Consider the following 72,089-nt stretch of genomic DNA (forward strand, 5'->3'; position numbering starts at 1 on the left):
AAGAAAACCATATTTGCGCTTGCGTGCCTTTCAACACGTTTTCTAAGAATTTAGAAGAGTTTTAGTGAGAAAATATATGTTCGTTTTCTCCAAGTATACAAAACATTTCGCGAGTATACTTTTGTGAGACCAAGATAGTGTGAAGTGTATTAGCCTAATATCTATTTCACGGGTTTATAATGACTTCAATCTACTGTATTAATAAAGACTTAGAAACGGAATTAGCCTTAAAGTGCGACGCACCTCGCCACGGTTAGTTAGGCGAGTCGCACTGTTTGTTTCAAGCACTGAACTATATACTTTAGATTAACTGTGTATTATGTTTGGGGAACTGGGTTCCCCTTGGTAATGTGCTCAGGACTGTCGCAAATCTTGCATTAATTAGGAATCATTGAGTTTCATTAAAGCCCCCCATGGATTATGCGGTAATAAAGCACGAGTTGACTCATGAAGAATCGACTTGTATTTCATTTCTTGACATCAATGTACTGTTTCTGTCCTCAGGTTGCTTATTGAAATAAAATGGCAGCAATGTTACGAGCTCCCTTCCGCGTAGCGGCTTTGTCTCACTGCAAGGACCTGTTAACAATAACCTGGCAAGACGGTAAGCAGAGCAACTTCCCAAATATCTGGCTTCGAAGTGCTGTGCGCGACCCCATTATATTCAATGCTGGCTCCTTGATTTATAAACGAGATGAGTACATTGGCGGTTCTTGGTTTGGCGCTCTTTGTACTCTATGAAGTACTCTGTGATGGTAAAATCATCAATCGTACAGTCGTACTGCTCTTGGAAAGCCCTCATTCCCAGATGAGTGACATTATTCCACCAAACAAGATGGAGGAGAGATCTTGAAGTGTGCAAGCCTAAAGCACCTGAAGACCACATTTTCTCGACTTCATTGTCTTCTAACGACCTGGCAGCATTTGGCTTTATCCCTAAGCCTTTCTTCTTGAGATCTTTCTTCTTCATTGACAGCATTGTTGCGACCTCTTCAAACTCTACATCTGCTTCTTTATCGATGTCGAAGTTGTCGGGGGAAGGAGGACATGGCCGCTCAAGGAAAAACCTTCGCAGACCGTTGCGATACGTCTGAAGAGAACCTGGCTCATATTCTTTGCCCTTGTTATCTTTGGTTGTCTGGCGTATTTCTAGAAAGAAATGCTTCAAAAGGTAAGGTGCTTCTTTCTTTGATATCTGGTTTAAGTCGACTTCTTTCTTATATTTTTCTCTGTACCATGACTGAAAACAGCGTACAGATGTAGTTGTGTTTTTCTTCGTGTTTGCCGCGACCAAATTCTCTTTAAACTCCAGGATTTCTTCATCTGTGTACTCGACAATAGTAGAATTTTCATCGGTTGACTTGGGGCAGACAGACTTTTCGGTACTTTTCTCGGTATCCCTGACAATTTTTTCGCTTATTGTCTTTTCTTTCCAGGATGAAGTTGATGCTGCCTCCATATTAACAACTTTTCTCTTTTTTCTTGTTGTTGCAAGCGTTAATGGTTTTCTCAACTTTTGTATCTCAGCGTCTAGCTGAATACTAAAATTTGGGAACTCAATTTTTGCAACTTTCAAACTAAACAAAACAAGGATAGTGTGACAGGCGAAAATCTTTGTATTTTGAGGTGAATGCGAGAACAACAACAACTCGCGGGATCCCTATATATCGTGGTATTCAGCTTTTCAAACCATGGTATTCCACGCTAAATACCCACTCTCGGTAGCCAATCAGCGCGCGAGATTGAATAGTGTCATGGGATTCTAACTTTAATTTCTATGTTAATTCACTTCATTTCTGCGCTTCAGCGACGTTTGAGATTCAATCCAATGATTCCCGATAAATCTTTTTTCTTTTTTTTTTTTTTTTTGCAAGCAAATATTAATTAACATTCTTTTCTAGTTATTTGCACGGTACCTTGAATATAAAATAAGTTCAATACAAACTTAGAGTGCTCCTAACCCCCGATACTATACTTAGTTCAGTATTGATTCTACATAAAGTGAATAGTTAAATTGCGTAATATTTCTTCATTTAGGTATTGCTTCTTCAAGTTATTAAGTTATCATTTTTATTATTTTACTCTATTATTTATTATTAAAACAAATATTCAAAAGCCTGAGGTGACGTCACAGTCATTGGCATATTGGAATACCATTCAACTATTCACCTTATGTAGAATCCATACAGAAAGTATTGTATCAGGGGTAAGGTGCACTTTAAAACATATCTAAGCTTGCAGTTTTTTTTAATAAAATTGAAACGTGCCTTGGTAAACAAGTTTCACATCCTCTTTATAATCAAATTCGCCGACGATTTTTTGACATGATAGAACCTGAAATATCTGTTGACAATTTTAAAGATCTTAACATAATTCGTAACATAATGATCTCTACCAATGACAAGGTTTTTTTTTTATTTTTCTAAGTTTATATACAAATGCTTAGGAATGAATCATAATAATTGATGTAATTTATTAATGATTACTTTTGATAAATTTATCTTTGATTATTATTACCATTCAATTAAGATTTTATAATTTAGTATATTTGTAATACTTATACCTATATTTTTAAATATGTTATTTTACATATAGATATAGATATATAGATATTTTTCTTAGTACAATGTGTTTGTAAGATACAAGGGCGGATCCAGGGGGAGGGTCGGGGGGTCGCGACCACTCTGTCATTCCTGAGGTCAAATGGGCTTCCTGTGGTAAAAATGCGACTGGGATTCCTTTGCCCACAAAATTTACCCCTGAGACCCCCCCTTCAAAAAACCCTGGATCCGCCCTTGAAATATAACAAAAAATTCCTGTTAATGTTCAATGCTTTAGCAATACCTGTAAATTGTAGGTCATGCCAATAAAGCTATTTCAAACCTCTCCTCTCCTCTCCTCTTTTATTATAGGTTCGACCCGAACCATTTCTTCTCTTTCAGTATTCACCTCTTACCTTTGCATTAACCCTCGATTGGTATTCGTCTCGACTGCAATACCTTCAGCGATTTTTCCTCTCTACAACCACCTTATACTAAACAAGCTCACTGACTATGAGCCAGTAGATGGACAAAGCCACCTGGAAAGAGAAGAAGTATATGCCAGCACTGAAGAAGACGAAGGAGAAGAAACGTTGCTCAAAACAACTAAACAAGACGACCGTGACGTCATTCCTTGGTCTGTGAAAATTACATTACTGTATAAAGCATTTCCCCGTTTTTATGCAGATTTCTTAGGCCTTGCATTTCAGACACTTGTTTTTTCAGTCATTTTTCACGACTTTAGTCTTCTCAAACTCTCCTTTCAAACCACGAGAACACTATCAGTATTACATACTGGAAGACTATTTGGCTATATTAGGAGATGTTGCAGTACAAGTAAAGAATCGTCTCTGAATATAGACATCAAATCTTGGTTAATGGTCGCTTATTCACTTTGCAACTTCATTGTGCTCTTTATAGCAATATGGTATCGAAGCATACCGAATGTTTGGATAGTTTTGGCGCTTGCTTTCAACACTCGTCTCATAGCCGGTACTAGCTATATTCTATCTCTTACTCCTGTATCAGATAACTTGAGTCATGTCGTATTTACGCGGTCTGCAACAGTGGTTATACACGGAGTGGCATGCGTGACAGCTGCATGGGTTGCCATCTTATAGGAACCAATGATAAGACATGAGCGTTGCTTTGAACTAACATATACAAGAGAATTTTGTATTGCTATAGATACATAGGTATTGGTAGTAAGCCGTGCTTTAATCATTAGATGTCTAGTTCCTATAAGACCACCTAGAGCGATAACGATAATGTATAGCGGAAAATAATTAAAAGGGAAAAGTATTAGAGAAAAACTCATTCGATTGACCCACTTTCACAGCGTGACATATTGGTGGAGAACCGCTGAGTATACCAAGATCCAAGAATGAAGAAAACTGTGATTTACAAGTTTTGGCTTCGATCGAGATATAACTCCATCAATACAGAAGCTTTAAGAGAATTGCGAAAAGTTAACCCTCACCTAAGGAAAAATTATAGAGGCAATGAGCCAAATACTTTTATGAAGACAAAAAGTCATTTTTCCAAAGCTCGTGAAATTGGTAGGGATAGGAATAAAATTTGCTAAGGTGGACCATACTTTCGAAGTAGGAAAATTATTCTTACGCATTACAGTATTTGATTGCACGAAAACTAAGATAAGAAAAATAGTGAAAGAGAAATTCGAGTAGAGACAAACCATCTAGTTTTTACAGTGCAGCTACTATAACCTGGGCCACTTAAGGTGACTCGACCCAATATTATTGCATGAGCACCAACCAACTTCGAACTTACATGAACTTAACATATAGACTAAATAGATTCTTCCACAGTCTCTCGCTCATCGGTTCCGTCACCACGCTTAGAAACTGTATGATCCCTCAAACGTGGACCCGGCGTGCTTTGGGAACCAAAATACTCGTCAACAGTCTCTCTTCGTTCCAATATTTTCAAGATGGCGGCGAAAACGAGAAAGACTGTAGACAAGTATTTTGGTTTCCAAAGCACGTCGGGTTCAAGTTTACGGGAACTATAAGTCCTTTCGGTCATTGTACCGATACAGTCTCTAAGCGTGGAGACGGAACGGACGAGCGAGAGACTGTGAAAGAGTAATAGACTAAACTACAATTTAATATTTTTCTCGAGGAGATCGGATACATATCATGTGGTTATGACGTCACACCTGTTTTAAAATTTTTTAAACAATCTATATAAAGTAAAAAAGATAACTTAGTAGAGAATTATGAGACAGAATCGATAGTTTTACCAGTCGGGATCCCTGTGGATAAAAATTCATTTAACGGAAAATAAGACCGCAGAATTTTACTTCCGGCACGTGATAATAATTACTCATTAGAATTAATTAGAAGATATAACTAACTAAAAACTAGTGTGAGCTGCGTCGGTGTTCCTAACGAAACAGTAATGATAAAAAGGTATATTATACACCGTGAAAAGATGAAAAAACTTCCTGACGTTTCGGACTCCCTTGAAGGTACTGTACTGAAGGTAAATTTGATTAATTTATTAAAGGTGAGTAATCGCTAACAAAGCGACGCCGGCGCTGCTTGGCACGGATAGTACAGCGGTAAATACTCAGAGTACGTACAGCTGATTCAAACCAGAAAAACCGTTGGTGGACGTGGTAGATATATTCATATCGTACGGCTGATTCAAACCAGGGCAGAAAGACCATTGGTTGGAACGGACATTTATTTTTAAAGATAAGTGATCACTATTTAGTATCCATTTCAGAAACAAACATATATCAATTCAATCAGAATAACTGAAGCAATCACACATACATCTAAAGCCCAATCCGTCTGTCCTGGCGCCGTTACTCCACACCCCTCCCCCCTTCTTTACAATAACAATTCCTGTATTGGGCTACCTGTGTTTCACCTAAGCAGCATTGTGTATTTGATTCAATCATTCCTTCACTCGATAAGTGTTATTTATACATCTATCACTAGGTAAGTCTTACTATAAAACCATCAGCTTGTTTTCTATCACATTTGGTTATCCTTTAGTCTGTATTTCATAGATTGGTTATCTAACATCTGACAAAATCTCAGTCACAATTGAATTTGAATCTTTTAATATAAGCTTACAGCTCATATAGAACGTGAGACGAGTGCATTTATCTTCTTAAAAACACCAATCATTGCTTCATGGACGATTGCGAAACCTATATTTCAATGCAAAATAAATGTTTTTGTAATGGAGTAGTCATATAAATGATTGAAGAGCTTCATTACGCATTTATAGGGCTTAACGACCTTTATTTAAATATTTCCTAATATTGTTCATGATCATTCTGCATGTAAGATCTCTGTTGTTAAAGATCTTTTAGTTTTATTTAACTCCTTTCGTATTCTAAGAGCACAGTTTCTGTACATAACCATTGCAACTTTGAGTTTATGTTTTAAGAGAGCATTCACTTATTTTCAGTAAGGGGAGAGGGTTGGATGCTCAGGAGAAAAGTTAACTTCTTTTTTCATCCATCCTGTCCCACCCCACAATAAAGCTCGGGTATGAGGGTTGTTGTTTAGAACTGGATCCTTGTTCTAAGACAGGGCACAGCTGACTCACAGATCGAACCCTAAAACAACCTCTGTGCTGATCTAAGTCAGGGCACAGTCAACTCACAGATTGAACCCTGAATCAACCACTGTATTAATCTAAGTCAGGGTATGGCTAACTCATAGATTGAACCCTGAAACAACCTCTAGGCTGATCTAAGTCAGAGCATGGTTAAGTCACAGATTGAGCCTTGAAACAACCATTGTATTAATCTAAGTCAGGGCATGGTTAACTCTTAGATTGAATCCTGAAATAACCTCTGGGCTGATCTAAGCCAGGGCATGGTTAACTCATAGATTGAACGCTGAAACAACCTCTAGGCTGATCTAAGTCAGAGCATGGTTAAGTCACAGATTGAGCCTTGAAACAACCATTGTATTAATCTAAGTCAGGGCATGGTTAACTCTTAGATTGAATCCTGAAATAACCTCTGGGCTGATCTAAGCCAGGGCATGGTTAACTCATAGATTGAACCCTGAAACAACCTCTGGGCTGATCTAAGCTAGGGCATGGTTAACTCTTAGATTGAACCCTGAAATAACCTCTGAGCTGATCTATCAAAGTCAGAGGATTTGCAATTTACAGGATGACCATGATCCTTTCTGTTCTTTCTTTTTTTTTTTTTTGTTTTTTTTTTTTTGTAACAGTCTATAATTTTGTTACATATCAATTATTCGCTGAACAAGAAGTGAATATCAGGGAATGTTTACCAAGACACGAGTTTTCGAGTGGCGAGGTAAATATTCCCCTATATTCACTTCACCAAATTGATGAGAATGATTGTTTTAGTAATTTTAACACAAGTGAATTTAATAAATACCTGAGAGAGAGGTTTTTCATTCAAATTCTATTTATAAAGTAAAGTATTATATTATTAGTATTTATATGTAAAGTATAAAATTTTCATTCTGGGAAATAATAAAAACCTTGAAAAGGTCAAAACAAAAACAAAAATTCTGCAAGTAGTGCAAATCGACAAATGAGCGTGCATGTGCTTGAGTCATATTGGCCTGTAGGTGAATATAACAGCATAAGAATAAATTTTGACCAATGAGAGAGCTGGATTTATTACATTCACTCGTGCAAAAATACTAAAAGTGAATATTTAATACAAATCCAATCTGTTTTTACAATTAGGCCAATAAATGGAGGCAAAACAGATGAATGATGATTGGTTGGGATTGGAGTGTAAATCAGGGTTGATACTGTTCTACTATAATAAACGAACCGGCGAACACAAATGGCCTTGCTGCAGCAAATGTCCAGAGGTAAGCATCAGGATCTCAGCCCCATCTATGATTTCTATTTACATCTTTTCATTGTTCAAGTTAAACAAATAGACAGAGTCCGAATACCTTGTTTCTGTGTAAGAGAATTTCTTTTTTATGGGTGAGGGGGTCGGCAATGGGATTCATTTGCTATTCCCATACGAGAATTCTGACCACCCCCTCTCCATCTCCCTCGTTACATTAAAATAATGGGCGCTCCATTATTTTCCATGCTGTTTAATAGCTGTTATTACAGTTGAACCCGCAATGAGAAATTCTTTTGTTTTAGGAATCATACAAGTGAAGCTATCAGGCCGATACAATGCTTGTTGTCTCATTTGCATCTCATTTACATGCATCCATAATAACTGCTATTAAAGTGGGATGACCATGAAATTTCTGACTTGCTTCTTTTTTGCCTGGAATGAAAGGCCTTTGATCATGAAGTAAAATGTAACTTGAATTTCCTTTTTCAAATATCTTAGTTTTTTCCTTCAAAAGATATTGAAGTAAAATGGCAGCCATTTTTCCAGATGATATCATAATAATTCTCAATACTTAAGCAGCCTAAGATTATAATAAGCTATATCTCAGCCCAATTTCAATCAAAATCAACCATTTAAGTAGTATTGTGGTACTCTAGCTGTTCTACAAAATGAACTATAATTATAGAAAAGTTGTCATAGCAACAACCTCAGTTCCAGGCTACTCCTCCCTAAAATTCAAGTAAGTTTTTTAGATGTCTACTTTTACGAGAGATGATATATTGAATAAGGCTGATAGAATATCTGTTGTAATCATTGACACAAATTTAGTCAAACAATTTTCTGCTTAGGTTAAAAAATAACAAAGCAATCGCTGAAAGGCTCAAATCGTAGTTAGGAGCCAGGAAACCAGCTTGTTGCCATAGCAACCACAGTTTGTGCATTTTCATGTTTCATACTTTGAATACAAGTCAGTATACTGCAAAGTTTGGATGACATTAATCATCAAATACTTTCAAAGATATACTGAAATCTATTTGAAGGAAACTATGAGTTGAGAATAAGACATTGTTAGCATAATCGACTTAAACAAAAATGCTAACAAGAAATGATAAATGCCAGTTCTCTTCTTTTGTAAAGTTCTTAAATGCATTTAAATAGTAAAAATTGGAGACATTCAAATCTCATTGTTGTCACAACTGCAAGTCAATAGCCCTTGAGCCCTTCAGCCTTCAGCCTCATGAGCTATTGTCTCCTAGACAATGAGGGCAAAGAAACTAATTGTTGTAGTCTAAACCTATTAATCACTCAAAGAAATGGATGCAAACAATTTTGGAAATTAGCAGTTGAAAACACAAGTTCGCCGCCACTGTCATAATTTTCTAAACCTGCACTTTTCGCTATGAGTGGTTTATTACTACATGTAATAGACCACTCATAGGTCAGCCAATCACAAAATAGGATTTGTGATAGACTAATACTTTAGTGGAATTAATATTGGGTTTTGAATTATCTGTTGTACAGGGTTAGCCTCTTTTTTTTAAGAATTTACTTTAAATATTAATACAATGAGGCTAATCTAGACTGATTCCATAAGTCATAGTTTATGCTTCTTTGTGGGTTGTGGCCGCTCAACTAGCGACTTATCACACTTTTACTAATTTTCTATGCAAACACCAAAATGAGGCTTTTGCATATTTAATTATCCGGAAAGGAAATTCCCTCTAAGTGCTGAGAAGGTTTTTATATTTTTGGCATTTCCACACTTTCCGTCCACTAATTGTTATTAATGTATAACTAAATAAAGTCACATTTAAAATAAATAAAACAAAAATTGCAGATTTGTAGTAAGAATTTATTGAGCTTACAAATGTAGGTTCAAAAGTAGCCGCATTGGAATAACACACAGTTTTTATAATTTACAAATCAATAATAAACTTCCATCCATTTAGAAGATAGAATCAATCTACCTGTAGGCAATATAAATACATAACTAAAGATCAATAAGATTGTATACTGAATTCTATGGAAAAAAGTGCGTTCATAGCTGCTCAATGGCTATTCGAAGCCAGCATGCCGTTGTACTTGATCAATTGCTTTTTCTGTAATAATTTATATCTTAACTTTTGATTTTGTGGACTGATTCCATGTGACAATCAAAATGGCGGCAAAGCAAACCAGACCAAACTGCTTGAGCAGCAAGTGATTTAGCTCAATAGGACGCTTCTGTTATTTTACTGAAAAATTTTCGAAATATATAACGAGCGGCGTGATAGGATATCGCCGTATAGTGGAGACGCCAATCAAAATGGACCAAGTAATGTGTTGGTGTGTTAGCAATATCCAGAATTAACAAAAGAGTGAAAACACCAACTTCTGGAATCAGTCTAAGGCTAATCCTGCATAAATGAGTCTGTAATCAAGACACACAGTGGTATTTAACTAATTTCACAATGGTCTATAGTGCTGTGCAATTTGAATTTTTCTTTGTGGGCCCCAACCTCCCCGGTAAAAAATGAATAGTCAGAAATGTTGAATATTTTTCAAGTTAATGGACTTTAATTTAAGAACTATTAAGTATTAAGCTCAGTGGTCACCAAATTTGAATTATACTCATGTAGAACTAGTGTGTTTTTATTTTTATTTATATTTATATTTATACACTCGATTGCAGAGACGTTGTAGTATACATTTATACATATATCTAATTGATTCAGTATATTTAATGATATGCAAAACAGAAAAATCGCTTTATTTATATTGTTTGTTTCATTCGATGACTGTCAAAATATTTTTTTCTTGTCTATTAGATCGTACAGATCATAAATCAGTTGGTTTTAAGCGTTGAAAATGGTTATTTTGCATTATGCATCGCATTAGATATTTGTATAAATGTATAAATGTATACTACAACGTTTCTGCAATCGAGTGTATTTGTATTTGTATTGTTATAATTTTATTTTATATATTCATATTTATATATGTATATTTACACTCGATTGCAGAAACGTAGTATACATTTATACATTTATACAAATACCTAATGAGATGCATATTGCAATTTTACTTTTTTAACCCTCAAAGCCAATTGATTTATAATCTGTAGGATGTGAAACACAAGAATAAAATATTTTGACATTTATTGAATGAAACAAATAATAAATAAAGCAAGTTTTCTGTTTTGCATATCATTAAATATACTGAGTAAATTAGGTATTTGTATAGATGTATACTACAACCTTTCTGCAATCAAGTGTATATATTCATATTCATATTTATCTTTATATAAACCTCTATAGGGGAGGCATCACAGGGGGTTTCAAAGAAATTGAGCATATCAATGGGTAGTTGGGGGAAAATGTATTTTTGCTTTTTTTTTTTCACCCACCACCCTTTTTTTTCCATTGGTACCACATGTCATTCCCTTATTGTGTATTATTGTTTTGTTTCCTGACTACATTTCAGAAAATATACTCTGGAAACACAAAATTATGAGAATGAAATATGGGATACTAAAATTGAAAAATATTTTACTAACATAGTATTTTCATGCTTTTGAAATACTAGTTGCTATTTTTTTACTTCTAATGCTAGATTTTTACAATACTCCAGTTTCGAGTTCTCTTTGTTCAGCCTCGGTTGTGCATCAGTATAATATTCAGCTATTCAACCAAAGCCTGTGGCTACCGTAAATCCTCTATTTAGCCCCCCCTCTCTAATAAGCCCCCCCTATTTAAAGGAAGAAATTTGTTAAGCCCCCCCCTCTCTTTTTAGCCCCCCCCCCCCTCCCCTCCCCCTTCACAACTAAAATTAAAATTCTTGATACGGTATTTCACTAACATAATCGTAAATTATACTTGAGAGACTAACACAGGTGAATCAAATAATAAAAATGCCATGCACATCACTACAGATTATGTGAGACCGTCAATGCTTCTGTAGTAATGCTTCTATTTGATTCTGAGTTACAATCATATTACATCCTGACAGCGTACAATTTTCTGCGTTTCGACTAAATCAATAAGCCCCCCCCCCCCCCCCCTCTCAATTAGGCCCCCTCTCTCCAATAAGCCCTCTTTCAAACGTGCCTGAAATAAATAAGCCCCCGGGGGGCTAAATAGAGGATTTACGGTATTTAATCAACTCCTATCATTTCTAAGTACTTAAATTCCTTACTATACGAACACCTTAATAAAAGAGAAGCATACATTTGTACACAATCAAGGCTGAGACTGAGAAATGGCGAACTCGAAATGGGAGTATTATTTAGCTTAATGTTTTGGAAATTGTTTCAGAAAGGGCTACATTCAGATGAAACCACATCAAGCGTCGGGTCACTACACCAAGATAAAGCCACTAGTGTAAGTGTAGGTACCCAAACAGAAGACAGTGGGTGTGGAAATGGGTGTACCTCAATCTACATTAACAAGAACATGAACAGCAAAGAGTGCTTAGAACTGGGACACTCTGATGTAGAAAACAACCCAAATAGCTTGGATGAAAAAACAAGGGAAAGTAGCTGTTTTCTTGACAAAATTCCCCTAGAAATGGATGTGATTGTAGATGAAGGTTTAGACCATTCTATATACGGTGAGCAAACCATTGCTGCTGAAAAAGAAGCTGGTCATGAAAGAAAAAGAGTAAAACAGGAAGAAATACAGAACATGGAAGAATTTATAGATGCAGAGAATAATAATGAAGCTATTCATACAGACAAATTTGATGATAATTTGAGTAAATCAGAGAGACAAGAAATGTCGACCATTACGGAAAAGTCTGGTGAAAACAAGAGAAACGCCGACCAAGTCTACACTGTGAACTCGAGTCAGTCATTTATGAACCTGCAGAATGTCAGTAAAATAATCATTGAAAATCCTCATCATGAAACTGGCGAAGATTCTTCGTCACCACGGAGACAGATTCTGGAGATTAAAGTACCTGATGCTAGCCCCTTATTGACTGATTCTCGCAACATCACAGGTAGCCCAACCAGACAGGTTTCCAAACCTGATTCTTCGCGACATTTTTCTGTTGACACAAGGATCCCAGCAAGTCAATTATGTGTTTCCACCGAAATTCAAAGAAATCGATCGTTTATTGAAAGAGGCGCCCTGAGCGAAAAGCAGGTTACCAGATCAACGATCCCTAGAGATAATTCCCCAGTTGAAATCTCATTGGATGTAACACGCATTAACACAGGGATCCCAAGAGATCATTCACCTGTTGAAAGCTCATTGGCAGAAAGTAGTGTCAACACAGGAATACGGAAAGAACAAGCACTTAGTGGCATCACCACAGGAATCCCGCACAGTTCTCAACCAATAACCTACACTCATGTCATACACGTGGATACGGCTATCACTTCCGGTAATTTAAACAGTAACCTGTCATCGCATGAAAGCGAGGCTCCGACTGGATACCGTATGATAGCGTACCCAGAGATAGAAGAGGTCTGCCTACCAGAATGCACCACGGTTTTTAAAGAACAAGGTATTTATTCTATGTCGACTTTATTATTTGTATTGAATCCATGTCCAAGTACACGAATTTAACAATAGAAAAACACAATACATTAAGAAATATAAATCGCGCGCGCATGCCTCTGTATTCCCTGGAAGCTGTAGAGCACGAGACAAGCAAGCTGAGAATGTGCCTTACTCACGTAAATGCCTTTTTTTAAACCACATAATTTATTTTCAAGCACTTGAATGCGAGGCATTGCGTGGAGCAATCTATAGGTTGCTATCAATAATCGTCACTTCCGTTAATAGCTGCGTTTTTAATGGCAGAATCTAGAATCTTGGAGGTTGTTTTGATCTCTTGTGTTCTGGTTTCTGGAGGACTTATTTTGACATGTTTTGACTTAACATCCGCTAGTTGCCCCTCAGTCAACCGCTTGTTTAACCCCACCCGTCAACTCCAAAAAGTCAAGTGATTGATAGCAAGCAATTGTTCCAGTTAACATGGCTGCCGCGTCAGCAAGGCTCATTATCAGCAGGACTTCTTGAAAACTATACTACCGCTGTGATTCTTAATTGCAGGCTTATCTATACGAGATTTTTGAACACAAATATTTTATAAATGTATCCATTACAAAGTATTTAAACCATCACCCAGTTGGATTAGTTGAGCAACTGAACTTCGTGCAGGAGGTCGTAGTTCAAGTCTCATCCGGACCGACACTCATCATTATCCTCTATGCCCGTGTGGCACCTCAGTAGGGCTGACACCAAGGACCGACATTCAGGGTCTTTATATCACTGAGGCTGCCTAGGTGATAAAATCTACAATGATGGTTAGACCATCACGTTTCTCGGATGTCCATGGCTCTCCCCATTACCCCACCCAGCATTGGAGGGACTTAAAACAACCACTGTCTTTGTGTCTGGCCTTTACTAATGATTCCTTAATGGGTTGAATAAGGGATGGGTGTGGGGATTTTAAGAGGACAGGAACTAGTTCATATTCTCTTGCTATGACCATAAGGGCGCTTAGGCTCATGTCAAACATCGAACTTCACATGAGCCGAAACTAATGACATCAAGTAAGACTGCCGTGTTTCTATTGTTTCAATTAGGTTCGGCCAAGAGATGTGAAGTTCGACGTTCGAACTTCCGTCAAAGTGGGAATGCACTTAAACATAAACATGACATAATCATAATCTTAAGAAAATAGTCGACCATTTTCTTATGTTTATGGCATATTCACCCAAGTTGTTCAAAACTTATAAATTTCAATTCCTTCTGTTTCACAGCTACAACTAGTGACCACTCTAGGACGTCTCCGCCTACAAACGCAGTTGAAAGTGGTCAAAAGGTTCAAACAAAGCCTCGCTTCCTGGAATCTCCAAACCGCCCGTGCGGTTGTCCCTTGTGCGACACTGTATTTTCAAGCACAAAAACGTTCTTTGAACATTTATTTAATCACTGCGACTGGAAAACAAAGGAATGTGCGATCTGCAAGAAAACGTTTGCCAACAAATACGGCTTGCAAAGACATCTTCAGTCCCACGCATCTTACAGACCTCATGAATGTATACGATGTGGCAAGCTGTTCCTACGATCCCACCATCTGAAGGCTCACATGTTGACTCATAATAACGGAAAAGCTGCAAATGTCTACATGGCCTTTGTATAGCCAGATATGAAAGATGCGGAATGCGCATGCTCTGGAATTTTGGCGGGAAACTAGGGACAAACTCTGATCTCTTCTCTAATTTCGACCTCATAGCTCTGTTATTTTGACTGCGCATGCTCGACGAAATCTGGCATTTTGTTGCAATTCACTCGCAAAGTAGGAATGACAGAGCTCCGGGTATGAAATTAAATCATCAAACGTGATGAATGCCTCTTCAATGGCCTCTTTACTGAACATTTTTTATTTATTTATTATAGTAACTCTACTTGTACTATGAATTTGAGTACGTAGCTCATAAAAGTTCATTCTGCGATTAAAAATAAGACCGCGTCAAAAATATAATCATAATAAATGATTGTGCTGTAGGGCATATGAAATTTGTTTTGCGATGCGTTCTGATTGGCTGCGCGAGCGGGCGGCATTTTCTATATCTACCGGTATCCTGACGGAAGGCTTAGGCCATCCAAGCGCGCTTATGAGAAAACTGGAAACAAGCAGAGAAAAGAAAATGGTAAAAAAATAAATAAGTTACTTACCGTCCTAAAGTCGGTCCGGATAGAGAAAAGCGCTTGGATCCTCGGATACAGTTTTTCCAATATTTGAAGAAAAAAAACTATGTGCAGTGGTCAGACACCTAATGCGATTTTTTTGCTAAAATTTGGTTTTTCGCTGCCGTCAATAGACCTCCTCGGCTCTGGAGCGCTCGAGCGTAATGTTTTCCCATTTCAGGACACGTGTCATTCCCTTGAGAATAATATTCCTGAGTTTTATCCATATTCATGTGTCTTCTCATGTTCAACCGAGCGCAAACCTTAAACAAAGAAATGATACTCTAGGGAATGACGTGGTCTGGAATGGAAAAACATCACGTCAGAGCCGAGGTCTGTTAAAAATAACCAGTCGGTACCTTTAATATTCTTGACTGGCGGCAGTGAAAAACCAATTTCACACATCCGTTGAAATGTCTTAGTTCACAGAATATCGAAAACTACAGTAATGCTTTTTAGTCAGGGACATACGGTTTGAGAGAGAATTACAAATATTCCAGTGAAGTTCTCCAACAACTTTCTTTGTTGGGGTACCTTCTGCCATTCTTAAAGCTTTTGTGTTCATTTTCTTTCAAAAAAATTTTATTTCCTAAAACAATTAATATACAATAAATTTGCGAGGTAGTGAATTCCAGCAGCAGGTGGATACCATGATGCTTTCCGATTTCCGGGCCAAGGGTTATTCCCCAGAGTACCATTTCTGTGTTTAACGGCTGTACATGAAAACAAATAGATGGTAAATTGGCGCAAGGTTTTCGTCTTTAAAACTCAAGAGGGCAAAACCCTTAAATTTTGCACGGGATTCTATACTTTTCATAAGCTTATTCGAAAACATTCTAAAAATCTAGGTTCACTCTGTAGTGGAGCTAGTGCGAGTTATACGAAATGCTTACGCTCACGTCTCTTGGCTACGCCTCGTGGTTCAACCCGATAAAACACTCCTGCTCATTTATTAAACTATACATAATGTATCATTTGTAATCTATAATAAAAAAATTACTTAACACTGGGAGAAATCGAAAACGAAAATACGTTTTTCCTAGTAATGTTAACGAAAGTGCATTTTATCTTTTGTATCTTATCCATCCCCTGGGGCGCCGGGGGACTGGATAGGAAGACTTTAATAAAATACGTCCTTCCCCTTCACGATTAGAATATGTCACCACCCTGAGGGTTGCCATTCCACGCCAATCGCAGCTATGAAAGCTACCCTCCATTTCCTTCAAACAATTGTTTCAAGTCGAGGCATTAAGGGCAACAATAAATAGAAACTAACGATGGTTTTCACGGCGGCCATGTTGGAAGAACTTAACAAAAAATTGTCAATGAATTCTTGTTAAATCCTCCATCATGGCCGCCGTGTCTTTTGTTATTTAATTCTCTTGGGAATGTTTGAAAACCATCAATACTAAGACTCACCGTTAGATAAATTTGGGTTCAGTTAGCACGCCCTTCCACGGTTTTAACCTTGGCCTTGTAACTGACCTCTAAGTGGAATGCTTGCCTGAAGACCTACCTAGGGCGTACGGGTGGGACAATGACGACTTTTTCCGGTTTTATACAGTTTGGTTACATAGGTAAATTTATTAAATTGTAAGCTACATGAATTGCTAAGGTTCACATCAATATATACACTACATGGATAAATTATAAGTTATCATCTAATCTAATTTTGCAAATTCTCCCTAGATGAGCTAGCATGAGAACTCTTGGAGACAACTTATAGAAACTATATTTTTAAATAAATATATATATATATATATATAAATAGGCAATATAATGACTATTATAGTTCATTGAAAGCTAAACGAATTACTTATTTAATAAAGCTCTTTAGCTTGGGCGTAATGTTTTCCCATTTCAGACAGCGTGTCATTTCCAGGAGTATTATTTCCCAAGAGTATAATTTTTGGTTGCGCATCAGCATATGGATACCACTCAACCATAGAATTAATCTCGCACCCAGAGTCTGCGTTTCCTCTGGCCTGCTGCGAATTATAACGAGGGCTCTGGCATAATCGATTTTTGGCGCATGCGCAATTTTTTTAAGCGAAATATAATCAATGAAAATCATGCTTTAAAACAGAGTTCTATGTTTACTTCCGATCAAAATAAAAAATTGACTTTGGGAACATTTTTTTGTTAATTTTCGTCTTTGAACGCAAGCACTCTTATACCGGAAGTCCAAGAAATCCTGGTATAAAAAAGTCGATTACGCTAGAGCCCTTGTATTTCGCCGCAGGCCAGAAGAAGCGCAGGATCTGGGTACGAGATTGCCAAATAATCTTATTCTCAAGATTTTTTTTTCAAAGCTCACAAAACAATGACACCAGGTCTGAAATGGGAAAACATTACGGCACAACGAATAACGTCTATTGCAATATTAAAATAGTTTGAAACACCCAGTAGAAAAATTCTGATTGACTTGTCCCTAAAACAGTTAGGGATTTTAGCACTGAAAATTATAGGACGGAAGCCTTGCTTTTTTCACCGGGAACCTAAAGTGCAACCTTAATAAAAATATTGCAGAAACTATAGTCTTGTGAAGTGGCAGTGTGAAACCCTTTGCTTGTATTAGGTCACCGCTGATCGACTATTAAAATAATTGGCAATAAAAGGAGCAAGTTATTATTGAGTGTAAAACAAATGAAAAATGGCACGAACTTTTCGTATAATTCCTAATAGTACAGTACGTATGAATGCAGCAAAGCTGTCCCAAATTGAAATGTTTATTAATTGAATTTATACTATACCTGCTTTTATCTGTACAATACTGATTATCAGTTTATTCCAAGTTATTTTTGCGTGTAAAGATCATGAAGAGTTTTGGTCTTACAGAAAATGTATTGACTTACAAAAAAATGTTTAAAATTTTTACTTTAAACGTCTTCAAGCTTCTATCTTTTTCTGTTTTTTTACTTCTTCATTTTATCTTTGGATACCAAACAAGGTATTTTCAATATTGTCTGATCAACCTTCAGCAAAATAAGTGGGTTTTTAGCCTCTGGTTAGCCCCCAAAAACGCAAAGGATTATGTGGATGTGAAAGTCGAGAATAAGTTGCTCAGGGTTAGCCTCGATCTTGCGCATAATATTCATGTGTTCCAGTGAAGCGGCGTGAAATTTCAAATCGTTTTCATTTATGAAGTTGTGAACGTTGCGTATTCTTTACTTTTTTTGTGATTCATTCTTTACGTATTTGTAAATATTACGACACTGATACGAGGCTAACCCCGAATAAATGAGTCCCTGTAGTAATCAAGGAACACATCGGTATTTTGGAACTAGAAAATGCTCTGTCTCTTAATGAATGCTCTGTTGGCTAGCAAACAAAATTTAATACTTCTTATCTTGAAATCTTGAATGAATAAATACAAACATTTAATTGCTTTGAGCATATCTTTAGAAAAAACTGTGATAATTCTGTGTTTTGCCTTTGTAATATCTTCATGTTCATGTGTACTTAGTGTTTTTTTTGACAAATGCCGACCCCGATCAATGTGAATACGTTCATGTCTGTTTAGAGTACATTGTTGTGTAAATGCCTTGTTACAATGGGTACACTTGTACGGTTTGACACCCGTATGGATACGTTCATGTACCTTTAGATAATATCTTTGTCCAAATGCCTTTTCACAGTATGCACACTTGTATGGCAAGACTCCTGTATGGATACGTTCATGTTTCTTAAAATTACCTCGAAGTGTAAATGCCTTATTACAGTATGTACACTTGTATGGTTTAACACCTGTATGAATACGTTCATGTCTCTCTAGATCTCCTTGGCGAGTAAATGCCTTATTACAGTATGTACACTTGCATGTTTTTTTCATGCCTGTATGGATACGTTCATGTCTCTTTAGATCTCCTTGTTGAGTATATGCATTGTTACAGTATGTACACTTGTATGGTTTGACACCAGTATGGATACGTTCATGTTTCTTTAGTAGAAACCCATATGTAAATGCTTTGGCGCAGGTTGTACACTTGTATGCTTTAATGCCTGTATGAGCACGTTCGTGTTGCTTTAGATGACCTTGTCGCATAAATGCCTTGCCACAGTATGTACACTTGTATGGTTTAACACCTATATGGGCAAGTTCGTGTGCTTTAAGATAATCGTTTCGTTTAAATTCCTTGTCACAGCGTGCGCACTTGTATGGTTTCAAGCCGGTATGTACAAGTTTATGCACATTTAGATTATCTTTTCGTGCAAATGTCTTGTTACAGCATTTACATTTGTATGATTTGACACCTGTATGGAAACGTTCGTGTCTCTTTAGACAAATTTGTCTCGTAAATGCCTCGATACAGTACGCACACTTGTATGGTTTGACACCTGTATGAAGACGTTCATGTATTCCTAGATGACCTTGTTGCCTAAATGCCTTCTTACAGTATGTGCACTTGTATGGTTTAGCACCAGTATGGACACGTTCATGCACTTTTACAACACTATGTCGTGTAAATGCCTTATTACAGTATGTACACTTGTATGGCTTGATACCTGTGTAAATAAGTTCATGTTTTTTTAGATCAAATCCATATGTAAATGCTTTGGTACAGGTTGTACACTTGTATGTCTTAATGCCTGTATGAATACGTTCGTGTTGCTTTAGATGACTTTGTCGTGAAAATGCCTTCTCACAGCGTGTGCACTTGTATTGCTTGACGCCTGTGTGTTCAAGTTTGTGTACCTTTAGATAATCTTTTTGTGCAAATTTCTCGTTACAGAATTCACACTTGTAAGGCTTGACACCAGTATGGATACGTTCGTGTGGGATTACATGACTTTGTCGTCTGAATGCCATGTTAGTGTACGTACACTTGTATTGCTTGACACCTGTATGGATAAGTTCATGTTTCTTTAGACAAACTTGTCTTGTAAAGGTCCTGTTACAGTATGTACATATGTATGGTTTTAATTCCGAGTGGATACGTTCATGTACCTCTATATGAACATTTTGCGTAAATGTCAGGCAGTGAATTCTCAAGTGAGCAAACAAGGAACTCTTTTGTTGGTGTGTTTTCTTGCATACTGGACACATATGAGACTTTTCAAGGCAGTGTGATTTCAGATGATGATAATAATCATAAGTTGAGTTAACAAATAAATCACACAACTCACAGCTCAATCCTCTTTTCATTTCTTGCATGCTTTGATCCTGGCAATCTAACACCTCGTGTCTTCCTCCTTTGCTACATGTACTCATACTGAAGGCATTTGATGTTAAATCTTTCATCCTCTTTGGTCTCTGGGCCGGTTGTTGCTTTGTATTCTCGTTAGCTAAATTACTGCGTTGCGCATCATGAGAAATGTTTTTTGTTCTTTTGGTATCTGTTCGTTCTACGCAAGAATATGTTTTTCCAACCAAGTCCTCGCAATTACTTTCATCCGCACCAGTTATTTCATCATTTTCTTTAGGTGGACAATCTTGCATTGTTATGATATTATCCATGGAACTTGAAGTGCAGCCATTGTCTTCTGCTTGGGCAACTTCACCTTGGACCTTATTAGTTTGTGATGAAACATTTTCCATAATATGGAAGGGTTTCTGCATCGAAAAGAGATATTTGTATTAAGTATAAGTATTAATCATAACAATATGATAACTTACATAATGGACCATTTAATCCATGTTATCATGTCATGTTCAGAATATTAGCTGATTAATATTTTAAATAGACGATAGGAAAGACAAAGACTTATAACCAATGTAGTCTTAAGAGTAGGTCTGTAAGACTCAAGCAAAGTGGGAAATGAAATTTTTTGACCACCCTTGAAATTTGGTGTGTGAGTAGGCCTTTATATGGGATTCACAAAAACAACAACAATTTGGTCACCTAATTGTATTGTTGCCATGGAAACGGTTTTATGAGACCTTAATTTCCAATTTTTGGAATAAATTAAACCCACTCGAAGGTAAAATTCAATGCTGTGTTTCTCATACATGTTAAACTTAATTTCCTTAAAACTTTCGTCAATTATAAAGTATCTTTTCTAGTTTAGAAAAATACCAATTATTGTTAGTTTGTTATTTTGTGCATGAAATATTCGTGCCTTCAAGTAATCGATGTATCATATGTTTTAGCAACAAGATAAAATGGTCAAAATGTTTTTTGGTCGTTCTCCAAAAGTATTGCATTTCTAATATAGAGGCTTGGTGGGAAGTTTTCTGAAACATTGAAGTTACCAAATCGTGCAAAATCTCTGCGGGTACAATCATCTTTAGTCCTTGGATAGTCAAATTATAAGGCCTAAAATTCAAAATGTCCTAAATTCAACCATATCAAAGCTTCGAAAATTAGCACCAAAAAGATGCCAGTAAGCTAAACGAGCATTAGAGGTTGAAGGGTATTTTTATTCAAAGTAAACAATGGGTTATTTGCAATTTTCGCCATTTTCAACCTACCTTTATCGTTTCATTGTGACTTGTGTGGCGCTCAACTTTCCAAATTTTCACTAGGAAATGTTTCTTGGAGACTCAATTAGCATTTAGCGAACTAACATTTGTCGTAAAGAGCTAAAATCCAAGCAATAATTAAGTGGTTGTATAAAGGATTACAACAGAATACACAAGTCATCGAATTCTCGTTCGAAGCAATACAGCATTTATAGTTTCTTCGAGCTTCAAAATTCCTGTATTTCGTGACAGAATTGCCTGTAAGCTGTTATTTAACATGAATGCTGAACTTTTGAAGGCTACAAAGTAAAAAAATATGCTTATTTTGAGAATATTTGAAAGAAAGAATTCTTGATCTAAAGTTGTTGTTCTCATTTTCAACCGCTGACCGGAAGTTTGGAAAAATGAATGAGACAGATTTCGTGGTGACCAGACAACTTCAAACATTCGGCCTTAGCAAATGTACTCACTTAGTCAATGAATCCAATTTATTACTCTGCAGCGCAGGTAAGTATAATTTCATGTTCAGCCAAATATGGCCCATTTTAACTCACATATTACAACATTCAATCTTATATGTGTACAATTCGCTGACCGGAAGTTTGGAAACTGATGACTTTCTCTGATTGAACCTGGCTATTCCAGAGACATCCTCTCCAGTAAATGCCAAGCTTATCACGATGGTGGTTGCATATACAAATTTATTAGAATCTTCCAGTGATATGTCAAAAAATCCTGTTGCGGGGTTAACTTGCAACGGCAGATCTAGGGGAGGGGTGCATGGGAATTTTGTTTCCCTTCCCCCTAGATCCCTAGATGAGCTGTTATCTACTGCATTATTGGGGTTTGAGTTTGTAAGCAAAGGGTGCACCCCCTCCTAAAACGAAAATCCAGGATGGTGTCTCCCCCAATAGAAAAAATTCTGGATCCGCCCCTGACTTGCACGGCAATTATATACCAGCATGCGAAGAATAAATTCTTGACAAGAGCGCAGTGAAAACAGAAGTGAAAGATCGTCAAGGTAGTCGGCATGCATGCTTCGAATAACTTGGGTTTTTTTTAATACTTTATCACAAGATATACCCCCTCTTCCGCTACTAAAAACTCTGTTCCTACAACTATTTTCACATAAACTTGTCAAAATAGAAATTCGAAACTAAATTATTAACTTTAAAGGGGGACTTACATGAAAATCCTCCGAAATTTAATTTGACTAAAACTTCAATCGAATAATCTTTAAGGGTTTAATAATCACTGGTTGAATTATCTTTTTTATATTCCAATGGGAAGTATTTTATTTTTATGAATTTTCATAGGTGTCTGTGACGTCATACACTCAACACCAAACATCGCTCCATACATTTCTTTGTAAATAATTTCATTTTTTACTCTTTTTCTATTAAACACAAATGTCCGCTGAAAACTTAACTTTCGAACTTGTGGTTAGACTGAGTATAAAACTAGCAAAAATTTTGATTACAAAATACAAAGAAATGTATGGAGCAATGTTTAGTGTTGAGTGTATGACGTCACAGACTCCTATAAAAATTGGTAAAATATAATACTTCCCACCCAAATATCAGAAAAAAACTTTAATCAGTGATTATTAGACCTGTAAGGGTTATTCCAGTAAAGGTTTCAGCAGAATTAAAATTTGGATGATTTTCGTGCTGGTCCCCCTTTAATTATTGTAGAAAAGAATAAGGTCGATAAATGGCATAACACAAATTGAAGTCATTAACAAATGGCTGAACATGAAATACCTGTAATTATACTTACCTGCGCTGCAGAGTAATAAATCGGATTCATTGACTAAGTGAGTACATTTGCTAAGGCCGAATGTTTGAAGATGTCTGGTCACAACAAAATCTGTCTCATTCATTTTTCCAAACTTCCGGTCAGCGGTTGAAAATGAGAACAACAACTTTAGATCAAGAATTCTTTCTTTCAAATATTCTCAAAATAAGCATATTTTTTTTACTTTGTAGCCTTCAAAAATTCAGCATTCATGTTAAATAACAGCTTACAGGTAATTCTGTCACGAAATACAGGAATTTTGAAGCTCGAAGAAACTGTAAATGCTGTATTGCTTCGAACGAGAATTCGATGACTTGTGTATTCTGTTGTAATCCTTTATAGAACCACTTAATTATTGCTTGGATTTTAGCTCTTTACGACCAAGGTTAGTTCGCTAAATGCTTATTGAGTCTCCAAGAAACATTTCCTTGTGAAAATTTGGAAAGTTGAGCGCCACAAAAGTCACAATGAAACGATAAAGGTAGGTTGAAAATGACGAAAATTGCAAATAACCCATGGCTTACTTTGAATAAAATTTTTTTTTACCGTGTTTGCAGACTAGAACATTATTTTTTTTGCTAGAATTTTGTTATTTAGGTATTACCCTTCAACTTCTAATGCTTGTTTAGCTTATTTTGTGCATGAAATATTCGTGCCTTCAAGTAATCTAATTTTCGAAGCTTTGATATGGTTGAATTTAGGACATTTTGAATTTTAGGCCTTATAATTTGACTATCCAAGGACTAAAGATGATTGTACCCGCAGAGATTTTGCACGATTTGGTAACTTCAATGTTTCAGAAAACTTCCCACCAAGCCTCTATATTAGAAATGCAATACTTTTGGAGAACGACCAAAAAACATTTTGACCATTTTATCTTGTTGCTAAAACATATGATACATCGATTACTTGAAGGCACGAATATTTCATGCACAAAATAACAAACTAACAATAATTGGTATTTTTCTAAACTAGAAAAGATACTTTATAATTGACGAAAGTTTTAAGGAAATTAAGTTTAACATGTATGAGAAACACAGCATTGAATTTTACCTTCGAGTGGGTTTAATTTATTCCAAAAATTGGAAATTAAGGTCTCATAAAACCGTTTCCATGGCAACAATACAATTAGGTGACCAAATTGTTGTTGTTTTTGTGAATCCCATATAAAGGCCTACTCACACACCAAATTTCAAGGGTGGTCAAAAAATTTCATTTCCCACTTTGCTTGAGTCTTACAGAGACCTACTCTTAAATAGCATATTGCTGGTTTTCAAAATTGCCAAGAAAATGAAATTACAAAAGACATGACGACCAGGTTGCTCATAACCTATAAGGGGTCTTTATTGGTGTAGCAAGCTCCATAATAAAAAATATGGTAATCTGGGTTAGAGTTTTGCAGTGCATTTTTTTAGCTCCAACTTTATTATGGTTATTGTTAAATATTGTCTCGCTTCAGGTGTCTTGCAACACCAAAAAAACTGAAATAACAAAAAACTAAAGAAAAACAATACTGTAAAATGTTGAACTTTTATGAATAACAAAATTATCTAGCCCAATCCCCTTCATTAGTATAGGTAATCGTATGGGGCCGAGTAAAATTAAGGATTAATTTCAAGAGTGTTTTGAAAGTTTGAAGTTTGTTTTGAAGCGACAAGGGCAATTTCAAAACTTCAAAAACACAAGTGAAATTAATCCTTAGTTTTTGTAAGCGTTTTAGCCTTGGGGCAACCGAGGAGGGCGTGCAGGCGAGATTCGTATCGACGAAAATCCCACGTCCCAGGCGTCGCGACCACTGACTAAGATGCTTTTGCGGGCGAACTTTACTGCGAGCGATACCAAATATTCACGCTACCAGGACGATCACTGAGTAAACGCAAATTTATTGATACCAATACGTAAACTGCAATACAACATTGTAACAGCTCACATTAAAAACTAATTACCAACATGATTTGAATGAGAAAACTGGCATTTTATGAATACATTTAACAACAACATAATAAATGAATATTACTCGCAAGAAAGATAATATAATAAGTATAATCATGGCATAAAGCAGTATAAAACTCATTTTGATAGCGTGGGCGTTTTGAGTTTTCCGAACAAAATATCTAAATAAGAAATAAAGGAGTACTTACATATCGATCCCGCTTGCCTCTAAAAACCAAGGATTTACCAAAGGAACGTATTCAAAAGGAGTTTGGATACACAATCAATATTTACGAGTAACTATTTGGAAAAAACTGGCTAATAGGGACGCTTATGGCCTTTTATATGCGCGTGGTGACGCTAAAGGATCATTTTACAACGCTAACAAAAGCGGGAATAAACAAAGAAAAACAATAACGTAACTAGGTATCGTAACTAGGATTAAACCATAAAAATATGATATTATGAATGTAAATAAGCTAATTAATAAAAGAAAGAATGAATTGAGGAGTTGTCCTTTACAGTTTTACTCGGCCCCATACAATTACCCGTTTATCATATATAGGGCAAAATTCAACAAAAAAATCCATCAATCCTGAACTACCAAATCAAATGTAGTTATGGTTCAAACGAATTTCATTTAGAATTCAAACATAAAAGATCGAGTCCAAAACCATCAAAATATGCATAAAACTAGATTCCAACAGTATCAACAAAGTTCTTAATCTGAATCTGGATCCAAAGGTAGAAGCCGATTAAAGTGGCATTTTGACAGATTAAGTCCAGACCAAGATTATTGTTCTGAATCATTTATCCCATACCGTTCAAAATCACAGTGAAGTTGTACACATTTCGGATTACTTGAGTGGTATTTCCGAAACCCATTTATGGAAAAAATTAATCCAGACATTTTCGCTTAAACTTTTTATTTTCATGGTTTCTTTGCTTGTCAAATTATGCTAAACATGAAGCCATTTTGGTTTTCAAAAAAAAGTTTATGGTTTGCAAGCGTTGCTAGGCAACTGAACTACCAATCATATTCTAGTAATTCGGCCCCGTGAATTATGGAAAAAAGCCCTCCTTCATTAGCCAATCAGCATCCAGTAATTAATTTTGCCCTGCATGCGATAAACTCCAGAATGAAGACACCAAAAACACACAAATGTACTGTGTGAAGCTTAATGGATACATGGGGTCAATCACAAAACAAGAGAAAAGGGTCAGGAAGTCGTTTACTGCAGTTGCAATTTGCCCATTGAAATTTGGTTGGCAATGCAGCCAGTCAAAAATGTGAAAGGTACTGACTGGTTAGTTTTGATTGACAGCAGCAAAAAAAATTTTCATCCTATTCAACATATTATTAGTTGAAACTTTGTCTTTTTTTGAATTGTATCATTTCTGGGGTTAATTTTGAAATATTACCCTAAATGCTTGGGGCAGGGGCAGGTTACCTCATATGACCTATTCAATCTGTAACTTATTGACATATCCAATTTTTCAAAAGCTAGTCTCACACCTCTTTAGATTAACAAACCTGAACTTTACTATGATGACTTAAACACAATCATCAATGTGGGATGCACATACACGAAATTGTGACATCAGAAAACGTTGTACCATAGTTAATGGAGAGGAATGGTTTGGAAACTCCATAGAACTATTATATATAGAAGCTATTGTTTTGCGTTTGAGGTTGAATCGTATCATCACGTGATAGTGACCGTGCACAATGGACCAAAGCAAGTACGGATGGAAATACTCATATTTCCTTATTATTTTCATGTATGGACATTTTGAAAGTGAAAACTTCCATTCGATGACCAAAAGCCATGCGAATACATATATCCGCACAGATACAGTTAAATTAGTAGATGATAAATAAGAAAACATTAAAAAGGGCAATTTCCTTTTCAATAAACAATTAATATTAATCATATATAGGAGTAAGTAACCAATAATAACTTAATAATAATCTTAGAACAAATTTTAAACTTTCACATTCCCTAATACTGTGAACAAATAAAGAGCAACTTTTCCTTATCTGTGCACAGTCAACATTAGAACAATAGGTTTCCCAACCATTCCACTCCATTAAATATAGTTGTATGCATGCTCCTTAAAAACGTCAAATGCATTTTCTTAAATTTTACTGCTTTTGAAATCTATTTTTCAGAAATCTGCAAAATGAAAATGATAAGTCATTTACAATATTCACATCAGTGTTGTAATGATGGCAATACAATCACTCGCCTCCTGCTCATATTGTATTTGCCAATACAACACTGCCCCCCATTTTGTAAACAATACATGATACCAAACTTCTGACAGAGAAATGCGCAGGGGTTTTTAGTTATTCAATGCTGTCCACCTATAACTAAGGGTGGAAAAAATTATACAAAACTACTTACACAATAATTGGCTTCTGTGTTTACTTGTGAATCTGAGTGATCAGTCTCTTGATCATGACTGGCATCAATATACATTGACAAACATTCATCCACACAGGGATCATGTTCAGTCTTAATAGAGACCCATTCTCTATATCCATCATCGAAAGGCTCACATTTTATAGGTATATTGTTGTTCTGGTGGGAATAATTAAAAAAAGTGTTAGATTGAACAACCTGCTCAGTGGACCATAATTGCAATAACACTATTTAAGCATATGGTCAATGCTTCAATGGCATGTGTAAATCTTTTTATGGTGCATGCAGATGATGGGAGAGTAAAATGGTAGCATAAGAGTTGCACAAGGTGGAGCCTAGTGCAACGCTAGCTAGCTACCAGAGTACATGCTCTCCTATCTAATTCCAAGTGTACCAAGAATAGATTTATGCACTACAAGAGCATTGACCATTGCATTTATAACATAAAGAACAATTTTACATGATAAAAACTGTTTATTTTGATCTGATCAAATCGCAGATTCCCTTCATGCTAAATTCCAAATCAGACAAGTCTTGTGTTTGGAGCGAAATAGCCTGAATTTGTATCGTAAACTTAATTTTTAAAACTTTTTTCAGAATATTCCTGCAAAGGAAACAGTTAATAAATAAAGGCTTATATGATCATATTTTCATTCACTAGAAAGTTTTTCAGTGACTGAGGAGGAGTCAATTTAGCGATCTTTGTTGGAGCTTGGCTGCATCAAAATCTAAACATTTTTTACATAAGCATATATATTTTTTGAAAACTGCAACTTTTATTGAATTTTCACCAAATTGACGTCACCAGCGTGCTCCATATTAGTGCTCTATACATTTTTCTTCATAGATAGAGCCAATCAGAGCATGCGTTATATCTTAGTTGTTATAAAACCATTTTTTCTTATTCAAGCTCAACACCTACCCATCTGTGTTCTCCTGTTGTCTTGTTATAGTAGAACAAAAGCTGTCCTGGCTTACATTCATAACCATACCAATCTGGATCTAACTGATCTGAGACTGACATCTTTTACAAATGGATCTAGCTGCAAAATTTTCAAATCAAATATTAAGAATGAATACTAGTTATACAATAGCTTTGAGTGGTATAACATTAAGGTATAACATTAACATCTCAGTAAATATTCCCCGATATTCACTTTGCCTTCTGCGAATAAGTGTTAAATAAGAAGGGGAAAGATTAATATATAAATCAGCTGCTACTAAATTATTATGGGAGCGCATCACGCCAGCCAAAAGGGGCAGAAGGTGTTCAGCATAGTATTTGTGTAAGGCTCTCCTTTCCCCCTCTCCCCTCTCCCTCTCCCCAAGAGAGCCTGATATTCAGGTTATATCTTCGCTTGTTTCCAATAAGTACTGTATATCAATTCAATTCAATTCAATTTTATTTTCACTGACTAATAAAGAATTGTAAATACAAAGACAATAAGTGTAATTAGAAAGATAATCATACAGCTTAGGTGAAAAGGAAATAAGGGATATCATTGTCAAACTTTACTCTAATTTTGAGGCGTCATTAATTACCTATACTAATTATATCATCACTTCATAATCCCATATGAGCAACTATTGTATTATTCTTTTAATTTAAAAATTCTCTTTCCTGTCCAAATTAAAGATTAATTTGGATTGTTTCCATTCGATTTTTCTTGGGAGAGCTGAAATTGTCCAATTACTTAGTAATTGGATAGTTTTTATCAGCCAATTAAAACTCAGGAGAAACAATAGAAATTGACTTTGAACCAATCAGCGCGCGACTTTCGCTTGCCGGTTGGCCTTGTTTACTTTTTTTCATCTTGTAATTTTTTTCAAAATGGCGGAGGCAGTTGTAAATTGGGATCTTTTTTAATACCTTTTTAGCGTAAACAAAAGTATTTGACTCCTAGAGGATGGCAAAGAAAGAAGAAAGGCGCTAAGATGATATCCCTGTCAATGAACTCGATGGAATGCTTTGTAAATTCTATGTGGAAGTCAGAAAGAATGACTTCTGACAGCTCCGCAAGATACTTGTCTTTTAAAGAGGGCACAGCTAAGACAAGACAAGGAGGTTTGAGAGTCAATGCAAGAGTATCACTCCTGAAATTAAGGGCATCAACATTAGGGGCAATGAAATTAAACTTACGCAATACGCCGACGATACAACATGTTTTATGGAAAATGAAGAATCTATACAAAATCTCCTGAAGCTATTAGAAAGCTTTAAAGCTATTTCAGGATTGGAAATAAATATCAATAAAACCGAAGCGATGTGGATCGGCTTGGATAAGGGCAAAACGTCTCAGCCCTTCGGGTTGAATTGGACCTCGGAACCCATTCTAGCTCTTGGTATTTATTTTACGTATGACAACGAGTTAAGCAATCAATTAAATTTTTATGAAAAATTAAAAAAACTAAAGAGCTGCCTCTATGTTTGGAAAAAACGTAATCTATCCCTTTATGGTAGAATTAATATTGTTAAAACGTTAGGGTTGTCAAAACTTATTTATAACGCGTCCGTTCTACCGGTCCCAAATAACTTTGCTACGGAAGTAGATAAGATCACGTTTAATTTCATTTGGAAAGACAAACCAGCCAAAATAAAGAAAAGAACTATAGCAGCAGGTAGGGGGACTCGCGAAATCCGAGTTACTAAACATTGAATTTCACGGGTATTACCTGCGTCAAAGGCCCCTCTAAATGTGTGCGTCCGCATCGGGAATTACCCACGCGATGATTCCCTACCTGCTGCTGTGTTAAGGGTCGCAAACGAGGGTTAAAATATTTCTTAGATATAGATGGACGCTATCAGGAGCATTAGGAACAAAACTGTGCGCAGGCTGAGGACTCAGGTGTTGGATCGTTTGGATGCTGACTTCGCCTTCACGACTTTTATGGAGGGAGATAGGGACGAGACCATGGATGAAGAAAGGGCTGAAAAAATAATCGACTTAATGCCAGAAGGTAATTATCGTCTTGAATTGACGTTCATAAAGTATTTAGATGGCGATTGGGTAATAGAAAGGGGTCGTAATCCTATCCGGGCGTCAGGTAAGCAGAACCTGTTTGTATTAAACAAGGATACGAGACCTGGTGCGATGGTGGGTATAGACGCGTTATTCTACGAAGTTGCTTATCCTGTTACTGTAGTTATCTACGGCGCGTATGAGATTGAAGAGCCAGACGTTAGGAAACTCAGGCCGATGAGACATCCCGGCAACTGCGTGGGTAAGTTGGTGAGGGAGTTCTTTGAGGATTCCTCTCGTGGTGGTAAGTTAACTCTGAAAAGAAGAGAAGCCATCAGAAAATGGGAAGATGTCACCCGCAGGACAGGAGCCACGATAGACAACATTAAGAAATTAGAAACTGCCCTAGAAAGACGAATACACGTGAAAGACATAACAGACGGGTACATTTACCCAGGAACTCACAAATATGGAGGCAGAGGCGCTCCTATTATTATCTACCAACACAACGGACACGCTTGGAGAGAACTTCGGTTCCCCAAGAAGAAGGAGACAAAGGTCTACAAGGCCTCGCCATTGGCAGAGTTAATACATGAAAATTCCATTTGGCTGATGGATCCCGAAGGAAGCCAGTTTATGACGCAAGATGGTACTCTTTACCGCCCCGAAATCGAACATTTGCGCATCCAGAGCGCCTGCGAAACCCTTGGGGAAGACTTCTCAGACGAGGTCCTTAGCTCCCGCAGCTTAGACTTCTTAGCTGCCAAGAAGAGAAACGGCTGGAAACCTACCCCAAAAGAGTTCAAAGATATCTCCAAAGCGTGCGTAGAACACGGTCATGGAGGTCTTTGGAATATGGAGTACGACGAAGACGAATACGTCTCCTTAGACATGAAGCATTGCTATCCTGCGTCATTTAAAGGTCTTGGCGATTGTAAGGAATATTACGACCGCTACGGACACCCAGACTCGCAGTTCTTTCGCGTGTCTTTAGATGGCAGCTACGACGCGCCAGCAACAGGGTTCGTCAGATTAACGTCTTGGAAGTTGGCTAAAGACTTGCATCCCATAATTTACGCTTGGTATGGCAAGCATTTACAGGAGAAGGAATGGATACCCATACCGCTGCTAAAATTCCTTGAAGAGCGTAAACTCCTGAAATACACAGCGCATGAAGCCATACTCTGCCATAGCGCCTTCACTAAATGGTTACCAGAGCACAACCCCACGGCCCGAATTGTCATAGGAAAGTTCACCCAGGGCGCCAAAGAAGGCGAGAAACACATGCAAAGGCGCCTAATAACGGACGAAGGTGAGTTAAGTTTCCTCATCAAGCGCGCCCATGACCAAGGAACCATGGTTTCCGTGGAGAAGTGGGACTATTTCATAGAAGCCGAGCAAAAAGAACGCAAATGGAATGCTTTATGCTACTACCAAGATCATCGACCGCAATATTACCATCTCCGCGCCAGCATGCTTGCCTACGCGCATATCAACCTTCTCGCAATGCTCCTGCGGTTTGACAAAGAAGATATCCCCCGCGTAGCCACGGATTCCTTATACGTGAAACCGCACGTGTTGGAAAAGATGAAGGAATTCTACACTGCCGATGAACTTGCAGAAAGTGGCCAATGGCGCGTCAAAGATGAGGAGATAAGGTCTTGGAGGGCACGTGTAGAATATCACGGAGAACACACCCAGGGCACCGCAACCCCCACTGCGGACCCCCTACCTTCAGTTGCGGACCCTATTTCCTACCAACGCTTCTCTTACCTCTATGGTACCGGCGGCAGTGGTAAGACGACGCGCGTGTTAGAACTCTTTCCTAAGATAAAGGTGCTAATGCCAACGCACCGTTTGGAAAGAGAACTCTGCGAAATGGGTTACGACGCGCAGACCTACCACAGCTTCTTCCGTTGGAATGGCCAAAAGTGGGTACCAGAAGCCATCCACGACATACCACCAGTAATACTTTGGGATGAGATTTGCACCGTACCTTTGGAAATCCTGCAGGAGTTCGTAGAGTTCCTTCGCGGGAAATGTCAAGTAATATTCGCCGGAGATCCCTGCCAGCCTCCTCCAATATCCGGAGAAATGCCCCACAAATGGCTAAAGGGGTTCGTAGACCATGCGGAGGAAATTAACACCGACTACCGCAGTAAGGATCAAGTAAGAAACCTGAAAGCGGAATTAAGGGGCCTTAGTGATGCCGAGCAATGCAAGACACTGCGCAAACGCGTACGAGCGAACAAATACGAGGACTTCCTTTACACATGGCATCCAAAGGATCTGGTGCTGAGCAGCAAACGCGCAGCACAGTCTCGCATACAAAAGGATTTGCTAAATATACACCGAGAGCGCTTCCCTACGCATCCCGTACCTGTTTGCTACAAACCCCACGACACCCGCATGCAAAGGAAAGACGTTTGCGTAGCCGGTACCGACATCCAGCTGCAAAATGCGGTAACGCACGATAAAGCCTGGGTGCCCATAGAAAAGGTGGAAAAAATAACCTCCCATCCAGATTGGCGCTTGGGCTATTGCATGACAGTCCACAGCGCGCAAGGGCTTACCATAAAAGAAACCTCATGGATCATAGACCAGTGGCTGTGTTGGAGCAACCTTATCTACACCGCCGTAAGCCGCGTAGAATATGCCAAACAGTTAAAAAGAGGCTGGGGGCCGCAACTGCGCTACGATAAGACGCCAGAGGACGTAGCTAAGGAGAACATTGCTAAGAATCTCCTTCGCTACAAGCGGCACGACGAAGAAAAAAATATGACGTTCGACCTATGCGTGGACGACATTTACGAGAAAGGGGCAAGGTGTGCCAAGTGTAACATACCACTACTATGGAGGTTTGACCCGAATGACGATCAACAGTTCTCCGTGGATCGCATAAATAATAAACGCGGGCATTGCAGAGGCAACGTAAGACTGACATGCCTAGAGTGTAATCGGGCGCGTGGAGCAGCACTACTCTGAGTCTTTGGGGACTATGAGCAGCTCTTCCTTGACAAATCCACGACTTGGGCCATCTAGGTAATACAACACGGGTTGCCCTTCCTTGGTGACGGACTTCGAAATCTCATACGTTTCCAAAGACCAGTTAGGATCCGTGGCTCTCTTACTGCCACCTTCGAGCTCCCCCGGCTGATAGAGGTATCTGACCATTATGTTGCGGGGTAGCTTTTTTTCCTTCAGTCCGACCGCCCTCGAACTTCTGACGTAGGATTCGTGCTCCACGTGTTTCTTCTTCATAGCATCCTTGGGTTTCATTCCCGTAGCCCTGGCCGCCTCGTTATTTAAAGCCGCGACGACCTGGGGGAGCCTCTGAGTCCATTCCCTGTTGCGTTTGGAGGGATCTTCCAGCTCTTTCCAATACTGGTACCCAAAGAGACGCTCGGCCAAGGTCTTATTGAATCTTTCGACGATGCTCTGACCCCTGTGGTACTCAGATTCGGCTCTTCTAATTTTAGTGTCGTGGTCTTTCAGGGTCTTAGTAACCACGCCCATGAACTCTGTCCCCGCATCCACTTGCAGCAGCTTGGGCCATTTCAAGACGCGCTTATAAATCCTACCTAGGGCTTCTGCGACTTCCCCAGAATCCTTGCTGGTTATGGGTTCGGCGTCCTTGTATCTGCTTGCGATATCAACTACGGTCAAAGCGTATCTATAGGTCTTTCTTCGCACCTTGTCGTGCGGTAAGAAAAGCAAATCCGCCTGATGAACTTCATTAGGGGCATTTACGGTAAAGCTGGGCCTGGGAATGTACTTGGGCACGGGAAGATAAACCTGCCAGATGGTTTGCTTTTTTAGCCAGTTTTTAGCCGTTTCTTCTGATACCCTGGCCGCGGTCGCAAGTTTCTTAATAGCTGACGCTCCTCTCCAATAGCCTTCAGGCCCATAGTAAATCCTTTTGAGTTTGTCCTCTACGCGGCCCATTATATGAATTCCAAAACAAGATTGATCTTGCGTCCGTTGAAATCCACCGTCTCTCCGTCCACTTTAATGGTGATGTTTATGCTTTCTACCAAATGAGACAAGTCATAGCTCAAAGAAATGGGAGTGTATTCTACTGGGTCAAATGGATTACCTTTGGGCAGGAACTTAGACATAAGAGAAGACTTTTCTCCATTGTTGTAGCTATGGACCAAGTCGCAATAGACTTCGTAAGAGGATGCGACTTTCCATTTCACGGGTATGGCTGTGTCGGTAATCGTCTTGCCCGAGGCACATAATAAAGATCCCAATGGGTCAAACTTTCCAAAAGTTACTGAATAGTTTGGCATATTATGTTTGAGGGTCATTTCGTGCGGCAATCCCGTGGTGAGAGTATAACCGCGCTTGGCGAGCTCCTTAGCAAGGGTAATTGGCGTGTAATGTCCATCGGGTAGCATTTCACCTTGATATTTGCCGGGCGCCTTAAGTACGGTGACCAAGGCATTGACTAAATTATACCAAGAATTGTACAAAGAACAACTAACCAGCCGAACCTTATGGGCTTTGATGGGGGGATTCAGATAAGTGGTAAAGTTATTCTTGTCGCTTTCCAAAAAGACGATCATTATATTCTAGGCGCCAAAGGCGCCACTAGAGGCTAAGCGTAGCTTAGACTAAGTACGCCAAAGCTACGTCTCCCGCCAGCCCTGCGACTCCTACAAAGACCAATTCATTGTCTTTTTGTTTCTTAGAAGGCTGGTAGTAATTCTTAAACTGAGGCCTTTTCAACCCCGTTAATGCCGCGGGGTGTGCTTACGCATAGAGCTTAAAGGCGTAGTCTGTATTTTCAAAGTTCTTATCCGCCTGCATTTTGTCTTGGTAATTCTTGTCCAACCAATCCCTGTAAGCTTGTCTTTTTTCATTCCAAGCTGCCACGTCTCGCTGATATTTCTCCAGCGCTAAGTCGTGTCTCTTCCTTTCGGCGGCCAAATCTCCGCTTTTGTCGCCTCTGACTAATCTATCCAAATATTGACCACCATAATTAGCTCCAGTGAATGCTAAAGCTGCAATGACTCCACCTACGACCACGCTAGCCATTTATATTACAGGGGACAAGTCCCCTTCTAGAAGTAAGCTACGCTTACTGAGGAATGTACTTTTCCTTCCGTAGGTAATCCTTTACCATGATAGCCCCGCCTACGGCAGCGGTCATCTTAGCAAAGTTAGCGAAGCTCTTGCTTGGGTCTTCAGTAAAGTCTTCTTTGAGCACTTTCTTACCTACCCAACCAATACCCGCAACGATGGAAGTAATGATAGCTGCTTCTTCAACAGTTTTCAATAACGCGGTCGACATTATATTACAAAGCGAGAAGGTTATTACTCCATCACGGGTATTTTGCTTCGGGGCTCCTGCGTCACATGCACGGGTTCTAATTCTACCTTTGGCTTTGCTGCCTTCCATTGTAAGTAGAGGCTGCCTACTGCTATAGCAACCCCTAACGCGCCGATGACGTACCCAGGATTAATAAAGGATTCCTCTTCTTTTTCCTCCGCCTTTTCTTCTTTTTTGGCTTTGTTCTTCCTGTTCATCTCTGCGAGCTTCTTCCCCGCCGCGACTCTGCCTGGAGATTTAGCCTTGGTAATCTTCTGCTCCTCTTGGGGCTGCTCTACCTTCGACTCTGGTTCACTCATTTATATCTAAGGACTTGAAGGACTTGATAAGTAACTTAAGGTAACCTGGGTAAGTACTTGAGAAGGACTTGATAAGTACTTAAGGACGACTTGACTAAGTACTTGAGGCGACCTGGGTAATTCCTGAGGACGACTTGACTAAGTACTTGAGGCGACTTGATCAGGTACCTCAGCAAGTGCTGCCTGGAAGACCTTTTCGACTTCTCTGTCCTTCTTGAAGTCCTTCCAAGAGGCACCAAAGGTGCCCGCAAGTTCCTTCAAGTCGACGTGCTGAGCTACGTGCAAAGCCGCAGAGGCAACTGCCATTAACTTACCGCACTTCAAAGACAACCACCCACAGGTTATTTTAAGTTCTTGGGATATGACATAGTCATCTCTTATGTCCTTCTGTAGTTGCTCCACGTCGTCTATGGGCAGTGCAAGTCCAAACAATTTAGTCGCAAGTCGGATAGCGGAGTCTGCTACGGCGTCCGTGGTCTTACTCGCAAGGGCGGCCTCGTACCTCTTATGGAACTTTTTGACTTCCTCTTCTGACAACTTATTAACCTGCTCATGGGTAAGTTCCTTGCCTATCATTTCTTTGCACTTCCCAGAAGACACCAGGATGTTAAGTTGTTCCTCAAGGTTACTTTCATCTAACTGTGTGGGGACTTCATCTATCAGCTGCTCAATCTCCATATACATTAGGAATCATAGATTCCAACCGTGTAGGGAAACCTCAAAGAGAAGATCATTTTGGAATGTTGGTGCGTTTTTAAATGCCGCATGTATTCGTGTAACTGTTCCTTGGATATCTCACCGCCGTAGTCGCTTAAGATGGTTTCCAGATCAGACTTGCTCGGAGTATAAAATACGACAAGTGAACCTATGTTTTCCCTGAAGGGCTTAGAGACGCTGGTAAGCTGCTGCGAGAGCAACCAAACGCTAATATTGTCGTGTCTGCCGCTAAAGGCAAGCTTCACTAATTCGGAGGTGCGCCTTTTTACGTCGTCCCCGCAGGCAATGTCGTCCAGTATGAGGAGTGTCTGTGTATCTTTAGGGAATTGTTTGTGCCAGAACTTAAGATGTCCAGATAACTCGTTAGGGTCTAAGATATCTACAAAGAAGTCGTCATCTTTCACTCCTATGCCCGTCCAGGTGCGGTTATTCACGTAGGTGGGGCATAATAGCACTATATAGTCGAAGCGGTATCTAAAGGGTCCTAATAGCTGCTCTACCACGAACTGGGTCTTTCCGCAGCCGGTGGGTCCTACTATCAGAGCGTTACAAGGAATATGGTTCGGATCCATTATATCCCTTCTTCGAAGGTAACTTGTTCCCTGATATATATGGAGCCCGTGGAAGCAGTCAAAGCAAGGGTTAACGTCGTCAAAGAAAAGTCAGACCTGGAGAGGACGGTCGAAATGCAAAGGGAGGAGATAGACCGGCTGAATGAACGCGTAAAGGAGCTATATGAGGAAATGTGCGGTCTAAAGCGCGCAGAACGGTTTGGCGCGCTGATAACGATGGCAGGTTGGGTGAAGGAGTCCGTCGTGGACTTCATGCGGTATCCCATGTAAGTATGTGTGGACAAGTGTTTGAAAGTCATTTAAATGATGCCTTAGGATGTTGAGGATAAAGTTGTTATCTTGTTAAGTAGGGTACGAAACTCCTCAAAAACCACTGTAGAATGTTGAGGATGAAGTTGTTATCTTGTTAAGTAGGGCTGGAAACTATTCTGAGATGCCCATAGAATGTTAAGAAATGTGTTGTTATTTTGTTAAATAAGGGTGTTAAATGGAGGCTAAAATATAGTTAAGTATATATGGACTGTTTGATGTGTAAGAGGGTGTTTAGCACCAAGCAAAGACTGCAATACCATGTTCGGCATGGAGTTTGTACAAAGAAGCCAATTAGTAAGGTTTGTAAGGATTGTAATAAGGAATTCAGCACCGTTCAAAAGATGCAACAACACCAGGAAAGACGCGTCTGTAGAAGCGCCTGTAAGGATTGTAATAAGGAATTCAGCACTCTTCAGGAAATGCAGCAACATCTGAAGAGAGGGGTTTGCTGTAGGACTAGGCAGTGTAGTTTCTGTGATAAGATACTTAGCAGCCGCCAACGTCTTCAGACACATAGAAAGAGGCATGAGGAGACTTATCGATTCCTTTCTAGGACCTACGACATGGAAGGAGTAGATTGTTACCAGTGCGGTGATATTATGAGTCGTTGTGAACATAAAGAGGAATATCTAAGGAATAGGATAGACTACCATAGGAAGATAAGCAGAACGCTGCCCCGCTTTGACGCGCTAGAAGGCGTCCCATGGACTAACAGGGAATACTGGAGGCAGCAGTGTGAGATATGTGGATGTGTAAGAGAAGAGGAACACATCCATAACTGCTTAACAAGATGACAACTTCATCCTCAACATTCTACAAGGGTTTCTGAGGAGTTTCAGACCCTACTTAACAAGATACTTAACCTTATTCTTAACATTCTACGAGGGTTTCTGAGGAGTTTCAGACCCTACTTAACAAGATACTTAACCTTATTCTTAACATTCTGGGATGGATATATGCTAGCCTGCGCAGCCGCCTTCTTAGGAGGATTCCTAATTACCCTTTCAATATATGGACTGCATTGCGTGCGAAGTATCCAACGACTGTGTCATAAAGCCTAAACCGCGTAAAAAATACACCTGCCTTCATTGTGGCAGTGCATTTCTTAATCATAAATGTCCAAAGGCGCAACCTACGAATGCAGAGGACTCTCAGGCTCATACTTGACTACATCAAATACCCACCTGCCATCCCTCTTACCATGACTCATAACATGGGTAACGTCCTGCCCTTCAATGGCGTACCTTATCCTATCGGGCGCCCAAAGGGTGTATGTTCTTTTTTTATTCTTTAAGACCAAACGCAGGCGGACGATGTCTTCAAAGACCACGTAATTCTTTATCTCGTAAATCTCCCCCACCGCCAAATCCCTCCAGTGCGTTTGTATGAACTTCAACTCGTTAAATTTATCCTTGTCCATATATTCTATGAAATATCTTTAAGAGTGTTGCCAAAGTCTCACTGGTTTTAAAGACCTTACAGCACCACCTACAGGGAATTCGTAGATGTTCAGCATACTCCGAGATGGCGCGACAGATTTCGTCGTAGTCGCTGCTTATAAGCACCTTATAGCCGTTTTCTTCATACCTCTGTAAGAGTAGTCGCTGATCCTCAGATAACCTGCCGTTGCCTTTCGGGGTCTTCAGCTCTATGCAGAATCCACGGTAATGGGTGTGCGCATTCAAAATGAGCAGGTCAGGTTGACCGCGTTGGTAGCCCTTCTGCCAGCACTTTATGCGCTTTCCATCCGAGTCCTGTAGTTCGCCTAGACCAGGGGTCACGAGCATTTGGGGGCAGAATCTGCGGATGTAATCCACTACCTTTTTATGCAGGTCCAACTCATTTTCGATCTTAAATACCAACTTGTTTGGACTGTCAAACCGCTTTTCTATTGCATATCGACCATCCTTACGCAGTGCGGGTAGGACTTCCTCAAAGACCCAATCCTGAAATGCTTCTGCCTTTGGTAGCTTTGAGCTAAATATCAGCTGATACAGACCAGGTTCGGAAATAAACACGGAATGTGGGTGTATAGTACAAGTGTCGCGATTCACGACCCCTTTTAACTTAGACAGCCTTTTCTTGTACTTATCCGAAACGTGAGTAATTAAAGCATCTCTAGCATTGGAATATTCCAACGCAGCTGCCACCTCCTTTCCCCTGAAGTACAGTTCGTTGCCTTGCACTATGCATTGCAGTTTGGTCTCGTTGTTTTGAAATACGCGAAGCATATTATACGTAAGGAATATTTTAATAGGCAACGCTCTTTAGCTGATTCATTTCCACGCTTAACTGCGCGTCAGACACCACGAAAACGTAGCAGTTTATCTTGTCACCGTCGCCGGCATCGGTGTTCTTGGTGCGTTTGATCTCCAATGTTATCCCATCCTGGGTGTTTACTAGACGTAAACCCTGACCATGTAGGTCTTCGTCGTTGGTCGTGCGCATATCGATCCACAGCGCGTACTTATCCTTAAAGAATTCCTCAGGGCTAATTTGGTCGCCAAACTTGCGCATTGCCTCCCTGTAGATATCCGTGGGCTTTATCCCCTGGGAGTAAACCTTGCTTGGAACGCCGTTGATATTCACACCAACGTTGGTGATGTTGGGGTTGTGAAAGGCTTCGGAGTCGCGCTTGCCGGCTTCGTAGGGTTTGGCAAACACCAGCATCAGCCCCGTAAGACTTCTTCGGCGAATGTTAATGCTTTGATTGATGGCCTCATCCGTCTTATCCAAGAAGCTAAATGACTTATGCATCGCTACGTGGTCGTAAAGGAACGCCTTTCCAGCGCTGTATTCCATGCCGGCAGCTCGTGCTAATTCCTCGCTGTGCACGGTCTCGTACTGCAGCTCCAGGTTGGTAATGGAGTAGGGGTCAACTACCCCAGTAATCGCGCTGTCCATGCCTCCAATGACGTTCGTAGTGTCCGCCAAGGTTACTTCAAACTGCAGTTCGGCAAGCTGCCTTGGGTAATACACGCCATGGTTCGTAATCACTTCGAAGTCCAAAGGGATAACGTACTTGCTACCATAGGCGGTCTTTACCCTTGTTGCGTCTGCTACTGCGGTTGCTCCGCTGGAGTCCGTAGGCGCGGGGTTAGTATCGCTGCGAAGCTTACGAAGGATAACGCTTCCAATTCCCTGCTCTATCTTTTGTGTACGGTCGAAGGCTGTTAGCCACAGATCCTTATACGTGGTGTACAGGTCGTACCTGTTCAAGTCCAAGAGGGATTCCCCTGCGAACTTGATTCTCATCTTAGAGACGAGGTTTCTGCCCACGTTATTGACGGTATAGCGCTTGTCCTTGGTGCTTGGTTGTATTGCTAGGTCGAACCTTAAAGCCAAGGTACCGGGTACTAGGACTAGGTTATCCGTTAGACGGGGCACGCCTACGTACAGCGTCTCTCCTGGTTTTGCGTTAGAAGGCGTGAATGTGACCCGGTGAAAGGTGCGTTCCGCTTTCAGCCCGCCAACCTGCTTAGGTAATACGTTGGGGTTTAACTTTGAGCTTATCATATATAATGGAGGTAGACAAAACTACTGACTTTGGCCCCCTTACCGAAGAAGGCCAAATCGATATTAACGACGAAGAATATGAGTCTTTACTTCCTAATGACAACGTAGACGGACGAAGTCTCTTTGAGAAATTAAGGAGTAAGTATGGCAGCAGGGCCCGCGAGGCCTGGTGTTCCTTAAAGGACAAGTGGCATTCGAGGAACCCAGGAAGACCTATTCCGGAGCATTTTGAATTGCAAAACTTGGACCCAACGGACCTAAGAACTGAAATGCTAAGTGGGCTTTTAGACGACGTAAGGGAGAAATTTCCAAATGTGGACTTGGCCCGCCTTAATTTCCAAACCGGAGATAAGGGGCAAATTCAAATCCAGTACCAAGGAAGGGATAAGTGGTATAATCTCTACCAAAGGAGAGACTCCGACAGGCTCACCAGTAATCTCCCAAAAGAAATCAAAGACGCATTAGGAAGACCTAATTTGGTGGAAAGACTAAGAGAAAACGATGAAAACACCAGCGAAGCCTTTGAAAAGTTCAAGACCCTAATGCAGCGGCAACAAAAGGGCGCTGAGGCAATAAGGGAAGTCGAAGGACTAAAGGAAACAATGGAGGAAAGGGAAGCAGAATACATGCGACAAAACCAACTACTCCTTGATGCTCAAAAGAGAGAACTTAACGATAAAAACCAAAGAATGATAGAAATGAGAGAACAAAGAGACAATGCCCTACGCGATAGGAACCAAGCCCAAAAAGCCTTCGAGCTCGCCTTGCAAGACCTGGATATGAGCAAGGAAGAAGCTAAAAACTTGCATATCACCATAGCCGGCTCTTTGGAGGAACGGCGGCAGTTGGTTGCCGAAATCAACACTAAGGAAGAACAAATCCGGCAAAGAGATCAGGCCATCGAAGACCTGGAGGGGCAAATAGAGCGGCAGCAGGAAATAATTAATGACCAGACTCGTCCCGAAGAGGAAAGGGAAGCAGCTCAAAAGGAAGTGGAGGCCCTCGAGGTACGCCTTGCGGAATTACAGGCGCAAAAGGACCACCTGGAAAAGGAGCTGGGGCTTACCACCAAGGAAAAGGTAAAAAGGGCCCTTTTGAAGTATGGCGTTCCATTGGCATTTGCGGTCGCTATTAGTACCGTAGTAGGAGTTATCCTATCCGCGCTTAAGGCTACGGGCGCGGGCGTAAAGAAATTAGGCAATGGGCTGACGGACTTAGGGAAAAAAATGGCAGCCGGTCTTCCTGGGCTGCTGGGTAGCGTTCTTGGCCTGGCACTTAGGGTCGGCGGAGAACTGCTAAAGTTTGTGGGGAATCACATTTGGATCTTGGTTGTCGCTATTGGAGTGGTACTCCTGAAGAAGATGAAGGGTTAATCTTATCCTTGTGTATTACTGGTGGCTTATCGTCGTCGGGTACCCGAGGTGTTCTCGACTGGGGATAAGTAAAGATAGTATTCGCGCCGCCTTGATAATGCGGAACTAGCGGCAGCACGCTCATGGTGCTAATGGGCTTATGATTCCAAATAGCATCCGTCGAAGGGTTAACGGTCGGGGCGGCATTTATTCATATGCGGCCGTTACCATCGCTGGGGCGAACTTAAAGCTTCGCATATTGACAATTAGCTATCATATGGAAAGTTACCGGCGTTATGTCTTCCGTTTGCGGAGGAACGGGCTCCGACGAAAAATGAGCTGGATACCTGGTATTACTTTTTACCCTGTATGGCGGCAAGGGGTGGTTATTCTCATCAACGATCCTAAAACCGGCATTGCATGAGTACCCCGCCGAAATACAAATAGTGCACATGATTAATCCCAGGCCTCCAACCTCCACCCACAATCCGGCGTCTTGCCACTTGTCGCCCACGTACTCCTTTTCCTCCAGGTAATGGAGAAACCAATCTTCCTTCGCGTGTGGGTTCATATATTTCAGCAAATAAATTTGCTTCTAAAGGCTAAGCACCGTAAGAGTGCTAATGGTAGCGTGATTATAAGGTCGATCTCTTTGGTCATGTATGCTATTTATCGTTACTACGCCCGTGTCGTCTACTCTCATTTGCAGCTTTACCTTCCCATGACAATCAGCAACCACGTGGAAAGTCCAAACCGAGATGTTTTCGGCGCTGCCGGGGTTGGGCTCTACGGAGAAATGCGTAGGCTCCCTGTTGTTTGTCTTCACACGCATAGACTGCAGTATACCGTTGTCATCCAGGAACCTGAAGCCCACGTTGGCGTGGCTGCTCGTGCCAATGCAAATGCTGCATATTATCAACTTCTTTCCTGAGTAGTTCAAGTCTACAGACATTCCGGTGACATCAACCCAAGATGCCTGGGTGTATTTTTTCTCGCCTGTGTAAGTCGTATAAACACAATCTACTTCAGCTACGTAGGGGTTGTTCATCGCCATATATAATAACTTAGACCAACGCCTGCGGTGGCTAAGCCGGCTTTTAGTAAGTTATGGTCATATTCCTCAGGTATGGTTGCGGGAATATGCTTTGATGGTTTCTTAACTACGGGAAGCTTCGTTTCGTGTGACTTTTTTGGCTTCTCTACGAAGTGAGGAATGCCCTTGGTCATGTCAGAGTTCACGTCATTTGCCCCAAACTTCATATCCTTAGTAGCTCGTTGAAGTTTGTTGTTATAACCCACAACGGAATTAGCGTTGATAACCAAATTACTGGGCATTAACCAACAACCCGGGGCTACTGCATAGTCCAACCTTGCCTTAGAATTTTGTATAGCTAGTTGGTAACGCTGTACGCCCTTGCTAATGTCGCCCTCCAAGATTGAACTTTCGAATAAGATCAAGGCTTTGGCCCGCGTCTCTTCTGCGGCGCCGGTATTTCCAATTATACTCAATCGGGTATTTACCTGAGCTCCAAGGATAGAATACACGTAAGCTTCTATGCTGCGGTTCAAACGGGCAAGACCAGCCCTAGTTAGTCCTTTGCCTACTTTGGGTATGAAATTAAGATATTGCTTTGTTTGCTCGTCGTTGGTAATCTTAATAATCAATGGATTAGCCCCTGCATACTTGCCGCCCTCGTCTTTAAACAAAGGCCCTTCTCTTACTACCTTCGTAGTATGACCTGGGCCGTCCCAAATCCACCACATATCATCTAAGTGATAATGGGTTTCTGGATGAGAAGCCATGGTCCATTGTAAATTCAACGCATGAACTTCCTTATCGCTTAGCACATGTCCACCAATCCCCCAATAAGCCCAAATATGCCCCAAGCCATTGTTAGCACCGCAGTGCATCTAAAATCCTTCCCTACAACACCGAACTCCTTACAAAGCCTGTTATAGGCTGGAACGTCGTATTTGTTATCTCTAGGATAAAACGCAGCATCTCCCGGTAAAGCGGTAACTCCCATCTCATGCAGTATTCTTCTAACCGTGAAGTGAAAATGAAACATAAATATTGAATTCTTCATCAAGTTTGCACTTACACCACAGCCGCTAGTGGCACACCAAACCGCAAAGTTTAGTTGCTGTGGCCAATAACGCATGTTAGGACCACTTAACCATTCATGAGATTCCTTAGCGGTGGTATGAACAATGGGCACGTTTTTGAAGATATCTCGCACCTTTAACGGAAAGGAATGGTTGTTTGAGATCCGCATATTCAGTGCTAGGTCCAAACTTGGGTGTTCATCAAATGGAACCGCGGGTATCGGATAAGTACTGGTACCCAGCAATAATTCCTTTGACCAACTAGGTTTAGGTTCGACATGCACGGGTTTAGGCTTATGCGGTAAGATCTTAGAATGCTTCAGTTGAGAGTCTATCTGATCGACCAGCGTAGGTTTCAAATCCTCATTTCTGTACATCCTAGAGCCGTTATAGTAAATACCATCGGGCCTTCTTTCGAACTTACTAGGGTCTGCATGCGGAAACATCTTCCTAAATGCTCTCCAATTCCAGTAATCTCGATTATCGTGATGTGGCTGCTCCTCAATATCATTCCCAAAAGCGTCGTACATTAGTATATATAATGGATGTTATACCATCAGCACCTCAGTTGCACCCAGATGTTCCCTATACTACACCTAACGAAATAAATGCCGAAAACTTCAGGCTCAATAAAGCAAACTTAATCCTGGCTTACTTGGAAGGACAGACAAAACACTACGAAAAAGTTAGGAAGAAATACGTCAGAGCCCGGAGTACGCTACATAAAATTGCGATAACTTCAGGATCCATATCTGTTGTGTTAACGGGCTCCGGCGTTGCTACTTCACTTACTGGGCCGGGAATAATTGTTGGAGTTCCTTTGGCCGGCGTTGGGGCAGCCTGTGGTATTATTTCAGCCGTTGCTACGGGCATTATGAAACAGTTGTCAAGCAAAATATCCAAGCATGACACGACGATAGCTCTGTCAAGGGCTAAAGTAAATACAATTACCGATCTTGTCTCAAAGGCTTTGCGTGACAGAAAGATAGACGACGTAGAATTCTCGCTTATTCTGGCCGAAGAGGAAAAGTACGAGAAATTAAAGTCGGACATAAGGAACAAAAAAACAGTCGTAAAAGATCTTTCCGAGGAATCTCGCAAAAAGATCTACCAAGAAGCGAAAGAAGAGCTTCAGAGAAAGCTTGCTCAGTAAACATCTGCTTTGAAAAAAGCAAGACAGGATCCTATTTGCATATTGAACGCCGGCAGTCTGGAAATTACGCGTAATCAACGTCTTATGGCATAAGATTCATACCATAATACGCGTAATATAAATTCATCGTATGAATTACGCGTAATATAAATTTATCGTATGAATTACGCGTAATATGTTATTGTCGCCTCGGAATCCATCCCAAGAGGGGGTGGCTGGGGTCTATTTCGTAAAATATTTCGTAAATTACGTCGGGGTAATAAGGAATATCCTTATCCAGCCGACAAAACATCCACTCGGCTCTTGTCATATCAGAAACCTCGGGAATAGACTTACCGGTAATTTCAGACAAAAGATAGGGAATAGCTTTGTAATATTTCCCTAGCTTTAATTTTTTCAGCGTTTTCCGTAGACTTTGTGGGGTTGGCTCTCCTAAGTGGTCTATGATTTTCTTCTTTACTTCATCGTCTAAATATACCGGCCGATAACCTTGGATATGCCTCATCCAGTCCCTAAAGTATTTTATTCTCTTATAAGGTGTTTTCTTACGACCTCCATTGGCGTAATACTGCTCTCTGGTAGCATTTGGTACGGCATTGCGAATATTTTTACCACACTCGTAACACTGTGCTGACGTGTCGTCTTCTATTTGCATTTTCTTACCACAACAAATATACTTATTTGGCTTAGTAGGTACGAACTTGGGTTTCAAGCACTTTACACAGAAATCATAAGCGAACTCTTTACATTCATGCATATATCTAAGACAAATGTTTCAACCTTCGTTTACAACGCAAACACAGCAGCAGTTAAAAGAGTATATATTTACCCATTGTTTCGGCAACCATTTTCGGCTACCTTTTCTACTCTCGCAAACACAGCAGCAGTAAGGGAATCATCGCGTGGGTAATTCCCGATGCGGACGCACACATTTAGAGGGGCCTTTGACGCAGGTAATACCCGTGAAATTCAATGTTTAGTAACTCGGATTTCGCGAGTCCCCCTACCTGCTGCTACTATAATTGGCGCTAGAGAGGAGGGAGGGTTGAATATGGTATCTTTTAATCATATGGATAAAGCCCTCAAACTTGCTTGGGTCAAACGGTTATTAGATGGAAGAGAAGCGGAATGGAAAGTAATACCACATGAAGCTCTTATTAGATATGGAGGACCCTTCTTGTTCACGTGCGATTTTGATGTAAAGATGCTAAACATAACCGGTATACCGCCCTTCTATGAGAATATTCTGAGATATCTTCAAGATTTCAACTCAAAATCTTCCTCAAAGAAAAGTATTCTAGAAAAAAGTATTTGGAACAACAAATTAATTAAGGTCGGTGATTCATCAGTGTTTTATAAATCATGGTTTAACCAAGGTATCAGGACTACAGAGGATCTTTTAGATGCTGAAAACAGATTTTTAAGTTTTTCTGATTTCGAGAATAAATATGGCATTCACACTGATTTTCTCACGTACCAGGGAGTAGTGAGTGCAGTTAAGAAGCTTCTAAACACGGCCTCCAAATTCGAATATGAAAAAACTTATTGCGATTTATCCAAAATGAGTGCAAAATCCATAAGACAGATTTTTGTGTGCAGGGATTTTTTACCGCCTACAAATCAACCTATGATTCTTCAGGAAGGTGTCAATCCTTCGGAACTAAGTGCGGTATATTCACTCCCTTTCATTGCAACAAAGGATATTAAACTCTCGATGTTTCAGTTGAAAATTATTCACAATATACTCCCTTTAAAAAACTACTTATTTGAAATTGGCGTCACTGAAAACGATATTTGTCCATTTTGTACTGATCGTGAAAAACATACTTCTAAGCACTTCTTTATTTTTTGTAAAAGAGCTCAATCTTTTTGGAAAAAATTTAAAGCATGGTGGCTAGAAATTACTTAATTTAATTTTGATTGCAAACCAAAACATGTTTTATGCTTTTATAAGTGAGGAATGTCATACTTTCCAAACTTTTCTCAAGCACGCAAAAGCTAAATTCGATTTAGAAAGAAAAATTGCTTTATCCAAATCAAAAAGCGCAAAACTATCTTTCGAAAAGAAGTGGTCCCCTTTTTCTAAATTTTTGAGCAAAGATATTTCAAATAGTGTAGATTGATTAAGATAAGTTTCTCTTTTGAGTCTTTACAGTGCAAAAATAATAATATATATTCTTTATGTTGTTGTTTTGTTTTTTTGTTTGTTTGCTTGTTTGTATTGTCTATTATATACGACAATAATAATTAGAAGAACAATCTAAATTTAATAGAAAATGTCACTTTTTTTCCCTCTCTCTCTATTTTCTTCTTCAAAAACATTCAAATGTCATATAAATAGTAGGGGAGGAGGTCGGTAACAAAAATAAATTAATTAATTAAAAATAATAATAATAATAATAATAATGAAAAAAATTACCAACGTGTATAAGAAATATAAGGAAAATGTTATGTATAGCTTTATGTGTATATCTGTATATTGTAAAGTGAAACGTCTTTGTTTTAATAAAGTATTTCTATTTATAAAAAAAAAAGAGTAGCACTCCCTAAGATGTTTGCGACAGGAAGTGAACACTGCCTAGTGATGTTATTTGAAGAACTAATGAAGAGAAGGTCACAAGATCTTCGGACAACTGAGTCTATCTATCTTGGAATAATCGCTAAACCAAAAGGTGATGTCTGGTTCAGCAGGCAAAATTGGTACTATTATGAAAAAAATGGCCTCAAAATCTGGTTTAATTGCTTCCACTGGAAAAAAGCTAACCAACCACTCAAGTCGCAAAACCTGTGTCTAGAAGCTAACAAAGGCTGGAGTTGCCAGAGATAAAAAATTGATGTAACAGGACACAGGAACGTTCAGAGTCTCTCATCATATGAAGGAGATGATGAAAATCAATCAAGGGAACTTTCAAACATACATGTAATAAGTGGTGTCCATACACTACAGTTAGGAATCCCCTTCAGGCTCTGCAACCATCCACTAGCAGTGACCTAACAGTAATGTGTGTACTGTGCAAAACACATTTACTGGAACTGTGAACATCTATGGCAGTTTCCCAGGAGTCCCTACAGCTGGGAGTAATGTGCTTGCTGATCATGACTCAGGAAACCAGAAGAAGTGTTTTAAGAGAGTCAAGATATTTGATGATTCAGACTCTGACTAAAAAATGCATTTATGCACTATATATATATATACAGCCTTTTACACAAAAATGGCTGTCTCAAGTGCAAAATTAAATAAAATGAGTTATGACTAAATTATTCAAAACAGACTTTTCACCATTTCGGTAATATATATTTCTTCAATAAAAAGTCTCATTTGAATAACAAGTAGAACAATAAGTAGACTATTGCACACTTTTAGTGTTTTTACTTTTATGTGGTAGAGTTTGTACTCTACTTTTGAACACGGAACATTAGCATTTTTGAGACTAATGTATCTAATATTGCAAGAACTTAGAGTTATTTATGAGTTTTTGGATTATTGCTGATATTTTTTATTAAGAAATGTATTGTAATTAGTTTTTTACAAGATATTGCAACGCTTTTGGTTTTCATAATTTATGCTCTTTCTAGTTTAAGCTTCGAAAATTGAATTCTAAGACAAGTATTTATAAAAATATATTACTATCAATTGCATATTTGGGGTATAATTTTATATTCTCAATACCTTAATACCCCATTTTTGAAAATCATTAACAATTTGCTGATATTTTTACTGCTTAAGTAGTAATTTAACAGTCCTCGGAATTTGCCTCGTCCAATTATTTCTTAATTGGGCAGCATGGAGTCCTATTACATATACTTATCGATGGATTTTTACTAACTAGTCCATATGTAAAAAGTGGGGGGGGGGGACGTGCTGGCTAGAAAACGTGATGAAGCAAATTCAAACTAAAAAAAACTGTTGTCTAGTACTTAACTTGCATAATTTTCTTCATTTTTCCTGGTTTATAGTAAGTCAATAAATCGAAACACGTGCTCGGAGTAAATGTTTGTCAAACTAACGAACCACAAGTCCAGCCACTTTGACTCTCGAAACTGTGATCAAATCAGCCATTACACCAACACATCAATACTGACTTACCTTACGTACCAGTTGACCAGAAAACAGCCTGATCTTGGGTGGAAAATCAAAGAAATTCCATTGTTTTACTACAACAACCTGGAACTTGAACAGTTGGAGACTGGAAGATTATACAGCACTGGGACCAACACAGGGAGCCCAACAAAATGCATCATCTAATATATCCACAGGCAGCCCATACAAGGACTGTGGTACTTAGGTATGAAACGTCATTATAGTTACTGTAGTGCATATTCATGGGTCCAGCTTGGCCATTAGCGAACCAATCCTTGTTGCAGCAGTTTTCCCAATCAAATTACGGTAATAAGTTCATGTTCTAGAAGAATACAATGCATATATTGTATATTGCATATATTGTGTATTGTTTTATATTGTCCAGCGAGGTCGGAAATTAATTTTTCCGAATTTAATTCCAAGGGCTTCCGCCCGGAATAACCTCGTTCCCAAGCACTACAACTTACCTATATTATCTTCTACTATTTCATTAGTGCCACGCGGTCCACATACTCTCATCTTTGTTTTATATTGTATGCATTGTCTTGTCTTCTATTGTTGTTCTATTGTTTCTAGAACATGAACGAACTACCCAAATTACTACCATCGTTGATGTCTGACCTACGAAGCTCGACGCCTAATTTGGCATGTGCAAACCCGGTACACCGGAACGAAAGGACCGGAACTGTTACGCCGGAACCACCGGAACCACCGTAACGACAATCGTATCTACCAAAACAGTGCTCAGAACCATCGAAACGACTTTTCATAAGAACAGACTTTTGTCTAGCCGTGCTCTGACTTAGATCAGCCCAGAGGTTGTTTCAAGGTTCGATCTGTGAGTTAGCCGTGCCCTGACTTAGATCAGCCTAGAGGTTGTTTCAGGGTTCGATCTGTGAGTTAGCCGTGCCCTGACTTAGATCAGCCTAGAGGTTGTTTCAAGGTTCGATCTGTGAGGTACCTGTACCATGACTTAGGGACCCGTCATTATTTATCACCTGGGGGGGGGGGGGGGGTGTGAGGATTTTTGCATGTTTTCAACTAACTCTGACTGATCCTCCCCAAACGTTATATCACTTCTCAGTGATCCCCCCTCATAAGGTCTGGTAATTTTGGTGATCCCCCTCTTATCAGATAGGTCGACTTTCGACTTAAAAACCGAGAACAAAGTAGATTGAAGGCACTAAACAACAAATTTGACATTAAAATTTGTTTTTCATAAACCTAAAATTTGCTATATGATCAATTCTGAATGTTATCAAGATACTTACAGTTTTATATATTCTTTTGACACAATGAGCCTTTGAAGATTTCTCGACTGAATGTTCCGGAGTGCAATGTTCATTTTTCTTAGAGCTTTGGTTCTCTATGATTATTAATTCTCTCTCCAGTTGAAATGTGGCATAAGCTAACACATCTGCTTGGTATATTGCATTAATTTGCCGTTATTTAGACTATGAAGTTCTTTACTCCAATATTCCGCGACTGCATGTGGTATACTAGAACAGACCCGACAGTGTAATCAAATGAACAGTGCTTGAGAATAAATATAAAAAGACTTGTAATTTCCTCATTATGAATGAACTGTTACTTTGGTTACTTGTTCTTCAGGTACAAATGTAAGTGTTGCTGCATTACAAATAGTAGTCTCTTCGTCGAGATCCACTGTTTTCGTCTTCATCGCTAGACAGTTCATGTGTATTATTATACATTTTACTAAGTATCTCAATTCTGATTGGTCGAGAGCCCTCAGCCAATCCCCGATATTGTGTGAACTCGACATGATAAATGTATTATCTGTAGGTTTTCCTACAGATAATACATTTATAATGTCAAGTTCATTCAAGCTCACGCTGTGGTAGCTTTGTTTTTATTCATTATGTGTATTTATTTCCAGAATTATGTACAAAACAATTATTTAAGTAATCCTTAACTTATTTTCATATATTTTATGAAGAATTCCAAAAATATTTTTGAATTAAAATTTTTGCGTTTTTCACGCTACATCATGGCGTTCATAATTCTTGTCTCTACAATTTAATGTTCATGTTAATGTTATACAAAATGTATAATAAAGCAATTATTGAATTCGGTATCGCATAATATCGTAAATATCAAGACCGAGGCTGTGTTATCTGCCTCAGCCTTCGGCTTCGGCAGATAACACTGCCTCGGTCTTGATAATTTACGATATCATGCTCAACCTCACCCAATAATTGCTTAGTGTCAGTTGTTTGTTGCAGATAATAATGGTATCGAATTGCTTTCAGTTTGTCAAGCTTTAGCCCAACAGTTGTCAAAGCATGCTCTTCCAGATATAAATCAAGTTGCTTTACTCGAAGCTTTTGAAGCTGATTTGAAGCTTATGACATCATATAAACTTTATAGCCATTATAAATAAAGAAAGTTTTCAATTTGTATAGTACTTTTTGATTTGCATATAGTTTCATAAGAACAAAAATCGTTTTCACTAGTTAACTTTAATTATTTCGCGAATATTCAATATGATAAACGCGAAGTTGATTACTTGAATTATAAATCATATTCCTACCTAACATCTCCAGGTATCAAAGTAAATGCATTTTTAATCAGTTTAACTTTGATGAGTCAAGCTTATATATGACAAATGATCCCCCCCTGGAAGGTCTTTAAGTGTAACTAGTCCCCCTCTTTGCTTTCTGAAATCGAGTGATCCCTCCTAAAATCCTCACACACCACCACCCCCCCCCCCCCCCCCCCCCCAGGTGATAAATAATGACGGGTCCCTTACTAGATTTTGAGATTCGATTTTACCAGTTTTCATATGTGAGAAAAAGATACGAAAATCTCGAACGACAAAAGTTTTCGAAAAAAAAAGTTTACATTCAGTTATTAAATTTGACGAGAACATCTGAGACAAAATAGAAAATAATGCAAAATACAAAATGACTAATTTCTTTGTCAGTAAATTGGCATTTGTAAATGTTAAGGTGAGTAGTATAGGGGATGGGGGTTCCAGCGCAACGACCACCGGAGGATTACCCGTCTAAAGTGAATTCCTCGATTCGTACCGCGATTACCCGCATCCCGTGTTTATGTAGTTAAATATGTTAGTCTATATATGAAGTGCGAAGATTGTAAGAGAACTTTTAAGAAAGAAGTGGACTTGAAGAAGCATTTGAAGATGAAGACGAAATGTATGAGCAGCTATGATTGTGGATGTGGTAAGAAGTTTGAGACTAAGGTTAAATTGTTTTGGCATTGTCAGGATTGTGAGTATGACTACGACGAACTGAAAAGGGTCTGGAATTAGGTATAAGATATTTCCTATTATATAGATGGAATCCCAAAGCAATTTCGAAACGGTGTCAATACCCGGTAACGGTGAGATTGACGTTAGACAGTTTTGGCGTCAGTCAGAAAGGAAGGTCAAGAGAACGCTTCGAAAAGGTATAGAAGAATTAGGAGCCCTGAAAGCGAGTATAATGGTAGAAGTAAGTTTGTCAAAAGATGAGGTAACGACGACAGCAATGCTGCGATCAAAGTCACTGGTTATATTAGAGTCCACGAATCTGGATAGGTCACTCAGCGAAGCCTTAGAAGCAATAATGGAGTCGCTGTCTAACTACACGAAAGAAGGATCAGGTTGGACAGTGGAGGAGGTAGAAGGTATGGAGGTTAGCATGGCAAGGTACGTGCCAATACGAGGAGGAAGTTACGTGCCCCTGCCGGTGTGGGTAGAAAGGAAGAAAGCCATAGTGAACGTAAAGAATGACGACAACCGCTGCTTTATGTGGGCAATACGATCCGCACTGTATCCAGTAGATAAGAATCCATGGAGACCAAGCAAGTACCCAACAGACGATTTGGAGTGGGACGGCGTGGAGTTCCCAATGCAGTTGATAGACATACCGATATTCGAGCAGGAAAATGACCTAGCCATTAACGTTTACGGAGTCAGAGACCAAACGATAGTGCCACTAGTGCTGTCAAAGAGTAAAGGAGAACGAATACACCTCTTCTACCACGGCGGACATTATTCGTGGATCAAACATGTTAGCAGACTATTTTACAGACACACCAAACACAAAGGCAAGAAATACTTCTGCGACTGTTGTTTGTTATCCTTTACCAGCGTTAAAGCTCTAAAGGATCACGACGAAATATGTCGCGGAGTCGAAGAAGTGGAGCAACGGATCCAGATGCCCACAGATAAGAACCTAGCGTACTCAGACCATCAAAAGCAGATGCAGGTGCCTTACGTGATATATGCAGACTTTGAAGCGTTGATAACTAAGGAAGAGCAGAAAAGTGGTGCCACGAATAAGGTGGGATTACACGAGATCTGCTCCTTTGGTTACATAGTAGTCAGATCAGATGGTAAGGCCAACCCTCCTGTGATTTACCGAGGTAAGAACGCAGCTAATGGGTTTCTAGAAGCATTGCGAGAAGAGGAGGAAGAGATAAGAGAACAATTAAGACGCCCAAAGAAGATGGTATTTACCAAAGAGAACCAGGAGGCTTTTACCAAGGCAAAGAAATGCCACATTTGCCAACATACGCTTCTCCAGTTTGGACGACGAGCCAAGAAAGTGTGGGACGAAGATGGAAAGTATCTAGGAGAAGCTCATTTCAAATGTGGCAGGTATGCAAGGAAGGGGGAAAAGCCCAACAAGCCTTCCACCCACTGCATTCATTGTCATAAAGCATTCGTTGAGGATTTCTATGTGGATAAGGTTAGAGATCACTGCCACATCACGGGTAAATACAGAGGTGCGGCTCATTGGAAATGTAATATAAACTTCAAAGTAGATCCAGAAATGGAAATACCCGTATTCTTTCACAATTTAAGGGGTTACGACAGTCACTTACTCTTACAAGGAACAGACGGCTCCGAAGTAAAGTGCATACCCAATAACAAAGAAAGGTACATGTCCGTAACTGTGGGCAAGCTGAAGTTCTTAGACTCGCAGCAGTTCATGGCGGACTCCTTAGCAAACTTGGTTAAATACAACGCGGAGTTCCCCATTTCCAGCCAATACGGCGCGGAAAGGAAAGGAGTGTACCCATACGAATACATGGACTCCTGGGAGCGATTCGAAGAACCCCTACCACCCAAAGAGAGATTCTACAGCACCCTAAACGAGTCTGGTATAAAGGACGAGGAGTACCAGCATGCGTTAGATGTGTGGGAAAAGTACTCCTGTGAGAATATGGGAGAATACCACGACATCTACCTACGTTCAGACGTAGTGCTGCTCGCAGATGTTTTCCAAAGCTTTCGAAAGATGGCAATGGAATACTACGGGTTGGATCCAGCGAACTTCTACACGGCTCCTGGGCTTAGTTGGAGTGCGCTGCTAAAGAAGACGAACGCGCAACTGGATCTCCTAACGGAATACGACATGTACCGCTTTATGGAAGACGGTATCCGCGGCGGTGTTTGCGGACCCAGCAGACGATACGCAAAAGCGAACAATCCCACGGTGGAGTACGACCCGGAGACGCCAACCACATACATCTTTTACTTAGACGCAAACAACCTCTACGGTTGGGCAATGTCACAGTACTTACCTGTACGCGACTTCGAATGGGACAACATAAAGCCCATAGAGTTTTACCTAAACGTAGGTAAAGAAGACGACAAAGGTTACGTGCTGGAGGTTGATTTGGAATACCCAGAGCACTTGCACGACGCGCACGATGAGTTCCCATTAGCACCAGAAGCAATAGAAATACCATTTAAGCAGCTGAGTCCGCTGCAGAGGGAAATGTGCCCTGGCTACAAGCCCTACAGGAAGCTAACGATGAACCTAATGGACAAGAAGAAGTACGTGGTGCATTACCGCAACCTGCAGTTCTATGTGCGCCACGGCTTACGCGTGAAGAAGATCCACCGCGTTTTGAAGTTCACGCAGGAACCATGGATGCGCTCCTACATTGACTTTAACACACAAAAGCATACGCAGGCAAAGAATGACTTCGAAAAGAACCTGTTTAAACTAATGAACAATAGCGTATTTGGTAAGACAATGGAGAACATCCGCAAGCGAGTAAGCATAAAGATAGCCAGCACCAGAGAGGAAGCAGAAGCATACGTGTCACAGCCTGGATTTGTTAGATACGTAGAAATGTTAAACTTCTACGTGATTTACATGAAGAAAGCGAATCTATTCCTGAATAAACCCGTATACACGGGGTTTACAGTGTTAGACCTATCAAAGCTGCTCATGTATGAGTTTTACTACGACAAGCTAAAACCGAAATACGGTGATAAGTGCCGCCTCTTATACACCGACACCGATTCCTTGATACTAGAGGTGCAGACGGAAGGCATTTACGAAGACTGTGTTCCCGACATCGATGAATACGACACCAGCGATTACCCACGCGACCACTTTCTTTACTCCCCTAAAAACAAGAAAGTAATCGGGAAAATGAAGGATGAGATGAAAGGAAAACCCATCGTGGAATACGTGGGCCTGAAACCCAAGATGTACAGCGTTCTCAAAATGGATGGTGTAGAAAAGAAAGCTAAAGGCGTAAAAAAATACGTGGTTAAGAAAGACATAACCCACGATTCCTACTTAAAGGTCCTGCGTACGCGTAAGGAACAGCGACATAAAATGAACAACCTGCGCAGCTACGGACATCAAATACACAACGTTACGCAGGAGAAGGTGTCACTGTCAGCATTTGACGGTAAGAGGTGGATGTGTGATGATGGTATCCATACGATAGCATTCGGACATCACACGATAAGCAGTTCTTCTTTGACGAACCCACGAGTGGGACCATCATGAAGATAATACAAGATGGGCTGACCCTTCTTAGCTATTGTACTTCGGATCTGGTAAGTTTCCAAAGACCAATTAGGATCCGTAGCTCTTTTAGACCCTCCTTCTAATTCACCCGGCTCATAGAGATATCGAACCGTGACATCACCTAATTTCTTTTCCTGGGGGAAGACCACCCTCGAACTTCTGACGTATGACTTGTGTTCCAAGTGTTTCTTTTTTATGGCATCCCTGGTTTCATTCCCGTAGCCCTGGCCGCCTCGTTGTTCAAAGCCGCGACGACCTGGGGGAGCCTCTGAGTCCATTCCCTGTTGCGTTTGGAGGGATCTTCCAGCTCTTTCCAATACTGGCACCCAAAGAGACGCTCGGCCAGGGTCTTATTAAATCTTTCGATGATGCTCTGACCCCTGTGGTACTCAGCTTCGGCTCTCCTAATTTTAGTGCTGTGGTCTTTCAGGGTCTTAGTAACCACGCCCATGAACTCTGTCCCCGCATCCACTTGCAGCAGCTTAGGCCATTTCAAGACGCGCTTATAAATCCTACCTAGGGCTTCTGCGACTTCCCCAGATTCCTTGCTGGTTATGGGTTCGGCGTCCTTGTATCTGCTTGCGATATCAACTACGGTCAAAGCGTATCTATAGGTCTTTCTTCTTACCTTATCGTGCGGTAAGAAAAGCAAATCTGCCTGATGAACCTCGTTGGGGGCATTTACGGTGAAGCTGGGCCTGGGAATGTACTTGGGCACGGGAAGATAGACCTGCCAGAGGGTTTATTTTTTCAACCAGTTCTTAGCCGTTTCTTCTGATACCCTGGCCGCGGTCGCGAGTTTCTTAATAGCTGACGCTCCTCTCCAATAGCCTTCAGGCCCATAGTAAATCCTTTTGAGTTTGTCCTCTACGCGGCCCATTATATGAATTCCAAAACAAGATTAATCTTGCGTCCGTTGAAATCCACCGTCTCTTCGTCCACTTTAATGGTGATGTTTATGCTTTCTACCAAATTAGACAAATCATAGCTCAAAGAAATGGGAGTGTATTCTACCAGGTCAAATGGATTACCTTTGGGCAGGAACTTAGACATAAGAGAAGACTTTTCTCCATTGTTGTAACTATGGACCAAGTCGCAATAGACTTCATAAGAGGATGCGACTTTCCATTTCACGGGTATGGCTGTGTTGGTAATTGTCTTACCCGAGGCACATAATAAAGATCACAATGGGTCAAACTTTCCAAAAGTTACTGAATAGTTTGGCATATTATGTTTGAGGGTCATTTCGTGCGGCAATCCCGTGGTGAGAGTATAACCGCGCTTGGCGAGCTCCTTGGCAAGGGTGATTGGCGTGTAATGTCCATCGGGCAGCATTACGCCTTGATAATTGCCGCCGCCTTTATGCTCAGTGACCAAGGCATTGACTAAATTATACCAAGAATTGTACAAAGAACAACTAACCAGCCGAACCTTATGGGCTTTGATGGGGGGATTCAAATAAGTGGTAAAGTTATTCTTGTCGCTTTCCAAAAAGACGATCATATATTTCAGGAAACACAGTTTCCTTCTAGACTAAATATGCCAAAGCTACGCCTCCCGCCAGCCCTGCAACTCCTACAAAGACCAGCTCACTATCTTTTTGTTTCTTAGAAGGCTGGTAGTAATTCTTGAACTGAGGCTTTCTCAACCCCGTCGATGCCGCGGGGTGTGCTTGCGCATAGAGTTTAAAGGCGTAGTCTGTGTTTTCGAAGTTCTTATCCGCCTGCATCTTGTCTTGGTAGTTCTTGTCCAACCAATCCCTGTAAGCTTGTCTTTTTTCATTCCAAGCTGCCACGTCTCGCTGATATTTCTCCAGCGCTAAGTCGTGTCTCTTCCTTTCGGCGGCTAAATCTCCGCTGCGATCACCTCTAACTAATCTATCCAAATACTGACCACCATAATTAGCTCCCGTAAATGCTAAAGCTGCAATGACTCCATCTGCGACCACGCTAACCATTTATATGTTAGGCAGGTACTTTTCCTTCCGTAGGTAATCCTTTACCATGATAGCCCCGCCTACGGCAGCGGTCATTTTAGCAAAATTAGCGAAGCTCTTGCTTGGGTCTTCAGTAAAGTCTTCTTTGAGCACTTTCTTACCTACCCAACCAATACCCGCAACGATGGAAGTAATGATAGCTGCCTCTTCAACAGTTTTCAATAACGCGGTTGACATTATATTACAGAGTGAGAAGGTTATTACTCCATCACGGGTATTTTGCTTCTCTTAGGGGGCTCCTGCGCCACATGCACGGGTTCTAATTCTACCTTTGGCTTTGCTGCCTTCCATTGTAAGTAAAGGCTGCCTGCTGCTATGATGACTCCTAACGCGCCAAAGACGTACCCAGGATTAATAAGGGATTCCTCTTCTTTCTCTTCCACCTTTTCCTCTTTCTTTGCTTTGTTCTTCTTATTCATCTCCGCGAGCTTCTTTCCGGCAGCGACTCTGCCTGGAGATTTAGCCTTGGTAATCGTTTGCTCGGGTTCCTCCACCTTTGATTCAGCTTCACTCATTTATACTAAGGACTTGAAGGACTTGATAAGTAACTTAATAGGACTTGACTAAGTACTTAAGGACGACTTGACTAAGTACTTGAGGCGACCTGGGTAATTCCTGAGGACGACTTGACTAAGTACTTGAGGCGACTTGATCAGGTACCTCAGCAAGTGCCGCCTGGAAGACCTTTTCGACTTCTCTGTCCTTCTTGAAGTCCTTCCAAGATGTCGTAACTTCCTTCAAGTCGACGTGCTGAGCTATGTGAAGTGCCGCAGAGGCAACTGCCATTAACTTACCACACTTCAACGACAACCACCCGCAGGTTATCTTAAGTTCTTGGGCGATGACATAGTCCTCGCTTATGTCCTGCAGCAGTTGCTCCACGTCGTCTATGGGCAGCGCAAGTCCAAGCAATTTAGTAGCAAGTCGGATAGCGGAGTCTGCTACGGCGTCCGTGGTCTTACTTGCAAGGGCGGCCTCGTACCTCTTATGGAACTTCTTAACCTCCTCTTCCGACAACTTATTAACCTGTTCATGGGTAAGTTCCTTGCCTATCATTTCTTTGCACTTCCCAGAAGACACCAGGATGTTAAGTTGTTCCTTAAGGTTACTTTCATCTAACTGTGTGGGAACTTCATCTATCAGCTGCTCAATCTCCATATATATCTACGCTCGAAGCTCGCGCAGCGAGATTTGGACATCATACGGAAACCTCAAAGAGAAGATCATTTTGGAATGTTGGTGCGTTTTTAAATGCCGCATGTATTCGTGTAACTGTTCCTTGGATATCTCACCGCCGTAGTCGCTTAAGATGGTTTCCAGATCAGACTTGCTCGGAGTATAAAATACGACAAGTGAACCTATGTTTTCCCTGAAGGGCTTAGAGACGCTGGTAAGCTGCTGCGAGAGCAACCAAACGCTAATATTGTCGTGTCTGCCGCTAAAGGCGAGTTTAACGAGCTCTGACGTGCGTCTTTTTACGTCGTCCCCAAAGGCAATGTCATCCAGTATGAGGAGGGTTTGCGTATCTTTAGGGAATTGTTTGTGCCAGAACTTAAGATGTCCAGATAACTCGTTAGGGTCTAAGATATCTACGAAGAAGTCGTCATCTTTCACTCCTATGCCCGTCCAGGTGCGGTTATTCACGTAGGTGGGGCAGAGCAGCACTATGTAGTCGAAGCGGTATCTAAAGGGTCCTAATAGCTGCTCTACCACGAACTGGGTCTTTCCGCAGCCGGTGGGTCCTACTATCAGAGCGTTACAAGGAATATGGTTCGGATCCATTATATCCCTTCTTCGAAGGGAACTTGTTCCCTGATATATATGGAGCCCGTGGAAGCAGTAGAAAAGATGGTTAGCATCGCCAAAAGGAAGTCAGACCTGGAGAGGACGGTCGAAATGCAAAGGGAGGAGATAGACCGGCTGAATGAACGCGTAAAGGAGCTTTATGAGGAAATGTGTGGTCTAAAGCGCGCAGAACGGTTTGGCGCGCTGATAACGATGGCAGGTTGGGCAAAGGAGTCAGTCGTGGACTTCATGCGCTACTCAATCTAATGTCCCTCAGAATGTTAAATGGAGGTTAAGATATTGTTAAGCTGGGTCCAAGACTCCCGTAAGAAATGCCTCAGAATGTTAAGATATGGTTAAGACTTTGTTAAGGAAGGTCGGAAACTATCTCAAAAGATGCCTCAGAATGTTAAATGGAGGTTAAGATTTTGTTAAGGAAGGTCGGAAACTATCTCAAAAGATGCCTCAGAATGTTAAGATATGGTTAAGACTTTGTTAAGGAAGGTCGGAAACTATCTCAAAAGATGCCTCAGAATGTTAAATGGAGGTTAAAATATTGTTAAGTATATATGGACTGCTTGAAATGTAAGAAGGTATTTAGTACCAAGCAAAGACTGCAATACCATGTTTGGCATGGAGTTTGCACAAAGGAGCCAATCAGTAAGGCCTGCAATGACTGTAACAGGGAGTTCAGTACCTTACAGAAACTACAGCAACATGTTAAGAAGGGCGTTTGCCGTAGGACAACAGAATGTAGTTACTGTGCTAAGGTTCTTAGTAGCCGCCAACGTCTTCAGACACATAAGAAAAGACACGAAAGTGCATATCGATACCTTTCAGAGAAGTACGATCTGGAAGGAGTGGATTGTTACCAATGCGGCGATCTGATGAATTGTGAACATAGAGATGATTACCTAAGGAATCGAATAGACTACTTTAGGAAGATAAGCAGGACATTACCCCGCTTTGACGCGTTAGAAGGTGTCCCATGGACTAACAGGGAATACTGGAAGCAGCAATGTGAGAGATGTGGATGTGTAAGAGAAGAGGAACACATATTCAACTGTCTCTTAACAAGAATTTAACCATATCTTAACATTCTGGGATGGTTTCTGAGATAGTTTCCGACCTTCCTTAACAAGAATTTAACCACACCTTAACATTCTGGGATGGTTTCTGAGATAGTTTCCGACCTTCCTTAACAAGAATTTAACCACACCTTAACATTCTGAGGGGGTTTCTGACAAGGATATATGATAGCCTACGCAGCAGCATTTCTTGGAGGATTCCTAATCGCCCTTTCAATATATGGACTGTATTACATGTGAACCCCCTGCAGACTGCATCGTTAAAAAAGAGTCGCCGAGCACTGCCGACGACCCTACTTTAAATGCGCCTAACTACATAGAGGCGAAGGAAGGACGCACTTTGCGACGTCAAACGCCCAGCGACCATCCTTCTTCCCATACGACCTCAGATGCGTAAACTCCTGTCCCTCTATCACGTATCGGACGCGATCCGGCGCCCACAGGCTGTACGTAACACCCTCATGCGCCAACAAAAACCGTAGCCTGTCAATATCTTCAAAGGCTACATAATTTTTTATTTCATACGTAACGCCCTCCTTTAAGTCTCTCCAGTGTATCTGCCTTACAGCCTCAAACTCCATATATTCTATGAAACATTTTAAGATGCGTCTTTAGAGTGTCCACGTTCTTAAAGCGCTTACAGCACCACCTACATGGTAAACGCATTCCTCGTGCATACTCCGTGATGGCTCTGCAGATGTCGTCGTAATCGTTGCTGATCAACACTTTATAACCATTTCTTTCGTATTCGTGCAACAGGCGACGTTGGTCCTCAGATAATACCCCGTTGCCTTTAGGGGTCTTCAGCTCTACGCAGAAGCCACGGTATCGCACGTGTGCATTAAGAATTAACAAGTCGGGTTGCCCCCGTTGATATCCTTTCTGCCAGCACTTTATACGTTTGCCGTCCGAATCCTGCAGTTCACCTAGACCAGGGGTCACGAGCATTTGGGGGTAAAACCTGCGGATGTAGTCCACTACCTTTTTATGCAGGTTGAATTCATTTTCGATCTTAAATACCAACTTGTTAGGACTGTTAAAACGCCGCTCTATTTCCTACTTGCCTGTCTTCCTTAATGCTGGCAAGACCTCTTCAAGCGCCCAATCCTGGAATGCCTCTGCCGTTGGCATCTTAGAGCTAAATATCAATTGATACAACCCAGATTCGGTTACGTACAGGGAATCTGGGTGTAAGTTGGAAGGGAGGCGATTCACCTCCCTTCTAAGTTCACTAAGTTTTATCTTGTACTTATCGCAAACGTGCACCTTAATAGCATCCTTAGGGTCTGCGTATTCCAACGCCAAAGCCACCTCCTTCGCTTTAAGGTATAAAGTTTCGCCTTGCACTATGCATTGCAGTTTGGTGTTTTCTTTGCAGAAGTTGCGTAACATGGTATATTAGACAAATATTTTAATAAGCAACGCTCTTTAGCTGATTCATTTCTACGCTTAGCTGCGCGTCAGACACCACGAAGACGTAGCAGTTTATCTTAGTCGAATCGCTGGCATGTTTGGTGCGTTTAATTTCCAAAGTAATGCCGTCTTGGGTGTTTACCAGCCGCAGACCCTGACCGTGCATAGATTCATCGTTGGTAGTGCGCATGTCAATCCATAACGCATACTTATCCGTGAAGAACTCCTTTGGGGCAATTTGGTCACCAAACTTGCGCGCGACTTCCCGGTACATATCCGCGGGCTTTATCCCTTGGGAGTAGACCTTGTTAGGCACTCCGTTAATACTAACACCTACGTTGGTAATGTTAGGATTAAAGAATACCTCAGAGTCACGCAATCCTGCGGTGTATGTCTTTGCGAACAGCAACATTAACCCTGTAAGGCTGCGCCTGGGAAGGTTAATGCTTTGGTTGATAACCTCTTCGACGTTGTTCGTAAAGCTGAACGTCTTGTACATTACTACGTGATCGTAAAGAAAAGCCTTCCCTGCACTGTATTCCATGCCAGCGCTACGAGCCAGCTCTTCGCTGTATACCGTTTCGTACTGCAGCTCCAAGTTAGTAACGGAGTATGGGTGGACGGCTGAGGAACTTACGTCTTTTCCCTGCAGGATGTTCGTAGTATCTGCTAGGGTCACTTCGAACTGCAGTTCACTTAGCTGCCTTGGGTAGTATGCACCGTGGTTCGTGATAACTTCGAAGTCCAACGGGATAACATATTTAGTACCGTAGGCCGCCTTTATTTCGTCTTCTCCTGAGGCGCCAGAGGCTGCGCTCCTTACCTTACGTATGGCTGCGCTTGCTATTCCCTGCTCTATCCTTTGCGCGCGGTCGAAGGCCGTCAACCATAGGTCCTTATAGGTGGTGTACAGATCGTACCTGTTCAAGTCCGAAAGGGATTCCCCGGCGAACTTGATTCTCATCTTAGAGACGAGGTTTCTGCCTGCGTTATTAACGACATGACGCGCGTCTGCGGTATCTGGCTGCACCGTTAGGACAAACCTTAAAGCTAAGGTGCCAGGAACTAAGACTAGATTATCCGTTAGGCGGGGTACGCCTACGTACAGCGTCTCCCCTGGCTTTGCGCTAGAAGGTGTGAATGTGACCCGGTGAAAGGTGCGTTCTGCTTCCAGTCCACCAACCTGCTTAGGTAATACGTTGGGGTTTAACTTTGAGCTTATCATATATAATGGAAGTAGAAGGAACGGATTTTGACCCCCTTACCGAAGAAGGCCAAATCGATATTAACGACGAAGAATACGAGTCTTTACTTCCTGATGACAACGTTGACGGGCAAGGCCTCTTTACGAAATTAAGGGGTAAGTATGGTAGCCGGGTTCGCGAGGCCTGGCGTTCCTTAGAGGATAAGTGGCAATCAAGGAACCCAGGGCGACCTATTCCAGAATATTTGCAATTGCAAAACTTGGATTCCACGGACCTAAGAACCGAAATGTTAAGGGGGCTTTTAGACGACGTAAGGGAGAAATTTCCAAATGTGGACTTGGCCCGCCTTAATTTCCAAACCGGAGATAAGGGGCAAATTCAAATCCAGTACCAAGGAAGGGATAAGTGGTATAATCTCTACCAAAGGAGAGACTCCGACAGGCTCACCAGTAATCTCCCAAAAGAAATCAAAGACGCATTAGGAAGGCCTAATTTGGTGGAAAGACTAAGAGAAAACGATGAAAACACCAGCGAAGCCTTTGAAAAGTTCAAGACCCTAATGCAGCGGCAACAAAAGGGCGCTGAGGCAATAAGGGAAGTCGAAGAACTAAAGGAAACAATGGAGGAAAGGGAGGCAGAATACATGAGACAGAACCAACTGCTCCTCGACGCTCAAAAAAGAGAAGTCGACGATAAAAACCAAAGAATAATAGAAATGAGAGAACAAAAAGAAAATGCCCTACGCGAAAGAGACCAAGCCCAAAAGGCCTTCGAGCTTGCCCTGCAAAACCTGGATATGAGCAAGGAGGAAGCCAAAAACTTGCAAACTATCATAACCGGCTCTTTGGAGGAACGGCGGCAGTTGGTTGCCGAAATCAACACTAAAGAGGAGCAAATCCGGCAAAGAGATCAGGCCATCGAAGACCTGGAGGGGCAAATAGAGCGGTAACAGGAAATAATTAATGACCAGACTCGTCCCGAAGAGGAAAGGGAAGCAGCTCAAAGGGAAGTGGAGGCCCTCGAGGTACGCCTTGCGGAATTACAGGCACAAAAGGACAACCTGGAAAAGGAGCTGGGGCTTACCACCAAGGAAAAGGTAAAAAGAGCCCTTTTGAAGTATGGCGTTCCACTGGCATTTGCGATCGCTATTAGCACCGTAGTAGGAGTTATCCTATCCGCGCTTAAGGCTACGGGCGCGGGCGTAAAGAAATTAGGCAATGGGCTGACGGACTTGGGAAAAAAGATGGCAGCCGGCTTGCCTGGGCTGCTTGGTAGTGTTCTTGGCCTGGCACTTAGGGCCGGCGGAGAACTGTTGAAGTTTGTGGGAAATAACATTTGGATATTAGTCGTAGCTATTGGAGTGGTACTCCTGAAGAAGGTGAAGGGTTAATCTTATCCTTGTATGTTACTGAGGGCTTATCGTCGTCGGGTACCCGAGGCGTCCTCGACTGGGGATAAGTAAAGACAGTATTCGCGCCGCCTTGGTAATTTGGCACCAGGGGTAGGGCAGTCATAGTAGAAATGGGCCTATGACTCCAGGCCGTGTCGGGGATGGCAGCGCCGCCGACATAATTTATCCTTACGCCGCCATCGTGGGGGAGAATTTGCAGCTTGGCATATTGGCAATTGGCTATCATATGAAAAGTAACCGGCGTTAAGTCTTCTCCACTCGTTGGAGGGGGCTCCGACGAGAAATGAGCTGAATCCCTAGTATTATTCTTTGTCCTGTAAGGCAGCAATGGGTGGTTATTCTCGTCGACGAGCCTAAACGCCGCGTTTGCACCCGATCCCGTGTTAATGCTAATAGTACATATTATTAATCCTAAACCCCCAACTTCAACCCACATTGCGATATCAAGCCACTCATTCCCTTCTTTATACACCTTTGGGTCTAAACAGTAAGCATGATGTGTTTCTTTTAAGTGCGGATTCATATATTTAAAGACCAACCACCGTAAGAGTGCTAATGGTTGCGTGATTATAAGGTCGATCTCTTTGGTCCTCTATGCTATTTACCGTTGCTACGCCCGTGTCGTCTACGCGCATTTGCAGCTTTGCCTTCCCGTGGCAATCGGCAACCATGTGGAAAGTCCAAACCGAGATGTTTTCGGCGCTGCCAGGGTTCGGCTCTACGGAGAAATGCGCAGGCTCCCTGTCGTTTGTCTTCGTACGCATAGGCTGCAGTATACCGTTGTCATCCAGGAACCTGAAGCCGACGTTGGCATGGCTGCTCGTACCAATGCAAATACTGCATATTATCAGCTTCTTTCCTGAGTAATTCAGATCCACGGACATGCCCGTGACATCAACCCAAGATGCCTGGGTGTATTTTTTCTCGCCTGTGTAAGTCGTATAGACACAATCTACTCCAGCTACGTAGGGGTTGTTCATCGCCATATATAATAACTCAGACCAACGCCTGCGGTGGCTAAGCCGGCTTTTAGTAAGTTACGATCATATTCCTCAGGTATCGTAGGCAGGACCTTCTTTTGGGGCTTCTTCTTTGGTTCGGGTTTTTCTGCGTGTTCCTTTTTTGGCTTCTCTACGAAGTGAGGAATGCCCTTGGTCATGTCAGAGTTCACGTCATTTGCCCCAAACTTCATATCCTTAGTAGCTCGTTGAAGTTTGTTGTTATAACCCACAACGGAATTAGCGTTGATAACCAAATTACTTGGCATTAACCAACAACCCGGGGCTACTGCATAGTCCAACCTTGCCTTAGAATTTTGTATAGCTAGTTGGTAACGCTGTACGCCCTTGCTAATGTCACCCTCCAAGATTGAACTTTCGAATAAGATCAAGGCTTCAGCTCGCGTCTCTTCTGCGGCGCCAGTATTTCCAATTATGCTAGATCGGGTATTTACCTGAGCTCCAAGGATAGAATACACGCAAGCTTCTATGCTGCGGTTCAAACGGGCAAGGCCAGCTCTAGTTAGTCCTTTGCCTACTTTGGGTATGAAATTAAGATATTGCTTCGTTTGCTCGTCGTTGGTAATCTTAATAATCAGTGGATTGGCCCCTGCATACTTACCACCCTCGTCTTTGAACAGAGGTCCGTCTCTAACTTCCTTAGTGGTCTTAGCATTTTGTTCAAAGAAGGTGCTACTGTCGTGAGTTTCTTTGTGATACCCAGTGTTCCATCGTAGATTCAATGCATGAACTTCCTTATCACTTAGCTCGTGTCCACCAATTCCCCAATAAGCGCAAATATGCCCCAAACCATTGTTAGCACCGGCAGCGCATCTAAAATCCTTCCGTACAACACCGAACTCCTTACAAAGCCTGTTATAGGCCGGAACGTCGTATTTGTTATCTCTTGGATAGAACGCAGCATCTCCTGGCAATGCAGTAACTCCCATCTCATGCAGTATTCTTCTAACCGTGAAGTGAAAATGAAACATAAATATTGAATTCTTCATCAAGTTTGCACTTACACCACAGCCGCTAGTGGCACACCAAACCGCAAAGTTTAGTTGCTGTGGCCAATAACGCATGTTAGGACCACTTAACCATTCATGAGATTCCTTAGCGGTGGTATGAACAATGGGCACGTTTTTGAAGATATCTCGCACCTTTAACGGAAAGGAATGGTTGTTAGAGATCCGCATGTTCAACGTTAGGTCCAAGCTTGGATGTTCATTAAACGTAACCGCGGGTATCGGATAAGTACTGGTACCCAGCAATAATTCCTTTGACCAACTAGGTTTAGGTTCGACATGCACGGGTTTAGGCTTATGCGGTAAGATCTTAGGATGCTTCAGCTGAGAGTCTATCTGATCGACCAGCGTAGGTTTCAAATCCTCATTGCTGTACATCCTAGAGCCGTTATAGTAAATACCATCGGGCCTTCTTTCGAACTTACTAGGGTCTGCATGCGGAAACATCTTCCTAAATGCTCTCCAATTCCAGTAATCTCGATTATCGTGATGTGGCTGCTCCTCAATATCATTCCCAAAAGCGTCGTACATACTATATATAATGGATGTTATACCATCAGCACCTCAGTTGTACCCAGATGTTCCCTATACTACACCTAACGAACTAAACGCTGAGAATTTCAGGCTTAATAAAGCAAACTTAATCCTGGCTTACTTGGAAGGGCAGACAAAACACTATGAAAAAGTTAGGAAGAAATACGTCAGAGCCCGGAGTACGCTACATACGATTGCGATAACTTCAGGATCCATATCCGTAGTGTTGACGGGCTCCGGCGTTGCTACTTCGCTTACTGGACCCGGAATAATCGTTGGAGTTCCTTTGGCCGGCGTTGGGGCAGCCTGTGGTATTATTTCTGCTGTTGCTACGAGTATTATGAAACAGTTGTCAAGCAAAATATCCAAGCATGACACGACAATAGCTCTGTCAAGGGCTAAAGTAAATACAATTACCGATCTTGTCTCAAAGGCTTTGCGTGACAGAAAGATAGACGACGTAGAATTCTCGCTTATTCTGGCCGAAGAAGAGAAATACGAGAAACTAAAGACGGACATAAGGAATAAAAAAACAGTCGTAAAAGATCTTTCCGAGGAATCTCGCAAAAAGATCTACCAGGAGGCAAAAGAAGAGCTTCAAAGAAAGCTTGCTCAGTAAACATCTGCTTTGAAAAAAGCGTGACGGGATTCTATTTACATATCGAACGTCAGTCTAGAAAATATGCAAATTAGAGTGTAAGACATAAATATAATAATTTTCACATACATAAGCGTCCAGATGTGTCTGGCGTTCGCTTGTAATCGTGGACTTTGGAGCTGGGGAGGCCTAAAGTCCCGAGTTCAAGCCTCGCTGTAGACGCATTTGGACCGGTTGCTGTGAGTGAAAAAAAAAGCCTCCCCCACTCACAGCAACCGTGGGGGAGGGGTGGAAAAGAAAAGATAGAAAGTGCGATTCAACCCCGCGATGGGGGGTTTCGCGAGGAAAAGTTGGAAAAGTCAGGGGGTGTCTCGGGACGCTGTCCGGAGTTCACCCTCTGGTGGGTCGTAAGAAAGATATATGTGTATGTACTAGAGGGCCTCTGGCGCGGGATGAAATAAGCCCCGTAAGCCCAAAATGCAAAAAACCCCACTGGGGATAGCTTGGTGTTCTGCGCGATGCATTCCCCAGTGGGGTTTCTGGCAAAATAAACGCCAGTTTTGCAATTTTATTTTTTCGGAATCCATCCTAATAGGGGGTGGTTGGGGTCTATTTTGTAAAATATTTCGTAAATTACGTTAGGGTAATAAGGAATATCCTTATCCAGCCGACAAAACATCCACTCGGCTTTTGTCATATCAGAAACCTCGGGAATAGACTTACCGGTAATTTCAGACAAAAGATAGGGAATAGCTTTGTAATATTTCCCTAGCTTTAATTTTTTCAATGTCTTCCGTAGACTTTGTGGGGTTGGCTCTTCTAAGTGGTCTATGATTTTCTTCTTTACTTGCTCGTCAAGATATACCGGGTGTAAACCTTGGATATGACTCATCCAGTCTCTAAAGTATTTTATTCTCTTATAAGGTGTTTTCTTACGACCTCCATTGGCGTAATATTGCTCTTTGGTAGCATTTGGTACGGCATTACGAATATTCTTACCACATTCGTAACACTGTGCTGACGTGTCGTCTTCTATTTGCATTTTTTTACCACAACAAATATACTTATTTGGCTTAGTAGGTACAAACTTGGGTTTCAAGCACTTTACACAGAAATCATAAGCAAACTCTTTACAATCTTCGCACTCCATATATAGACTAACATATTTAACTACATAGACACGGGATGCGGGTAATCGCGGTACGAATCGAGGAATTCACTTTAGACGGGTAATCCTCCGGTGGTCGTTGCGCTGGAACCCCCATCCCCTATACTACTAAGGTGAAAGACAAGTACTTTATACTAACATCTCTCAACAACACAAATTTAAGCTCATTTGTATAATCATGGCTAGCTCGAACAGCTTAATAAACAGTTGAATATCTAATCAATGACCAGCCCCTTACAGAGAACAATGATTTTTGCCGGTCTAGCTTCGCACACATGCAATTCAGGATGAGTTTGAATGGCTAGAAATAAAAGTTCGACTTGGCACCATGTTAGAGTTAATTACCGAGAACGGAGGCAATAAGCCATATACATCCCGAGTACAGCAGGCACGAGGTATATATAGGCTTATTGCCGACGTTCGAGGTAATTAAGTATTTTATTTATCAATTGAGAAGGTTTTCTATCAAATGTTGCTCATTATAAATGCAAAGTCTATATATAGTTTTTAACCGGGTTAATAACTATTTATTGACATCGCATTTATAATGAGTGTTATAACAAAAATAAAGCCTTGTGAATAACAAAGAAAACCGTGTCAATTGAGAAATAATACGATTAACATCACGGTCAACGTATCGTCACGATCACGGCATGTCACGGTCACCATCAAGGTCGCTTAGTTACAGTACCGTTACTAACGCTACACTACCGTAATCACAACCACAATCCCAGTACTGTCACGATCACGGTAAGTGCGCTGTCATGGAAACCATGATCGAGGCAGCCATGACAGAAAGCAGGAACAATAGAATCTTGTCGTTTCTAATTTACATGTGAAAGAATTCAGTTTGCCAGTTTGTTGTTGTTGTGCCTCCTGTCATGGCCTGACATTACGTGATCGTTCAAAGACTCAATATGACTAACCTTTTTTCCTATCCACAGACTAGGTGGAAAATGTGTACGCTTCAACAAGCCACAGCCTTCTACAAGAGACATGCTGACATTCAAAGCAGGGCTTTCCATTTGGTAGACTTGAGAAAAGTACTTATTGAACTTTCTTCCCTCCATTTTCTCTTTCTACTCTTTTTTCGAGTGCAAAACAATAGGCAAACAAAAGGCATATATATACATTTGTGCATATATATACAAATATCGAATGAGATGCAAAAATAGAAAAACTCCTGAAATATGATTGTGTACATCTTTTTAACAAAAATGCTGATATGCCTTACTTTGATGTAAGACACGTTGAAACGTAAGGTTTTTAAGTATCAGATATAATATAAATATATTATAGCAATTTATATATATTTTAGGTGTAAAAATGTTCCAATGAATATATATATATATATATATATGTTATATGTTATATATACACTTGATTGCAGAAAGGTTGTAGTATACATTTATACACATACTTAATTTATTCAGTATATTTAATGATATGCAAAACAGAAAACTCGCTTTATTTATTATTTGTTTCATTCAATGAACGTCAAAATATTTTATTCTTGTGTTTTATATCCTACAGATTATAAATCAATTGGTTTTAAGGGTTAAAAAAGTAAAATTGCAATATGCATCTCATTAGGTATTTGTATAAATGTATAAATGTATACTACAACGTTTCTGCAATCGAGTGTATATATATATATGTTATATACACATACTTACATTTTCTAAAGTTTACAGTTAGTAAGGAAATTATGAATCAAAAGGATTTTTTTAAATTCTAATACTATAATCCTATTAATTTTTTTGCGAGAAAGCTATAATTCGAAATTTGAATTTCCACTACTTTTCCATTTGCATTTTTAAATCCTGATTATAAATATTACTAGTAATATGGATGAAACTTGAACAAAGACTAATCGGATTCTCAAAGGAATGACAGACGGTCTGACATGAAAACCATCATGCTAATAAGGATTTGGTTTATTGGGGAGTTAGCAGTTTTTTTATCCTCCAAAACTATGTATTTAGAAATATTGTTGCTTTTTTTTTACGAAAGGATAAAAACATGGAGAACCGGCTGAAGAACAT

At 40.6% G+C, this 72,089-nt stretch overlaps 2 protein-coding genes across 5 annotated transcripts; one reads left to right on the forward strand and one right to left on the reverse strand.

The window, feature by feature from the left end:
* Positions 1–5,436: 5,436 nt before the first annotated feature.
* LOC116303226 (uncharacterized) lies at positions 5,437–16,088 on the forward strand. The gene is made up of 4 exons (XM_031712730.2): positions 5,437–5,509; positions 7,257–7,387; positions 11,667–12,861; positions 14,126–16,088. The coding sequence occupies exons 2-4, from the start codon at positions 7,265–7,267 to the stop codon at positions 14,506–14,508; spliced, it is 1,701 nt and encodes a 566-aa protein (XP_031568590.1). The 5' UTR covers positions 5,437–5,509; positions 7,257–7,264; the 3' UTR covers positions 14,509–16,088.
* A 571-nt stretch (positions 16,089–16,659) lies between these two features.
* LOC116303191 (uncharacterized) lies at positions 16,660–50,105 on the reverse strand. Of its 4 annotated transcripts, none has more exons than XM_089027524.1 (5): positions 50,024–50,105; positions 28,537–28,657; positions 27,597–27,773; positions 20,184–20,610; positions 16,660–19,562 (listed from the first exon to the last, which is right to left on the reverse strand). In XM_089027524.1, exons 2-5 carry the CDS (start codon positions 28,636–28,638, stop codon positions 18,340–18,342), a joined length of 1,929 nt encoding a protein of 642 aa, XP_088883650.1. In that variant the 5' UTR covers positions 28,639–28,657; positions 50,024–50,105; the 3' UTR covers positions 16,660–18,339. The 4 variants fall into 4 exon arrangements, with proteins under 4 accessions (XP_088883650.1, XP_088883648.1, XP_088883647.1 ...); XM_089027522.1 differs by having other exon boundaries at positions 16,660–19,898; XM_089027521.1 differs by having other exon boundaries at positions 16,660–20,610.
* Positions 50,106–72,089: the final 21,984 nt, after the last annotated feature.

The sequence above is a fragment of the Actinia tenebrosa genome, unplaced genomic scaffold (genome assembly GCF_029948245.1).
Source record: "Actinia tenebrosa isolate PJP-AT-01 unplaced genomic scaffold, QUT_ActTen_1.0 PGA_scaffold11__36_contigs__length_13525064, whole genome shotgun sequence".
Taxonomy (NCBI): domain Eukaryota; kingdom Metazoa; phylum Cnidaria; class Anthozoa; order Actiniaria; family Actiniidae; genus Actinia; species Actinia tenebrosa.

Coding starts and splice junctions, on each gene's coding strand:
- LOC116303226 (XM_031712730.2), top strand. CDS start 7,265: ATGGAGGCAAAACAGATGAATGATGATTGGTTGGGATTGGAGTGTAAA. Junction 7,388..11,666: donor GCTGCAGCAAATGTCCAGAG/GTAAGCATCAGG, acceptor AAATTGTTTCAG/AAAGGGCTACATTCAGATGA. Junction 12,862..14,125: donor CACGGTTTTTAAAGAACAAG/GTATTTATTCTA, acceptor TCTGTTTCACAG/CTACAACTAGTGACCACTCT.
- LOC116303191 (XM_089027521.1), bottom strand. CDS start 28,638: ATGTCAGTCTCAGATCAGTTAGATCCAGATTGGTATGGTTATGAATGT. Junction 27,774..28,536: donor CAACAGGAGAACACAGATGG/GTAGGTGTTGAG, acceptor TATTCCCACCAG/AACAACAATATACCTATAAA. Junction 20,611..27,596: donor ACACAGAAGCCAATTATTGT/GTAAGTAGTTTT, acceptor TTTTCGATGCAG/AAACCCTTCCATATTATGGA.